At 40.1% G+C, this 57,010-nt stretch overlaps 1 protein-coding gene across 2 annotated transcripts; it reads left to right on the top strand.

The window, feature by feature from the left end:
• The first annotated feature begins 6,678 nt into the window (after nucleotides 1-6,678).
• Nucleotides 6,679-11,559, top strand: LOC107769341 (amino acid transporter AVT6A). Of its 2 annotated transcripts, XM_075226242.1 has the most exons (6): nucleotides 6,679-7,188; nucleotides 7,670-7,822; nucleotides 8,273-8,476; nucleotides 10,487-10,686; nucleotides 10,820-10,952; nucleotides 11,354-11,546. In XM_075226242.1, exons 1-6 carry the CDS (start codon nucleotides 6,786-6,788, stop codon nucleotides 11,389-11,391), a joined length of 1,131 nt encoding a protein of 376 aa, XP_075082343.1. In that variant the 5' UTR covers nucleotides 6,679-6,785; the 3' UTR covers nucleotides 11,392-11,546. The 2 variants fall into 2 exon arrangements, with proteins under 2 accessions (XP_075082343.1, XP_016444034.1); XM_016588548.2 differs by having other exon boundaries at nucleotides 6,681-7,188; nucleotides 10,487-10,952; nucleotides 11,354-11,559.
• Nucleotides 11,560-57,010: the final 45,451 nt, after the last annotated feature.

Genomic DNA, 57,010 nt, shown 5'->3' with positions numbered 1-57,010 from the left:
ATGCATTCTCCCTCCCGTTCATGTAATCAAAAATAGTATTGGATTAAAAAACGGAAAAATATGTGAATATATTTGATAAATATAGTTCAAAAATAGTTGAGTTAAAGGTAGATTTCTGATAAATATGTGAATACACATAGCGCGGTTAAATACTACGTTATGTGAATATATATAGCACGGTTAAGTACTACGTTACGTGAATATATATATATATATATATATATATCGTGGTTAAATACTATGTTATGTGTATTGTCTTGTCGAACTGAAAACTACGTTATGTGTATTGTCTTGTCGAGCTGAAAAGGTGCCCGTCTGAGAAAAAGCTGTTTTGTATCCGTATTCATCTTTAACACGCAGAGCATAACGCGGTTACATACTATATTATGTGAATATATATAGCGCGGTTAAATACTATATTATGTGTGTTGCCTTACCTATAAATAACAGGCGCATTCTAGTTATTTTCTACGCTTAACAATAACCAATAGCAAATCTTTCCATAAAAGTAAGGTTTTTTTAACGTTTTAACAAATGTCTGAACGTCTTTATGTACCAAGGTGCCAGTGCGGCAAAAAATATTTGATGAATGACTGTTGGGATGATGGTGAAGTTGGACGCCGCTACTGGATGTGTGTGGACAAGTTTTATAGGGTTCCCGATGAACCTTTTTGCAATTTTGTGGTATGGATTGATGAACCCTGTAAGCAGGAATGCTACAAACGATCTTTGCAGTATCTTCATGATTTGATCTTAAAACAGTGTGAATATGAAAAAGAATATAAACGAGAAATTGCGAAGTTGAAGGAGAAACTGAAAGAGGCAGAATTAGAAAAAAATAAGATGGAAGAAAAATTTAAGTGGTTGGAGCAGAGAATAATGGGCGACAGTAACTAAACAATGACATGTATGTGTTGAGTGTACTACTTTATCTTTATGTTTCCTGTGTCATGTATTTTCATTAGTTGTACTGAATTTAAATTATGTTAAGTTGTATGTTTTGTGTTTGTATTATAGTATTAAAATAAAGACATAATGCGCATATTATGTAAACATAAAAAATTGTTGTTATTATTTACATAAAATAATATTTACATAAAATACAAAAAAAAAAATCAATGTGTCCCACAACGTGCGTGCTTCAATGCAGCCGTTGGCCTAAGGCGCATCCCATCCCGCCCGGCTACGCTATCAGGATCATCCTCATTACGGTGCCTCTTTATAGCAGGATGCGCTGCAGCATGATTATTAGTGGTGCTGGCAGGATTGATAGAAGAAGCCGTCGGTCCAGTAGAAACCTACAGAAAAATAAGTCAGCTCAGTATAAGAAAGTATATATTAAGTCACAACAATTTAAATTGTCTTACCATGGTCTCGTCGGGCTCCTGAATATAATCATCCGTCGCAGCCATGTCAGCATCGCACAAATGGGCCTCCGTGACGGATGGGGATAAAGCCTTAATAAGAAAATCAATAAAGTTATGGAAAATAAATGAGAAAAGAAAAAAAAATTTAAATTTAATACTAATAAAAACATACTTGCGCCTGTGATGATGAGCCATAACTCAGCCAGCGCCCACTATCCAAATCTCGGGTCGGCCGATCCTCAGCAGCGGTCGATGACCCTGGGAAGTATGCTTCCCAATCCTCTCCGGTAAGGTCCGTGCCCGTGATCAATAACAGACCTGACGGGGTCACCTACGAAATCCCTGGAGTGAGCTGCATCCCAAGGCTGTATGACGACATGCTGGTGAGATTCTCGTCCGGCTCATGTAGGTCACCCGGCAGATCAACACCAACATCATCAACAGGAGCCTCAACGCCTCCTTCCTGGGGACCACCTCCTCGCTGCCCACCACGACCCCGTGCGGCAGCCCTGCCTTGTGGGGCACCCCTACCTTGCTGGTACTGCTCTGGCGCCACATAAGCAGGGTCATGTCCCAAGCGCTGATCCTCTCGAGCTCGCTGCAGTTTCCGAGCAGCCACCTCTGTAACCTGCCGGCCGTAATCGTGCAAAGCGGCCGCTCCCTCGCCGGCATACTGCTGCATCTGGAGTCCCATCTGGTAGACTATATGTAGGCCAATAGCCTGCATAATGTATAAAATATAAATTATAGAACACTAAGTTATAGTTATATAATTAATAATAACAGAAAACATACCAGGGCCTCGTGCCGCCCGGCGTATGGAACATACCGACTGCCAGCTTGATGAATGGGATTCCCGATAAAAAGTCGGGTAACGCGGCGGTACCAAGGCATATAGAGCTGAATAGTCTCCGTCTGGATCTGTGAAAGGGGGGCAGAATTAGGTCAGCTCGGCCGTCCCAAGTATGGACCTGCACGTCTAGACATGCTACATATGCGTCGTCCACCCTGGAACGATCATCCCACTAATAATGTGTGGCCTCCCATGTAGGCCCCATCGGTATATACTGCGGACGACCAAACTGGTGAAGTACTCGCTCCGTGGCATGATGCTCCACAATATCGAGCACATGAGCGGGACGGAAGTGCTCCAAATCAGTCAGCCGGCTGAGCAATAATCGGGCAGGCCACCTATCAAGTCGTCGATGTATGACGTCCAGATGAACTATCAAATAACAACAGAAAACGTGAGTATGCGCAACACATGTGAAGCTATACCAAGTAAGTTTAGGTACACATCTACCTGTGCGCCCTCCAGCATATCCAACACATCCCTACAAAGGGGGAGATTATGCCGAGCCTCGTAATCTCGTACATATCCACGCCGAAGAACCCACCTCCTAGCTAGAGGGAGAAACGGAGGTGGTACATCCGGAGGTAATGGTGGTAGAGGTGGCTGCAACTGCGGGAACCGCTCCCAGGCCCAAACCTAACATACAAAGTTAACATAAAGTTTAAGAAAATTTTTGACTAGATAGAATTGGAAGGAATGAACAGAGTATTCGAATATGTTGTAACCTGTAGAAGCGGCAAAAATCCACAAACGTCATGCTTGGTGCCCATGCTCGCCCGCACAGATGCCTGTACAAGTAGGCGAGAACAGCAGCACCCCAGCTGTACTGGGGTAAATCATCTAGCAGCTGAAAATGATGAAGAAATCGCAAGTTGACTAGGTTCCCCGAAGTATTCGGGAATAAGAAGACCCCCCCAAACAGAAGGAGCAACAACAACCTCGTATACCGGTGAATATGCAGATCATCCGTCTCCCTGGTGATATCGGGGTGCAATATCTTCAAATGCTGTCGAATAGCTGTCAAACTCATACGACTGGCCCCTGAGTGTGCAGTCTCATCCTGTGGCCTGAAACTAGTGAGCTACTGCAGCATGTCCAAATACTGCCCACGCGTCATCTCTCTCATGGCCCGAGGCAGTGCAATGGGCAGTCCATCAACATGCATCCCATATAAAACCTTCACGTCCTGCAGCGTGATGGTGGCCTCGCCAATGGGCAGGTGGAAAGTGTGCGTCTCCGGTCGCCACCGCTCTATCAGGGCCGTGATCAAAGACCAGTCGAGCTGCAGCCGTCCGATCTCCAAAATCCTGTAGAAGCCCGTATCCCACAGGCGCTGGACTACACGGGGATGGAGATCTCTGTCCTTCATAAAATCTCATATGTCCTCCACTCTCCTGGCGCGGAGAGTCTGGGCCAGTAACTCTCCCTCCCATACGTAGGCGGACCTATGATCGCCCTGTAACACTAATATCTCATCGGAGACAGATCCGGGTTGCATAGGCGGCACGTCCATGTCATCTGCTATAAATTAAACAACATTAATTGTATGTTTGATCTGTAAATTAAATAATTATTTTTTATAATTATATAATATTTAATTGGACCAAGCTATTTAATTGGTCCGGGATCCAGGCTCGATATTTGATGCCCAATAGGACCAAGCTATCCTGAGTTCTTATGTATGTCAATTTTATTATTTTCATAATTTTGTATGTTTGTTTTGTAACTTAAATAATTAATTTTTATCATATTTAATTGGACAGAGTATATACATATGGGTTTCGGGCTCGATATTTGAGGCCTAGTAGCACCAAGCTATCCTGAATTCTTGTGTGTGTCAATTTTAATATTTTTATAATTTTGTATCTTTTATTTTGTAAATTAAATAATTAATTTTTATCATATTTAATTGGATAGAGTATATACCTATGGGTTCCAGGCTCGATATTTGAGGCCCAGTAACACCAAGCTATCCTGAATTCTTTTGTATGTCAATTTTAATATTTTTATAATTTTGTATGTTTGTTTTGTAAATTAAATAATTAATTTTTATCATATTTAATTGGATAAAGTTTTTGTTTGATCTATCAGTATAAAAGATACTTAAACTACAAGGATTCTACGCTAAAAAAGCTCTACATTTTACTACGCTAAAAGGACACTTGTCTTTAAGAAAATAAATAATCTAAACTAGATAAAAACAACAGATACATTTTAATCACAAAACAAACACAAAATACTAATATCTTAGTCGTGATAAAAATAACATACTAGTTTAATCGCAAAAAAAATACAAAACAACATGGAAACACATTCAAAACAACTAATATGCATTATTATACGAGTTTCGACATAAACTAAATCGGAATACCTCGATTTATGTTTTTCGGAAAGTCGATGAATTGAAAATTTGAGCCCGAAACGAGGAAACCACAGCAATAGAAGGCTTGGCTAGGATGTGGGACCTACAATCTTATCTTTTTGTGTGACGGGTGGGGTCCACTACAGTTTTTTTAGAAGGAAATTTGGGGGGGGGGGGGGGGGGGTTAAGAATTTTTAATTTGGGGGAGGGGGCGTCTGGTTTGAGTGTGGGGAAGAAGGAGGGAGACCGTTTATTTATCTATGTATAACGCGGTATATAACTGCGCTATACATATATAGCGCAGTTATATACCGCGCTATGCATAGCTGTCTTATCAGCCCTATATAGCGACTTGGTAGCGTAATATATATATATATATATATATATATATATATATATATATATATATATATATATTAAGAGCGCTATACTTTAACGGTCAAAACTCCGTTAAAGCATAACGCTATATATAAAAATGTCATTTATTTTTTTTAAACATATATTTTAGTCACATTTGTCCAAAAGAACTACAAATGGGTTCTCAATCACCACCTCATGATGTGATGCTGATTGCCTGTCTGAGACAGTATATTGAACTGGTTACAAGGGTGTGCTCGGTGCATGTCAGTGACTCAGTTAGTAATACATTAGTGGTGCACATAAGTTAAAAAATTCCTGGCGATTTATTGAATTTAAATATTCCAATGTCAAAATTCTAATTCTATCCGAAGTGATTATTTTATGCTTCGCTTGAACTAAAAGGGAGGTAATGGATGTCTTTATTGCTCGGTTTGGTTGGCATATTCTAAAGGTAAGAGAGAGAAAAAAAGGACCAAAGCGATTCAGATAGTGTATCATGTGATGGCTGGTAAGCGTGGAGGACTCATTGTCTTCCTAAAGCACTTCTGCCCAAACTTTCTTTTTTTATTGAATTATTGAATATAGAAAGGAAAGTAGTATTTCATTTTTAAAACTCTTAGAGCCGTTGAACAACGGCACTAGTTTGCTAATACTATGAATGTTAAAGTTGTAACGAGTTTTTGGCAATAAATAAATAAATAAAATCATGTTACATGTTATGCATTCTTTTGTTTTTCATTATTAACCATTTCTTATTCCAAGTCTATCGATTAATCCAGATTTGCGCTGGACAGGTAAATCTCCTTTCTCGGAGTTTAAATGCAACACCTCAGATTTAGGTGAACCTAACCAGCCTATTGCCCCTAGCCAATTGAGTGTTTTATCTCGGGCAATCGACATTATACGCTCTACTAAAATAGATATCACGAAAAATCAGTGTTTTCTTGGTTGGCCTTTCACCTCAATATAAGTCCTATTTGGGACTAAAGCTGGCTGAGTGCCCACTTGCCCAGGATTCTCTATGCTCCGTTTCAAAATTGCGGTACACATATTATGATGCATTCATTAGCTTCATACATTCATTAGTGCTTATAATTTATTTGCCTTTTTCTCTTCCTTATTTAGCTCACACTAGTTGCCATCAGTATATCAGCCTACTATAATCATTCTGAACTACCGCCTACCAGAGATCAACCATATCAATTCTCTGTAATCAGCGATTCATTATAATTAAACTAATTTCCTATTGATTATCAACATATCAGATTTTTTTTTTCTTTTATTCAGATTTGAGACCCATCATATTTACAAAATTCAAATAGTTTTAACGCTAATCGCTCGTATTTTTATAACCTCCATTTGATTCGTTTGGTTTGGACCCATTCTCTCATTGTTCACATTCCCATTCAAGAAAAAGAGACCTTTGAAATTTGAATAATGATTGCAGATGTGCCAAGTTTGGTTGTTGTCAGCCTTACTAGATCCTGACTCAGCACCTTCTTCATTCTCTTAAGCAAATTATATTTAATAATTTATTTTTAAAATTCTAATTTCGACAATTTCAAAGAAATTCTATGTAATCTCTTTTTCATAGTTATGAAAAAAAAAGAACTCTCTTTCATAGTTGTCACTTTCATAGTTGTCACAGAGACGAAATTGTTCCGGGACCCACTATATTACGTGGCATTGCCTCATTGGTTGAAGCCTTCAATAAAGCGTTGTCCACGTTAGTTCCCGCGTAAATTTCATGTAATGCCTTTTGCTGAAACAAATTTCTAAAAACCTCCCTTATTTCTTCCTCATTCCCAAATAATCCCCCCGCAATTTACCAAAAATTACGAAAATGACCTACTCCGACCGGAAGTACCGTCGGAGCCCTAAAACCACCCCTCTTCTGCCGCAAAAGGACTCCAATTTCGGCCATTTCGAAGCCGGATTCGACGGCGCTTCCTTCTCCGGCGCTGTCTTCAATCTCTCCACTACAATTGTCGGCGCCGGAATTATGGCACTTCCGGCTACTCTTAAGCAACTCGGTGCAATTCCAGGTCTTATCGTTATAATCCTCGCCGCTATGCTGACGGAGAAGTCAACTGAAATGTTGCTTAGATTCACCAGAGCTTCCAAATCCGCCTCTTCCTACTCCGGCCTAGCCGGCGATGCGTTCGGCGGATTTGGCCGTACTTTATTGCAAGCTTGTATTGTGATTAACAATCTCGGATTGCTTGTTGTCTACATGATCATCATTGGTACCTAATTCCAGCTCATTTTTTTCTTTTAATTGTCGAAATTTATTGATTTTCTAGAAGTACTGGTTGTTTCTTAAATTACACAGTTTCAATTTTTTAAAAAGTCCACGATTTTGGTATTTTAACTACGGAAACTAGTTTTTTTTGTGTCCTGGTCAGCTTGAGAGGGCACCTCGACTGTTCTAGTGGCGTTCTCCAGCCACTTCATTGACCGCTATTCGGTTACAAAAAAATAGTTATTGTTCGCACTTTTTAGGTAGTTTTCAAATATTTTAAGTTTTTCTTTTCTTTCAATTTCTGGAAATTGATGTCCAAATTGAGATTAAATTAGATGCTTTGATGATTGTACTAAAAGCACCTCATTCTTTGGGATGGACTACAATTTTTTTTTTCTCAACTGAAGAAAATGGGGGAAGAGGTATAGTGGAAGGCCTGCAGCGCTATCCGTATAGGCTAATGAAAATGGTGTGTTTGATTGCAGGTGATGTATTATCGGGGACTTCATCAGATGGGGTACACTATTCAGGTGTAATGGAAGAATGGTTTGGTCAACATTGGTGGACTGTGCGCTCTAACATATTGCTTCTTACTACACTCCTTGTGTTTGTTCCTCTTGTTTCATTCAAACGTGTTGGTGAGCATCGTAATTCACTCGTTCATAAATATTTATCACCTCATAGTGGAATGTGTAAATTATTATCCTCCATATATAAATAAATATGATCCCTCTTATGTGGTTGTAAACCAAATTACTGTTAAGACAGTACATAGTATTGGGGCATTTAGTGTCCTATTTTGAAAGTTCGCATGTTAAATTGCTAGAGAAAATAGTTCCAACTTCTAAGGGAGAAAGTGCTCAGCTGGCCAAGGTATAAGGAGCTGATTACACTTTACCCTAGTAATACTACCTTGAATGCAATAATTTTATGTAAGAACAATCTCTTCCACAGTATCCAGGGTCATCAGAAAAAGGCTTTTGTTGTTCAGTAGTGCGAATTATTCTACACATTGCACTGTAAATGCACTATCTGCACTCCTCCATTAATATTCATGACTTCTTGACTTCTTTTATTGTTTTGGGCAGATTCATTGAGATATACGTCAGCCATGTCAGTCGCTCTAGCTGTTGTATTTGTGGTAATCACAGCTGGAATAGTCATTGTTAAGTTCATTAATGGAAGCATTGCAATGCCCCGCTTGCTGCCGAAACTTGTTGATCAGGCATCTTTCTGGAAGCTTTTCACAACTGTCCCTGTACTTGTCACTGCCTATATTTGCCATCACAATTGTAAGTTCTAGGATTTTTGTCATTTCAGTTTGCATGTTAGCATCTTTAGTACATTTTGAAGAGCAGTTCTTTTAAGAGCTTGAGTCGTGGATTTATATTAAGGTTGAGGAGATCTAGGTGTTCCTTTATATATCTTTCCTTATCAACAAAGCTATCCCCAAAGGAGCTTAGTGATGTGAAATGCGATCTCTATGTAGTCAGTTTTACTTTGTTGCTCCCAACCACAGACAGACACAGCGTCACTAAAAGGCGAGTGGTCATCTATCATTGTTTATAATGTGATGTCATCTCTGAGGTGATTAAAATTTTGATTTTTTGGTTATCTTGTAAGCCTTTTCTTTATTATCGTTATCTGTTCTTGAATACTGAGATTTTTAATCATTAATTTCCTCCTTGATTGAAAAGATTGCTAGTTACCATGAACTTTATCTGAAGAAATATCTACATAATCTCTTTTTCCTTATGTCTTGGTTCTTTCCTTTTTTGTTTATTTCCTTTGTAACTAAGTACTCAGTGCAATTTAAGCCTTCTTTAGCAACTTACAAATGAATTGGAATGTAATAGAGTAGTTCTTTTAGTGTGTCTAAATAGTTTTACTAATGTGCACCTTACAAAAGTTTACGTTAAGTTCTGGAAAAATCTATCCAACTATCTACACATAATAGCTGCTTTATTTATATCAAAATTATAATTAAAACAATAGAGCTTTTGAACCCAAGAGTGTAGCTTAGTGGTCAATAAAATTGGAACGGAAATCATGGGAGACAAGTATCTGAATCCCAGCAGAGGCTAAAAGGTTAGATGTTTTTTCCAAATCTGCTATGTATTGTTGGCAGAGTTAATCAGTATCTGGTGAAAATTGAAATAGTCGACGTGCGTGCAAGTTAACGAGTGCACCATCCAAAAAAAAAAGGGAGCTCTTGATTTCCATGTCGGCTTCTCAACTCCTTACATCCTTATGTTCATTTCTATCCTTATCTCTAGTTACCTTAGGAAATTATACTTGGGGGCTTGAGACCAAAACCTTGAGAGATGGCCAGTAGCTAGACTCAGATCCAACTACAAGAAAGTAATGCACCACGTTTGTCAACCATTGGGTTACTTCCACTTTCTTCTATGTGTCTTTATACATGACACTAGGCAGCAGCAATGTTACATGTAATCTTCATATGTGTTGATGTAGTTGTTCAAACGCGCAGAATATGGATATGGTACTTTGTTCAGATCCTTCAAACACACTTTAAAATGTTGCTAACTCCAACATATCCATACTGGACACATACCACAAGCCGGAGGCTATCTAATATAGGATATAGTCGTAGTTCATCGTCATTGTAAGATCAAATTCTGAACTCTTGAAATTTTTTCTGTCATTCTTTGTTTGATATTCAGCAGAAGGTATTATTCTGCGAAACAGCAAAAGGACATTCAGCACCAGTTTTGCTGCATGCCTTAATTCAATTGCTGTTGCACTGTGACTGCGGAGGCGGAAAATGGGCTATATTCAATAGCTTGCCAATTTGTTAGTTACACATATGACATATCACCAATTGGCTTTAGCGTACTCTTCTATAATTGATTTCTTTTTGGTCTGTACTCTGCTGGGAGTAGATTCTTGGTGTTATAGTGGTATGTTGGGTGAAATCTTAATGTTGTGGCCTAAATGGAACAAAGAGGGCTACTATGGAATATCGTTGGATTAGAAAAGGAACAAAATGCAGATTTAAGGGTGTCCAGTAATGAAGTTGGATGATAGAGGAACTGAGAATCAGAAGCAGCGTCAAGAAAGAATGGAGGATTGCATTGGGTTTTGCTACTGTTTCTCTGTCTGCATATTTTTTTTCCCTTTTATCTAATTAAGCTAGGTACTTTTTCTACTAAAATAAAGCAAAAGTACCTCTTGCTAGACAAGGTGTTTTCCTATACGTCAGTCTGGATAAATGCTACTCCATATGATTGAGCAACAATTACTAGTGAAAACACTAATATTTGTTTCATTGTATGTTCCAGTACATCCAATAGAGAATGAGCTAAGAGATGGCAGCCAGATGAAGTCAATCGTCCGGACTTCAATTGTGTTATGCACAACTGTATATGTGGCAACCAGCTTTTTTGGATTCCTTCTCTTTGGCGATCATACCTTGGATGATGTACTCGCCAACTTTGATGGTGAACTTGGGATTCCTTACAGCTCATTGCTTAATGATGTGGTGCGAGTGAGCTATGTCATCCACTTGATGCTTGTTTTTCCAATTGTTTTCTTTTCGCTTCGCCTCAATATGGATGGCCTCTTTTTCCCATATGCAATTCCTATTGCCTATGATAATCGCAGATTCTTTTCAGTCACAGCAGCTCTCGTCTGTTTCATTTTTTTGGGAGCAAATTGTGTACCTAGCATCTGGGATGCCTTCCAGTTTACTGGTGCCACAGCTACTGTCTCTGTTGGTTTCATTTTTCCGGCTGCTATTGTCCTTAGGTGAGCGCCCATGCCCACCATCTTCCCTTTTCAGGCTGGTTTAATAATGGATCTTAAAGCTTGTTAGTTGTCCAAAAATTCTTTAAACTGTTTAGCTATCTGGGTAATCCTTGCCACATATTCAAATGTTACCTGCTTTTGTTTCGTAATGATTTCTTACAAGCTGGTTATCTAAGTAATAAGTTGTTCCTCTTTATGAGCCAACTAGTTGAAAAGCAAACTCAAATAAGTTGGTAATGGATGTTCCTAAACGTTGATTACATATAATGGAGACTAAGCATGAGTCTTGGAGTTTATCTGCTTTGTAATACGTCTAGCTTCGATAGTAGCCTCTTTTATCAGTTATAGTCTTTTTCATTTCTCGTACTAAAAGTTAATTTTCCACCTTTGCCATTGAACAGGGATACACATGGAATTGCAACCAAGAGGGACAGATTAGTGTCATGGGTCATGATACTGTTAGCTGTTTCTTCAAGCACTGTTGCAATCTGCAGTGACATTTACAGCATTTTCAATATTGGAGTTGAAGCTTAGTTCTCTAGGTAGGGGAAGGACTGCATACATACTACCCTCCCCAAACCTCGTTGTTGTTGAGTTGAAGCTTAGTGGGGGGTGGGGGGGGGGGAGGGGGGGCAGTTGTCACTCTCTGTGTATTTAAATATAGGCCGAAGGTAGATTAAGGTTTATAGTTGTCACACCCTTCTTTGGGAAAATTCAAATATGTCAAAAAAATTAGGTGTTCACAATAGTCAATGATGCACTTCCGATCAGTTAACTGATTCTTTGTGATTGATGCTAAGTTTATCCCAAATGCATTAACAGGAAGATACTTGACAACAGTTCGAGGAATAGTACCATGCAGATATCGGTCCATGTTCTGTACAGCACACAAAATTTGTAATCTGCAATAGAAGAGCTAATTTTTTTTGATTTATTATTATGAAACTGCTGATGATCTCTCCGAAACAGCCTGCATGCACTATTCTCTCTAGACCCCACCGGTGAAAATACAATGGGTATATTGTTGTTTATCATTACGAAACTGAGCGTTTTTGTAAAATTTTGTCAAATTCTGTTCCTGATACAATTTTCAGGTTGCAATAGTTTGTAGGTTTTCATTTAAAACGATGAAAATTGCAGCAGTTAAGTCCTTTGTTATTGTTTTGTAGTAGTTCTTTCCAAAACTGGTAGGGAAAAGGTAAGGAAAAGACAAGAAGAATGATTCCGAGGAAATTCAACTGTTTCGAGCTAACCTTTTTGTGAAATGCTTTTGGAGAACAAAGTTAATCTAAGGTACATTTTTATTTTTTTAAAAAAAGGAATTAGAATGAAGAAAATGACCTCTTCAATCCTAATGTTTAAATACTCATTGCCCTCCACATTTCAGAAGTTTGAGAAAGGCAGAATGGCTGGCATCATTAACATTCTGTCAGGTATTGCTCAACATTTTGGTATCTTCTAATCTAAGACATGAACGCCCCCCCCCCCCCCCCCCACACCACAATTTAACAGAAAAATATGAGTCGAGCTGTATAAGGAACTCCAAAGAGAAAAAGTACAAAGAAGTAAACTAGGTTAAAAAGGTATAGATATGTGTGCCAAATGTTGCAACATTTATGCATATTACCGTATGAACGTTGACAAACTTGACATACTTTCTACCTCTTCTTATTAGTATTTTTATATTCTTTTTTCACACAGTTCAATAGTTATCCATTCCATCATTTGGAATTTACCCAAACCGTATTCTAACCTGTGACACTGACGTTCTACCATGTGTCTACTGGATTGGCATTGTTCTGGCCTTGTCATTCTATTCCAGCTTGACTCGCTCATGACTTTTTGAGTATTTTTCCAGCATGCGAGGAGGCTGGGGAAAAAAGTTGTGGCTAATGATCAATAAATTGGTGAAAGTTCGAAGATATCAGAAATTAAATCACAAAAAGAAAATATAAAAAATATCCGTTTTGGTAGATAAAATTATCCAATATTTATGATAATGAGACAGTAGCAAATACAGATGAAATATTAGAGGTGCCTTCATACTAGTTCAGATACCATTATTATCAGGAAAAAAAGGAGCATATAATTAATTTTATTTTATTTCTATCTAGCTAGCTCCCATTTATTAGAACAACCGTCAAATGAAAAATGGTTTCTTTCTACCTTTGAAACATCAATTTTCAGACAATATAGGAGGTTCTCTCGTATACGGGTAAAAAACGGGGCGGACACACGTCCCGATTTCCTCGTGGGTCAAACGAAGCAAGGGACTTAACTACATGGGATTGGAATTGAAGCTGGGAATTTCTCGTACCAAGGCCCGAACGGAGTGCTTGCCACCGGGTCTGATAAGACAATACTTCCCCAAACCCGGAACGAGCTCCGAGACCTCGGAAAGCATGGCAACGGTTGCACACGACTAACCCCACCAGATATCACAACGCAGATCTCGCCTGAAGCCGGCAACAGATCAGTAATTGACGAGAAAGGAATATTTTTACCTTTTTTAGGATTGTATTAGGGATGAAACTCTCCTACTATATAAAGAGAAAGTTTTTTCTTTAATAAGACACATGGTAACATGCATATCAAGGCAATACAAACGTATTTCTCTACTTCCTAGCTATTGAAAGGTTCTTATTTTAATTATTGTTCTTCATATATATATTTGGATTCGAATTAAGGGTCCAGTCGAGGACAAAACTACTGTTCAGCTTAAATCTGAGCCCGACCTTAACGTCACAACTGGTTTGATTATTCATTTTATCTTTAACTTGTTTATATATCATTCTTGATTATTTGTATTGAATCTATCCACATATCCTTAAAACCACGTATAAATTCAATTGTTATCCGTTTTAAGGGTAAACAGTTTGGCGCCCACCGTGGGGCTAAGGATAATAGTGGTGGTTTGATACAAATCTCCATAACACACTCTATTTTACGCTTGTTCTTTGTGGTCTCAATTTCAGGTTAGCTTAAAAATGTCAAATTCTCAGTCTGCTCACTTGAACGTTAAGGCTGAGTCTGGCCATCATGGCGAAAATAACAATCTGGCACCTAACAATGAGGTGTCCCTTGCTGATCCCAACAGAGTCCGAGTCACCAATCTAATCGAAGCCAATTCACAGGTTGCTATCTACGTCAACCTACCAACTGACCCCGAAAATAGCGTTCGTGGAGGTCCCCGACCAACAGTTCGAGAAACGCCCGAAGGCGAAGGCGATGTGGTAAGCCTGCGACTAATCTTCGAAATGTTGCAGGCTCAACAGGCGGCGATAGCGCAGCTATAGAATCAAGGCCACCCCCTGGCAGGATCAAGCTCGAGCGGTCCCGGAGAGCACCCGAAGAAATGAACAAACCGCCGAGAGGTCGGGTGAAGCCGAGCCCAGGGCCAACCCCGAGATAATGAAAATTCTTGAAGCATTGACGAAGCGGGTGGAATCAGGTGAGAAGAAAATTGAGGCCAACGACAAGAAGGTGAAGAAATATAATTCCAGGGTCGATCAAATCCCGAGAGCACCTACGATATTAAAAGGACCAGATTTCAAGAAGTTTATATAAAAGATTTTCCCTCCAAGCACTACACCAAAGTCGATCCCAAAGAGGTTTCGTATGCCCGATATTCTAAAGTACAACAGAATCACAAATCCAAACGAGCAATCGAGTCGGTTTTGCTAAAGAAGTTTGGGGAAACTCTGTCAAAAGGAGCACTGATATAGTATCACATCTTACCCCCAAATTCTATTGATTCATTTGCTATGCTTGCAGATGCTTTTGTGAAGGCACATGACGGGGCTATCAAGGTCGAAACCAGAAAATTGGACCTTTTCAAAGATAAATAAAGAGATAACGAGATGCTCAGGGAGTTCGTGTCAAGATTCCAAATAGAACGAATAGACTTGCCTCCGGTTGACGATGATTGAGCCGTTCAGGCATTAATTCAAGGACTTAACCCCCGAAGCTCCTTAGCTTCGCAGCAGCTAAAACAAAATTTGGTTGAGTATCCGGTGCTAACCTGGGCCGATGTCCACAATAGATACAAGTCAAAAATTAGAGTTGAGGACGGCCAATTCAGAGCCCCTTCTAGGTCCGTTTATCCTATTAGAACCAACGACAGGTCTAATAGAGTCATCGATCATTAACCAAGATCGATCCGAGACCGGTATCAACCATACATCGGAGATCGAAGGGGAAACAATATCGGGTATCACCTTACGAGGAATGAAAAGAGAAGCGATCGAGGGCCCAATAGCTGAGGTCTGATGAGCAAAAATGATTTTGACAGGTCGCTCGGGGCCAGAGAGGCACCAAGATTGTCAGAATATAACTTTAACGTTGATGCTGTCAGTATCGTATCAGCCATCGAGCGCATCAAGGACACCAAATGGTCTCGACCATGGCCACAGGAGAGATCCTAACTTAATGTGTAAGTATCATAGAACTCATGGCCACATGATGGAGGACTGACAACAATTGAGAGAAGAAGTTGCATGGTTGTTTAATAATGGGCACCTACGAGAATTTCTAAGTGATCGAGCCAAAAACCACTTCAGAAACAGGGACGCCAACAAATAGACCGAATAAGAGGAACCTCAACACGTCATCAACATGATCATTGGAGGGGTCGACGTCCCTCAAGAGCCAATGATAAAATGCACTAAAGTATCCATCACGAGGGAAAAGTGCACCCGAGATTACGTCCCGGAAAGAACCATTTCATTCAGCGACGAGGATGCCGAGGGCATCGTACTACTTCATAATGATGCACTGGTAATATCTGTACTTATCAATAAATCTCGAGTTAAACATGTGTTGATTGGTCCAGGTAGCTCGGCCAACATCATCCGATCGAGAGTCGTAGAGCAATTGGAGTTACAGGATCAAATAGTGCCAGCAGTCCAGGTGTTGAATGGGTTTAACATGGTATGCGAAACTACTAAAAGGGAAATAACCCTTTCAGTGAATACTGCTGGGACGATCAAAGAGATAAAATTCTACGTGATCGAAGGGGATATGAGGTACAACATCCTATTCGGAAGGCCATGGGTTCATAACATAAGGGCGGCACCCTCAACCATATACCAGGCACTAAAGTTCCTTACACTGGGAGGAATCAAGGCGATCTACGGAGAGTAGTCGGCCGTAAAGGAAATGTTCACAGTCGACGAGGTGATCCCGGTGCCTGTGGTCTCGACATCAAAGAACACGGAGCTGACCAGGAATGAAGAAATTAAATAGAAATCACTGATACCGGTGTCGACCAAACCGGGAGAACGAGGAGTAGACGAGGAGGATGATTATAGAGTTCCTAGATCGTTCATAGCTCCTGATGATTCCAATGCCACCAAATCGACAGTCGAGGAATTGGAGCAAGTTATATTGATCGAGAACTTACCTGATCGGAAGGTATACCTGGGCACAGGGTTAACTCATGAGCTCAGGAAAAAACTCATTGAATTTTTTATTGCTAACATAGATTGTTTCTCTTAGTCCCATCTTGACATGACAGGTATCCCGCCGGAGGTAACCACTCATAAGCTGAGTTTGGACCCGAAGTTCTATCCGGTTAAATAGAAGAGGAAACCATAATTCGAGGTCAAGCATGCATTCATCAAGGACGAGTTAAACTCCTTAAAATAGGATCCATTCGGGAAGTTAAGTACCCGGACTGGTTAGCTAACGTAGTGGTAGTACCTAAAATAGGAAATAAGCTAAGAATGTGTATAGATTACAAAGATCTGAATAAGGTATGCCCTAATGATTCTTTTCTTTTTCCTAACATCAATCGGATGATCGGCGCGATAGCCAGGCACGAGATACTCAGCTTTCTCGATGCCTATTCTTGGTACAACCAAATTCGGATGGACCCGGGCGACCAAGAAAAGACTTCTTTTATCACTAGATTCGACACCTATTGTTATAAAGTAATGTCATTCGGATTAAAGAACGTCAGTTCCACCTATCAACTCCTAGTAAACCGGATATTCGAAGAACAAATAGGAAAATCAATGGAAGTTTATATTGATGACATATTAGTCAAGTCCCTGCGAGCAGAGGACCATTTGAGACATTTGCAGGAAACCTTCGACATATTAAAGAAATATAATATGAAGTTGAACCCGGAGAAGTGTGCATTCGGGGTCGGATCGGGAAAATTCCTCGGGTTCATGATGTCCAATCAAGGGATCGAGATCAATCCCGAGAAAAATCAAAGCCATAGAAGACATCACTGTGGTGGATAACGTCAAGGCCATTCAGAGACTCACCAGGCATATAACCGCCCTGGGCCGGTTCATATCGAGGTCCTCGAACAAAATCCATCAGTTCTTCTCACTGTTGAAGAAGAAGAATAACTTTTCCTGAACCCGGGAATGCAACAAGCTTTGGAAGAGCTCAAATGGTACCTATCGAGTCCGTCCCTGCTATACACTCCGAAGGCGGACGAACATACCTTTACTTGTCGATTTATGAAGTGGCGGTAAGTGGAATCTTTGTCCGGAAAGAGGAAGGTACGAGATTTCCTATCTACTATGTCAGTAGAACTATAGGCAAGGCCGAAACAAGGTACCCTCACCTGGAAAAATTGGCGCTCGCTTTGCTAAGCGCCTCCCGAAAATTAAACCGTACTTTCAATGTCACCCCATGTATGTCATAACATCTTAGCCACTAAGGAACATCATTCAAAAATCCGATCTCTCGGGCCGGTTGGCCAATTGGGTCGTCGAAATCAGCGGGTACGATATCGAGTATCGACCCCGTACCGTCATCAAATCTTAAATTTTGGCAGACTTCGTGGCCGACTTTACGCCGGCCTTAATACCCGAAGGCGAAAGGGAATTGTTGTTAACCTCGGGGACTACCTCAGGGATCTGGACCTTTTTTTACGGATGGTGCCTCGAACGCAAAGGGGTCCGGACTCGACATCATGATGAAACTACCTACGGGGAGTGTAATCAGGCAATCCATTAGAACTATGAAATTGACTAACAATGAGGCCGAGTATGAGGCCATGATTGCAGGTCTCGAATTGAATAAAAGCCTTGGGGACGAGATGTTCAAAGCCAAGTCAATGGAACGTTCGAAGTGAAAGAGGAACGAATGGGAAGGTACTTAGACAAATTACAGGTAACACTGCATCAATTCAGGGAATGGACCCTGCAGCACGTGCCCCGAGATCAGAACAGTGAGGTTGATGCTCTAGCTAACTTAGGGTCATCGGTCGATGTCAATGATTTCAGCTCGGGAATAGTAGTACAACTTATGAAATCAGTGATAGACGAACTCCACGTCGAGTTAAACTCAACGAGTTTAACTTGGGATTGGAGGAACAAATACATAGATTACTTGAAGACTGAAAAATTACTCTCGAATCCCAAAGAATCGAGAGCTCTGCGTACCAAGGCTGTCAGATTTAGCTTGGTCAAAGGGATATTATTTAGGAGAACGTTCAACGGTCTGCTAGCCAGGTGCTTGGGGCCAGGAGATACCGAATACGCCTTGAGAGAAGTTCACGAAGGCATTTGCGGGAACTACTCGGGGGCAGAATCTTTGGTCCAACTATTAATCAGGGCCGACTACTACTGGACCGAAATGGAGAAAGATGCGAAGGATTTCATACGAAAATGCGACGACTACTAGAGACACGCCTCAGTGATCCATCAACCGGGATAACTACTCCACTCGGTCTTGTCCCCGTGGTCATTTGAAGTAGGGAATGGATATCGTTGGTCCCCTACCGTGGGCAGCCGGTAAGGATTAATTCAGACTATTCATGACCGATTATTTTTCTAAATGGGTCGAAGCTCAAGCATTCGAAAAGGTCCAAAAGAAGAAAGTCATTGACTTCATCCGGGACCATATAATATGTCGATTAGGGATACCGGCCGGAGTCATTTGCGATAATGGGAGATAATATATTGGCAACAAGTTAAATAAATTTGTCGAAGATCATAAGATTAAGAAGATACTATCAACACCTTACCACCCTAGTGGTAACGGACATGCGGAATCAACGAACAAAACCATACTTCAAAACCTGAAAAAGAGGTTGACCGATGCCAAAGAAAAATGGAAGAAAATATTGCCCAAAATCCTGTGGGCATACTGTATGACCTCGACGTCTAGTACCGGGGCAACCCCATTTTTGTTGGTCTACGGGGCCGAAGCCTTAATACCAGTCAAAGTGGGAGAAGCGAGCCTCAGGTTCCAGTATGCAACCGAAGAGTCAAATGGTGAGGCCATGTTCACGAGCCTGGAACTATTGGATGAAAGGTTGAGACCACCTTAGTCCGGTTGGCCGCCCAAAAATTGCGGATAGAAAGATACTACCACCGAAGAGCCAATCTCCGACACTTCAAGATCGGGGACATAGTGTTGAGAAAAGTAACATTACATACCTGGAACCGGAACAAGGGGAAGCTGGAACCAAATTGGGAAGGACTGTATCGAGTCGTTGGAATTACCGGCAAAGGCTCATACAAACTTGAAGCAGGAAACGGTGTACAACTACCGAACAACTGGAACGTGACACACTTAAAGCGGTACTACTGCTAAGGTACGATCTCAATTACTCTTTAATTATGTTATGAATTGGACTAATACTTGCAGGCAATGACCAAGGATGGATGTGGCTATTAGGTCAGAAAGTATGTGTTGCACTCTTTTTTCCTTGAACTGGTTTTATCCCAAAATGGGGTTTTTGACAAGGTTTTTAACGAGACAACAGTAAAATGTGCTAACTTAGATTCGAAGACCGGTCTCAAGTTAGATTCAATGATCGTTCACTTCACGTCAATAGTATGCGAGTCCTCTCAAGCTCGACCTCAAATACTGGGGGCCATTACCCTCGGATTAAGGTTTTTAGCAAGGAAAAAAGAAAAACCGTGTATGTTAGAAGCTAAGTCTTGGTGGTTAGGATTTACTGTAAAGGCCAAACAGTCATATGAACCGTGCTCACATAGTCCACTCTAGTCGTGATACAAATTTTTATGCGTTTTCGATCATGTACTTTACACACTGAGAAATGAAAGAAAGTTCCTCCTTGCTATTATACATTTTCTTTCATCTTAAATTCTGGTTCCTAAGAGCCCTCGGGCTACCCCTACTCGGGGACTATCGAGCCCAAGAGCTACCCCTACTCGGGGACTGTCGTCCGAGAAAGTTTCGGACAACTCGGGCTACCAAATACCAGAGGCACCAAACCTATTAGGCGATGCACAAATACAAAAGGCTACGACCACTCTAAAAATGCTCGAAGACGTACGAAGCTCGTAATTAGAAAGTAAGGCCTTTATAAGAACTCGAAACCTGCTAAAAGGTTACCCTCAGCAAAAACATCATCTAAAATCGCTTAAGCATCTTGAATAAACTTCTGGTCAAGCCGAGTTTTCAAAGTCTTGAGCAAACAAAGTTGTATCGAGGTCGAGTTTTATTCGTACCTCTGAAACACGAACACCCTATAACTACATTTGATTCTATGCTAAGGCATTGGAAATATTACATGGATAGAAATTATGTAAAGATGTTGGAAAAGTAAAGTCACAATATTGCCAGAAAGGGAAAATTTCATATATATTCCGGAATATATTTACAAAGGCCCAAAAAAATGGCCCCAAAATAAACAAAAAAAATATACATGAGACAAAAGCTAAAAAAGTACTAAGGCATCTACGCCTGGTGTTCACCGGGGCCCGACTCGTCACTAGAACTGTCGAAGCCTTCGGATCCCTCGGAACCCTCGGAGACTTCGGCACCTTCAGGCTCGTAAAGCTCCTTCACCTCAGCCTCGAGCTTTTTGGCTTCCTTAATCTCAGCCGACAGGTCGAAACCTCAGGCATGGATCTCTTCGAGGGTCTCTCTTCGGGACAACTGCTTCATATATTCGGCCTTTGTCATTAGGCGGGTATCGGCTACCTCCACATCGGCTTTGTATTAGGCCACTATTTCTTTGGCATCAACGGAGGTTGTGTTCAATCTGGACTTCACTGCCTCATATTCTTGACCGAGGGCATCCCGCTCTACAACAACCTAGCTCAGTTGTGCTCGGAGATCATCGTTCAGCTGAGACCATTTGTCAGCTTTGTCCTTCGCAACCCGGAGTTGGTTCTCAACAGATGCCAGATCTGCCTTAGCGGTTTCCTTCTACGAAGCCAGCAGGTCCATTCTGCTTTTCCACCTGTCGTCCATGGCCTAGACCTCGTTCATCTCGGCTCGGAGCTGGTCGATCAGGTCGATCTTCTGTTGACTTGCAAGGTTTTGTTGTTAGTCACCACAACTAACTCCTTATTTTTAGCCTCAAAGACCCTTACCTTTTCAACCAGGTTGGCATGTTCCCACTTTAGGGTCGAAGCTTCCTTCTGAGCCCTGTCCAACTCGGCCCGAAGGTCCTTGACGGCCCTGTCCTGTTGCTCACTGAGGAGCCTTTACATGTCCTTTTTTTGGACTTGCTATTTGATCTTGAACTCGAGTTGGCTGATTTCCAAGCGGTACCGGAGGATGCTCTCATTGTGAAGCACCGAGGCTTGTAAAACAACAAAAATGGTAAGAGACATCAAAACTTAAGCGGAATTCACAAGGGAGTGTAAAAGTGTTAATATCTTACCCGTTTTAGCGCCTCCTGCGCCTCGTTGAAGAGACTTAACGCGCCTACCTCATTCATCTTTGTCTGGTCCTCCTCGGTCACCAGACATCAGAGGTAGCTGGCTATGCCCACTGGAATGGATAGAACCCGAGCATCCTCCGGGACTGGGGAACTTAAGGATTTTATTTTCCTCTTTTTCTCCCCCACGGCAGCCCCGGGCTGTCCCATAGTGGATGGATCAATAGATAAAGATGCATCCTCTTCCAGTGGCCTAAGTTCGGTGGTCTTAGGCAAACCTGTGAAGGAAAGGAAAATAAGTCAGCATAATGTAAGTTTGGGGTGTAGTAATAACTGTTCGGGGGAGAGCCTTACCATGAGAACGGGCCTCCCATATGCCCCTCAAAAGTTTGCGCCATGCGCGCTCATAGTAGGTCATCTGATTACAGATTCCTTCGATCCACTCCTTAAGCTGGGGCACTGATCACGTCCAAAGCACACATGAAAAGAGATATGAAGCAGTCATATGCAATAACAGAAATCCAACTAAGAGTCGGGGTCGAATCCACATGGAGCTAAGATGGGAGTTAGGGGTATATATTTTGATTTGAGCAATTGGATTATCTAGACAACACTTCCACTATAAGGATTTATTTTCTATTTCTAATTTTACTCTAATGAATGCAAAAATAAAGAAAGAAGATTAGAGATACTTATTTTTACGATTTTTCCAAATGGATAAAAAGTCTAGGGTTGGGACCATGACCTAGGTGTTTCCCTAATGGGATAAAGACTTTAATTCTTGTTTTGTTGATTGGGGTGTATTATAGCTATTAACTCTAAATTATCCACTCATTACCTCTCGGTCAGAGAGTGGTTTTGCCCACTTTGGCTTTCTTAAGATCAAATGAGTAGCGCCCAAAATAGTAGATAAAAGCTCAAGTCGGATTATTACTATCTCTAGGTTGAACCCTTTAATTGGGTTAATCAATCTCTCGATTGACCCAATTCCTTGTTAGCTAAGTTATCCTAGACTAGGTCTCTCTTTCTCAAGTAGAGACTAAGTCAAATAGGCATGAATCAATGTTTGCAACCATTAATTCTAAAATTGAAGCATGGACTAAGCATAATCAACACACAATCATAAACAAGCACTAAATTAGATACCTAAAAGGTTTACATACTAGGGTTGGGTCACAATCCTAGTAAAAGTCTAGCTACTCATAATAGGGTTTGAAGAAAATAAGGGAGAAAAACTAATTAAACTCATAATGGAAGCTTAAAATGATTAAATCTATTATAAATACACCAAATCAAAGTAAAACTAATAAGGAAAAATGGCTACAGGAACTTCAGAGGTTCAAACTTGACCTAATTTTGTAAAACTCGTCTATTTATACAAGGCTGAAAATCTCGGACAAAAATGCCCCTCAGAAGGTTCTGCGGCCGCACAATTCCATGTGCGGTCCGCAAATTTCTTCATATGGCAGGAGCTGTAGTTCTGTGGTCGCATATTTCTGAACTGCGGGCGTGAGGCATCATCTGCGGCCGCATATTTCTGGGCTGCGGCCGCAAGGCAACTCTTCTGCGGTCCGCATATTTAGGACTGCGTCTGCAAGAAACTTTTCTGCGGCCGCACAATTCTTGCGCGGTCCACAATTCACATATGCTCCTGGACTTGGTCTGCGGTCCGCAATTCACATATGCTTCTGGACTTGGTCTTTTTGCATACTCTCTTATCTTCGACTTTTAGCCCAGCTTTGCGGCCGCACAATTCATGTGCGATCCGCACTTTGCACAAATGTGTGCTAGATTTTTCCTCTTTGTTTGCGGCCGCAGATGGAATTCTGCGGTCCGTAATTTCTTCTTTGCCTTGTGCTTTAGACTACTCCTTTTTGAGTCGTATTTCATCTCGAGAGTCAAACTTCCAGCATTCCTGCAATTTTGCATAATTTCATTAGTTTCAGGAATACAATTAAATGATTTTAGACTAAAACTAAAGCTAAAAGACGTTAATAAGCAGTCAAAATCTCCACTTATTACCTCCCTCAAACTTAAGTCTTTGCTTGTCCTCAAGAAAATAAATTAGTTCCCACCTCCAAAAGTTAAGGATCATTTCAGCCAGTCAAAGGTGAGCCATCCACACATCAGTTGGGAACAACAATTATCCACACTATTCATGTATTATCAACAAGGCGAGAAGTTAAACATTCATGCACATATAGTTCTAATGTGACATTTGAGCTTCAAAAATTGACTTTACTCATCAAGGACTATTGCTCTATCATGTAGGTCATGGTGAACTCTAAACTCTTCCTCCTCTACTTTACATTTACCTGGCTCACTTAAGAAATTTAGCACTCAATCCAAAGATTTATGAAAGGATCACTCATCTCTCTCTAGAGAATGTCGCAAGTATGACTTCAAGTGCCATAGGCTTGCCCCTCATATAGATTGCCACTAATGTAAGCTCACTCGACTTGAAATCAAGTAGGACTTCTTTCACGATGTAATGAAGGCTTAAGCACTCCAATTTGTATTTCTCGGCTCACACTTTGTCAATTCTTTGAGGCACTTTCTTTTTTTGGGGGAACTCGAGAGTCTTAACATCACTCTTTCTTGATCATTACATTCATTTTCCCCCTCTTTGATTTCTCCTTGTTTGGGATCATTACCTCTCTTTGAATCCCTTCAACTCTTCCACTTATTCATTTTTTTTGCATTTTTCTTTTTGTTCTATTCTTTTCTTGCCTTTCCTTCTTATCATTTATTTTTTTTGTGCCTTGATACCTTTTTCAAGTTCCTTATCTCTCCCCAAAACTTACATTTTTAGCCATTTGTTTCATAAGAGTGTTAAGGAAAGCTCGATTGCCAAGAGAGGGTCACGATAAAACGGGTAAAGGCTTGTAACATAGTTGTCAAATGAGAAAGGCTTGAGGCTCAGAGGGGTTGATTAGGGATAACAACATTGGTAGGAAATAGAAAACTCAAACGGGACAAGGAAAGCCTACAATCACTTCTCAAGCCAAGCAAAACTTAATATTTCGCCTTAAAATACATTCAGGGCAAGTTCTAGACCTTTCGCACAGGTACTTGGATTAGCAACAAAGCATCTCACCCCTCACGCAACTAGATTGTTAAAGAGGATAGAGTCGAGGGCCCACAACGACCACATTCAAGATTGAAAATCACTATGGTTCAATTAAAATACTCGATGGTTGCCAAAGTCACAAGAGTCACAAAGTCACTAACTAGAGCTATTTCTTTCAAAAACCTTGTTTTTAACCATAAGCACATAGTTAAGTGTGTTGGTACCAATTGAAGCATGTTTGACTCTTTTAGCATGACTTAATTAGGTCTTTTTATTCATTATTACTACTATTATTATCTAAACACCAAAACAGGCTCATTCCCTTAAAAAGGTTGTCATGCCATCCACCGTTGGGACGAGTCACCTGGTTCACACAACAACCACCTTTGGAAAGAACCATGACATTAAGAAAACAAAAGGCTTATTATCTACTAGAACATAAAAAGAAGCTACTAAATCAAACAAATAAGCTATAACTCATAAGAACTAACAAAGGAACAAAATTAAAGAAGTTGATAAACAAAAACTACTGAATACACATAATGAGAGAAAAAGAGAGAATATATATAGACTAAAAAGAAAAAGAAAATAATATCAAGTTATTACAGGCCAAATGTCTCAGAATGTACCAAATATGATCAAAATAAACTCCACCCCCTGAATAAAGATAAGCATTGTCCCCAATGCTTAACAAAATAAGAGTAAAAGAGGGGAGAGAGTAAAGAAAACTCCCTATGTCTCCTTGGACATCTCTGTGTCCTTAGCAATATCACCGCCCTTAGTCTAATCCAACAAAATCTCATCATACTCAACTATGGGTGTGACTGGGTTGGTGAACATCTGACGCACTGCCTCAGAAGTGTCAGCAGCAGAGTCTTGCTCCTTAGACTGGCCAGCTAGTGCCATCGATGCTAATGGTGGTGCAGGATCTGGGTCTGAAGGGTGTGGGTCGATCAACATGTCAAAGGGGATATCTCTGGCTGCAACAAGCTTGGTCACTTGTCTCCGGAGCTTGTCGACTGACTTCTTGCTGGTCTGGGACTTTCTCATCTTCTTTACTTCTTTTCCCAGCTCTTCGATCATTGACCCGTGCTGTACCAATGTAGCCATGATGGTATTATGGTTCTCTAGGATCTTCTTCAATGTCTCCTCCACTATCGGAGGAAACTGAGGTGCCTGAATAGTAGACTGTGCTGCAACAACACTAGGTAAGTAAGTCAGCTTTGCAGTTGCTGTCTCCATCTAGTTGTTGAGGCTCGCCAATATTTGGGAGACTCGCAACGCAGAAAGTGGAGCAGTTGGCATGGGCACTGACTTCAAAACCGAAGTGGAAACTATGGAAAGAGCTGCATAAGGGGTTGTGGATGACGGTGGAGGCATAGCTGCGGCACTAAAGGAAGGCTCGGCCTAAGTGGATGGAACATCAACTTCCTCTACAACTACCACAGCTAGCTAACGAGATTGGCCTGTGGTGGTAGACGACTGACCTTTTCTCTTCGGTTTGTTCGCATCCATAAGTGAGTACCAAGAGAAAGGCTTCTTCGGCCTCACCTTTGTATCAAAATCCCTTAGTTCTACCCCTGCATCCGTAAGATACTCTTTAATGGTGTTAGGGTATGGGTAGGAAGAGTCAACATGTCGGGCGATCACTGAGATATTGGCCGACATCACGCTACCCATATTGATAGGGTACCCGGCCATAATAGAGGCAACTAAGACTGGCCGAAGATTCAGCAAGTGAGTCTCATTTTAACTCGGGTCCAGTCTGCTGCAGACAAATGATTTCCACCCTTTTGCTTCGAAGTTGAGTGTGCTCAATTGGATAGGAACCCCAGCGGTGATCCATGGTGGTGGTGGTCCTAGTGCAACTAGAATCTCCGCTAACCAAGGACGAACTACATCCCCAAGTGCACACTTTTCCAGGTATTCTTTTTGCTCGACATCATCAAAGCCCAAGTATGTGTTCAGTGTGTGCTGATCAAATCACACTTTAATGTTTCACACTTTTGTCACCTTTGTCCTCTTTTTTATATGCGCAACATTGGCGTAGAATTCCCGGACAAGGTATTTCTTAGAATCCACCACACTCTGGGTAAACCCCATCCACCCTTTGCGTTCTCTAAACTGCCTTAGCACGATCGGTTTATACCTCTATAAATCTGTCAGTAAGAACTGTCGTTCAAGTGTTAGCGACCTCGCCGGCCACCATGTGCGGAAACTAGTGAAAGCTGCTAGGTTGACGAATCGATCCTCCCAAACCTCTTTCTTCTTTTAATCCCAGCAGTTGTGGCATCTCCCCCTCTACCATCATCGGGTATGTCCTGAATGGGTGTATCCTGTGTCATAGGGACTGGTGCTGCTGAAGGCTCAGAAGCTTGGCTAGCACTTTACGATCCCTCAGAAGTGTTGTGTGATGAGGATGGCTCGTCCCTAAGTTGAAATCTCCCTGACGGCCTGGACTGTACTACCGGTTGTTCCTGAACATAGGCTGAGTTGCCCTCTGATACATCTCTAGATGGGGCATATAAACTCGTCTCGGAGAGCTCTGCACCTCTCCCTCTCTCGGTTGTTGTCTTTTTTCTGATTTCCTGTTGTTGGGCAATAGGTAAAGCTCTCTTGCCTCGTCCTCGAGAAGGTTAACCCCTCCCTTTAGAACTGTCGCCTCTGCCTTTAGATCGAACCATTGTCTGTATCAAGCAAAGGCGATTGTTAGTTGCAATTCAATATTAGGGCATACACAGGAGATAGGCGAGAATATACCAGAGAACATAGTGAGGGTCACATACACAGTATGCTTATATGGTAAGGATCTGCGATTCGCACAATTTTATTGCGGTCGCAGATGAGGCCTTGCGGACCGCACATTTTAGCTTTGCGGCCGCAAAAGTGAAGTGCGGTCCGTACAATTTCACTTGCTGTCGCATCTCAGAAACCCAAAATATGCCAACTCTCTGATGATCGAATTGGCTGATATGCGGTCGCAACATGATTTCTGCGGCCCGTACAATTAGACCTGCGGCCGCACATTTGAGTTGCACAATGTTGACTCTATGATGATAGTGAAAAGGTTGTTCTACGGCCGCAATGGTAATTCTGTGGTCCTCACAACTTCCTTGTGGCCGCAAACCCACTCTTTACTAAAGGTGCTCTAGAATCAACTTCTGCGGACCGCACAATTTTAGGTGTGGCCGCAGAATTCAAAACACTACAAATAGTTCAATATTTCAATCTAGGGTTTGCAATTTACGTGAAAATTTTGACATGGTAACAGCATAAAGGCATGAAAATATGGTAACCCAGTCCCCATAGAACATGTACTAGTTAACCCACTACAGATTGACCCCCACATGAACGCACAATTGAATTCTATTGACAAATGGCCTCAAAATAATTAAAAAGCTACAAATTAAACTAAAAAAATAAAAAATTCTAACAAGGAATTTAAGCATACCAGATGTGAATAAGTGCATGGGATGAGTGATCACAATTGTTGGGCGTGTGGGAAGATGATTCACTAAGCAATTTCACTATAGTGCAAGTTTTGTGCTCAGAGAGGAAAAAATATAATAGTTGCCCTGACCTCTATTTATACTATTGATTTTCTAAGGGAAGGAGGAGCGAGTGCGGCCGCACATTTTCAGTTGCGGTTCTCACTCTATTACCTGGTGAGCTTAGGTTGGTGCCTTGTTTGCGGTCCGCAGAATTTTGCGTGCGGCCACAGATTTCCTGTTGCGATCGCAGATTGGCCATTTTTCTGATAGACCAACTTCAGAGAGTTGGCATTTTGAATCCTCCATTTTTGCGGTCCGCAAGGTAATTATGCGATAGCGGTGCTCTTTTGCTACAACACTCCAAATTGTGCGGTCCGTACTTCTTTCAATACTTAGCCTCATTTTTGTCCACCGTTCCTGTAAGTCACACTCAGCCTTGTAGCACACTTCAAATCAGGTTAGCATAAAAATATTACCTAACTACAAAATACAAAAAAAAATGGAAAAGAAACATAGGTTGCCTCCCAAGAAGCTCCTGATTTAACGTAGCGGCACGACGCAGAATACCATCAATTGAGATGAATGACCGCCACAACGTGTCTATCTCCAACTTTTCTGAAATAGTGCTTCACCCAGTGACCATTGACTCAGAATACTTCACTGTTTTTGTTCTTCAAGTCCAATGCACCAAAAGGTGTTACACCCACAATTTCAAAGGGACCACTCCATTTAGACTTTAGCTTTCCGGGGAACATCCTCAACCTTGAGTTGAACAACAATACGTGATCGCCCACCTTGAACTCTTTGTTCCAAATGTATTTGTCATGAAGATATTTCATATTTTCTTTGTACAAGGATGAACTTGTATAGGCATGGTACCAGAATTCATCCAATTCATTCAAATGTGCAACCCTCAAGTTAGCGGCTACATCCCAATCAAGATTCAACTCCTTTAGAGTCCACATAGCCTTGTGCTCAAGTTCCGCGGGAAGATGACAAGCTTTTACGAACACTAACCAGTACGGCGACATTCCGATGGGTGCTTTGTAAGCCGTCCGATAAGCCCATAATGCATCATCAAGCTTCTTGGACCAATCCGTCCGGTTAGCATTCACTGTTTTGGACAAAATACTCTTTATCTCCCAGTTAGAGACTTCCACTTGACCGCTAGCTTGTGGATGACAGGGAGTTGTGACTTTATGAGTAACACTATACTTGATAAGTAAAGTGTTGAAATCCTTGTTGCAAAAATGTGACCCCTTATCACTTATAATAGCCCGCAGAGTACCAAACTTTGTGAAAATATTCTTCTTCAAGAATGCCACCACACTTATTGCTTCATTATTGGGTAGAGCAACGGCCTCCACAAATTTGGACACATAATCCATTGTGACCAAGATATAGGTGTTTTCACAAGAACTCACAAAAGGACCCATGAAGTCAATACCCCACACATTGAAAATATCAATCTTCAAAATGGTGGTGAGGGGCATTTCAATTTTTTTGAGATTCCACCGGCTCGTTGACATTCCATCACATCTTTTCACTAGCTCACTAGCATCCTTGTAAAGAGCGGGCCAATAGAACTCGCAACTTAGCACTTTAGCCGCTGTTTTGCTCCACTATGGTGACCACCATATGGCGAAGAATGACAGGCCCCAAGAATTTCACCTTGCTCTTCTTCCGGTACACATCTTTTAATCACCCCATCCGTACAAATCCGGAAAAGGTATGGTTCATCCCAATAATAATCTTGACAATCTTATTTGAGCTTCTTCCTTTGGTTTGAAGAGAACTCATCCGGGATGATTCCACACACATGAAAATTTGCCAGATCCGCGAACCATGGCACATCTTTCATTGAAATAGCCAAGCGTTTCTCATCGGGGAAGGAGTCATTGATTTCAAGCCATCATGCGGCCTCCCCTCCTCCTCCAAACGAGACAAGTGGTCCGCCACTTAATTTTCACTCCCTTTTCTATCTTGGATGTCAATATCAAACTCTTGTAACAAAAGCACTCATCTCATCAACCGAGCTTTGGAATCTTTCTTGCTCATAATATAACGAAGTGTCGCATGATCCGTGTGGACAATAACGTTTTCACCCATCATGTACGGGCGAAACTTCTCAATTGCAAAGAGCTCTTTCTCCATAATGGTATAATTTAATTGGGCACCATTCATGGTCTTACTAGCATAATATACCAGATGTAAAATCTTGTTGATGCGTTGACCCAAAATAGACCTAACCGCTACGTCACTTGCATCACACATGATTTCAAAAGGGACACTCTAATTTGGAGCGGTGATGATGAGAGTAGTTATCAACTTGAACTTTAACAATTCAAAGGCTCTCATGCAATCATCATTAAAGTTAAACTTAGCATCTTTCTCAAGAAGCTTGCACAACGGGTTTACCACATTAGAGAAATCTTTGATGAAACACCGGTAAAACCCCGCGTGGCCTAAGAATCTCCGCACACCCTTCGCCGAAGTTGGAGATGAAAGTTTAGAAATCACCTTAATCTTTGCCTTGTCAAATTCAATCCCATTCTTTGATATTTTGTGGCCAAGGACAATGCCTTCCTCGACCATGAAATGACATTTCTCCCAATTGAGCACCAAATTTGTTTCTTCACATCTTGCCAACATTTTATCTAAATTTGCAAGATAATCATCAAAAGAACCTCCAACCACCGAGAAGTCATCCATGAAAACTTCAAGGTAGTCCTCCATCATGTCCGTGAAGATAGCCATCATACACCTTTGAAAAGTCGCCAGTGCATTGTACAAACCAAATGGCATCCACTTGAAGGCAAAAGTACCATAGGGACATGTAAAGATTGTTTTATCTTGGTCCTCCGGAGCAATGAGGATTTAGTTGTAACCCGAATACCCATCAAGAAAGCAATAGAAAGCACGACCGGCCAATCTATCAAGCATTTGATCTAAGAAAGGAAGTGGGAAATGATCATTCCTTGTGACTTTGTTAATCTTGTAATAGTCCATACACACTCTCCAACCGGTCACCGTTCTTGTAAGAATCAACCCATTCTTGTCATTGGTGACAACCGTCATGCCCCTCTTCTTCGGGACATATATAACCGGAGAAGTCCACGAACTATCGGAAATGGGTTAGATAATCGCGGCATCCAACCACTTGATAATCTCTTTTTTGGCAACTTCTTGCATATCCTCATTGAGTCTCCTTTGATATTCAATAGATGGATTGACACCTTCCTCCAAGTTGATCTTATGCATGCAAAATACGGGCTTATACCCCGAATATCTGCCAATGTCCACCCAATAGCTTTCTTCCTCTTATGTAGCACCGCCAATGTAGAATCTACCTGTACGTTAGTCAAACAAGAGGAAAGAATAACCGGTAAAGTAGAACAAGGGCCAAGAAATTCATACCAAAGATGTGGAGGCAATGACTTCAAATCCTATATAGGAGGCTCTTCAATGGACGGCTTTGTGGGAGGAGTTGTCCTATTTTCAAGATCCAAAGATAGTTTCCGAGGTGCATAATTATACGACCCCATTCCTTGCAAGGAGTTCACACATCCCATGAAGCCATCCATCTAGTCATCTTCAAAGTTGAGCAAGACGGCTTCCAACATATCACCAACATTGATTATGGCACTTGTATCATCAACAATAACATCGGTCACTAAGCCCACAAAAGAACACATCTCGTTGCTATTTGTTTTCCGCATGGACTTACACACATGGAATACCACTTTTTCATCACCCACCCGGAAGGTGACTTCTCCAGCTTCAACATCACAAAGAGACTTCCCTGTAGTAAGTAAAGGTCATCCAAGAATAATCGACACCTCATAATGAACTCCACAATCTAGAATGAGAAAATCCACTGGAATAATAAATATATCAACATGAACCAAGACATATCACTCCCAAAGGTCTCTTCATGGTACGATCAGCCATTTGCAATCTCATAGAAATGGGTCTTGGTTGCCCAATTCCCAAGGTCTTGAAAACTGAATAGGGCATCAAATTGACACTTTACCTAAGATCACAAAGAGCTTTAGCAAACTCGACACTTCCAATTATAGAAGGAATCGTTAAAGCATCGGGATCCTCTAACTTAGGAGCATTTGAATGCACAATTGCACTCATTTGATGAGTGACTTTGATAGTTTCAAAATTCGTTGACCACTTCTTCGTCACGAGATCCTTCATAAACTTTGCATAACCGGTCATTTGTTCCAAAGCTTCAACTAATGGCACATTGATTGAGAGACTCTTCATCATTTGAATGAACCTTTTGAATTGATTCGTGCCATTTTGTTTGGCAAGTCATTGAGGGTATGGAGGTGGAGGCATAGGCAATGGTGCCTTAGCCTTTTGCACTACCGGCTCCGGTATGTCAATAATGTGATCCCTAGATGGGTTTACATCCTATTGAGTCTCTTCCACACTATCATCAATATCAATCCGAACTTCATCATTTGATTGTACCACGTTGTTCGGGACCTCTTCTTCTTGTACTACTTGCTCATAATCCACAAGATGCTTTTGACTTGAGGTGAGTGCATTCCCACGTCTTCCACTTCTTGTAGTAATGGCCATGGCATGCCCCGTGTGTGTTTCCACCCTTTGGGTTTACCATCGTGTCACTTGGTAGTGCCCCCTTAGGACGAGAATTTAGAGCTTGAGAGATTTGCCCCATTTGAACTTCTAAGTTGCGGATCGATGTGTTGTGTGAGGAAAGTTTTGCATCCGAATCGGCATTCTTTACCATTATTTGCTTGAACATGTTCTCAATACACCTCATTTAATTGTTTGACGAACTAGGATCATGGGAGGGATAAGGAGGCGAGTTGCTCGTTTGTTGATACATTGGGGGCCTGTGAAAACTTGACCCCCGATTGCCTTAATTATTGTTCCATCTGCCTTGATTATTACCCCCCCCCCAAATTTCCTTGATTATTGCCACTCCAATTTCCTTGATTATTGTTGTTCTACCAATTCCCTTGATTGTTTCCACCATTTCAATTTCCTTGGTTGTTAGAATTCCAATTGCCTTGATTGTTTTGAGGTCGCCATTGTTGTTGATTTGGGCCATGGAAGTTGTTTCGTTGCCCTTGAAAGTTGTTCACATATTGCACCTCCTCTTCTTGTTCATTGTAAGAATCATCTTGATCAAAACCACTCTCCTCTTACACATAATTCTCCACTCGATGTTGGACTTGTGGACCCTTAGTCCTTTTGTTCACCATCATGTTCACTCCCTCCATGGAATTGACTTGCTTAGGATTTTTCACTTGTTGAAGTTGAGCCTTTGCTAATTGATTCATGGTGGTAGTCAATTCGGCAATGACTTACCCATGGTCATGTAATTCTTTGTGAAGGTGGATCACGTTGGGATCACCTTGTGGAACATTAGCCCAGGATTGCCATGCCGATGATATTTCCGCCATTTCATCTAAAATCTCACACGCCTCCGCATAAGGCATAGTCATGAAGTTTCCACCGGCAAGTTGATTCACTACACATTGGTTGGTTGTGCTGATCCCACAATAAAAGGTTTGTTGAATCATATTCTCCGTCATATCGTTGTTGGGACATTCCTTAACCATTGTTCTATAGCGTTCCCATATATCGTGTAGTGGTTCATTTGGCTCTTGCTTGAACGCCAAAATCTCATCCTGAAGTGTAGCCATGTACCCCGGAGAGAAGAACTTAGAAATGAACTTTTCCGCCAACTCATCCCAAGTGTGAATGGAATGGTTCGACAAACGTTCCAACCAATCTAAAGCTTTCCCTCGTAGGGAGAAGGGAAAATGCCTCAGCCTCAACGCATCCTCGGAGACATTTGTTTGTTTGCTCCCCCAACAAGTGTCCACAAACCCCTTCAAATGTTTGTATGCATTTTGACTTAGAGCACATGTGAAAAAACCTCGTTTCTCTAGCAAAGTGAGCATCACATTGGTGATTTAAAAGTTGTCCGCCCTAATACGGGAAGGGAATATTGCACTAGCATATCCTTCATTGGGCAACACCCGGTATGGAGCCGCTCGTGGTGGAAGTGGGGGTGGATTGGGGACATTGTCATGAGGCACTCGGCCTCTTCTATTGGCTTGAGGTTCAAGAGAAACCTCATTAATTTGCTCATCCTCGACGTCCACATCCCCCAAAGCAATATTTTCGAGCTCATTGTTTGCCATGGTTGTACCTACGATTTCTCAAACAAGTTAGTAACACGAAAGGAAAAGAAGATGTTCCAAAAATACACCCAAATATATAGCTAACACCATTTTTAACTCCCCGAGAAAGACGCCAAAAATTGATCACGTCCAAAGCACACCTCAAAAGGGATATGAAATAGTCGTATGCAATAATAGAAACCCAACTAAGAGTCGGGGTCGAATCCATATGGAGCTAAGATGGGAGTTAGGGGTATATATTTCGATTTGAGCAATTGGATTATCTAGATTGCACTTCCACAATAAGGATTTATTTTCTATTTCTAGTTTTACTCTAATGATTGCAAAAATAAAGAAAGAAGACTAAAGATAATTATTTTTACGGTTTTTTCAAATAGATAAAAAGCCTAGGGTTATGACCGTGATTTAAGTATTTTCCTAATGGGATAAAGACTTTAGTGCTTGTTTTGTTGATTGGGGTGTATTATAGCTATCAAATCTAAATTACCCACTCATTACCTCTCGGTCAGAGAGTGATTTTGCCCACTTTGGCTTTCTCAAGACCAAATAGGTAGCGCCCAAAACAGTTGATAAAAGCTCAAGTCGGGTTATTACTATCTCTAGGTTGAACCCTTTAATTGGGTTAATCAATCTCTCGATTGACCCAATTCCTTGTTATCTAAGTTATCCTTGACTAGGTCTCTCTTTCTCAAGTAGAGACTAAGTCAAATAGGCATGAATCAATATTTGCAACCATTAAATCTAAAATTGAAGCATGAACTAAGCTAAATAATTAACACCCAATCATAAGCAAGCACTAAATTAGATACCGAAAAGGTTTACACACTAGGGTTGGGTCATAACTCTAGTAAAAGTCTAGCTACTCATAATGGGGTTTGAAGAAAATAAGGGAGAAATGTTCTATCCTTTCTACAATGCCTATAGACGAAGTGCTTCGTTTCAGATCAATTCTTCGCTGCAATCGCTTCGATCCACCCCCTCGGTGAAAAAAACTAATTAAACTCATAATGGAAGCTTAAAATGATTAAATCTATTGTAAATACACCAAAACAAAGTAAAACTTCCTAAAATAGTAAGGAAAAACGGCTGAAACAACTTCAGAGGTTCAAACTTTACCTAATTTTGTGAAACTCATCTATTTATACAAGGCTGAAAATCTCGGACAAAAATGCCCTTCGGGAGGTTCTGCGGCCGCACAATTTCATGTGCGGTCCGGAGATTTCATCATCTGGCAGGAGCTGGAGTTTTGCGGCCGCACATTTCTAAACTGCAGGCGTGAGGCATTCTTCTGCGCCCGCACATTTCTGGACTGCGGCCGCTCAATTCTTGCGCGGTCTGCAATTCTCAGAGGTTCCTGGACTTGATCTTTTTTCATACTCTCTGATCTTCGACTCTTAGCTCAGCTTTGCGGCCACACAATTCATGTGCGGTCCGCACTTTGCGCAAATGTCTGCTAGATTTTTCCTCTTTGTTTGTGGCCGCAGATAGAATTCTACGGTCCGTAATTTCTTCTGCGGACCGCACATTTGTGTTTCTGCGGCCTTTATTGCCTTGAGCTTCGGACTACTCTTTTTGAGTCGGATTTCATCTCGGGAGTCCAACTTTCAACATTCCTGCAATTTTGCATAATTTCATTAGTTTCGAGAACACAATTCAATGCTTTTAGACTAAAACTAAAGGTAAAATGCATTAATAAGCAGTTAAAATTATCACTTATCAGGCACCACAATGCGAACCCAGGCAATAGTTGCACGACTATAAAATACTAGTGATGAGAAAAGAAATAAAGAAAAATTGACATTTAAGGAAAGATTACACTTGTGATATGCATTCCACTTCTCGGGGAATGGACGGAACTCGGGAGGGATCAAATCTTTAGTTTTTATCCGAACAAAATGTCCCTACCAACCTCAGTCTCGATCCTCGTCGATGCTCGAAAAGGGAGCCTTGTTGGCTCAACGAACAAGTTTGATTAGTCCCCATCGGAAAATTCGGGGACTGTACTGACGGAGTAGATGGTCGAGGGTAAACCGAGGAGATTCGGTGTTGTTCATAAAATGATGTTGGAGGATCACGATCCTCCAAAGAGACGATAGATTTGCCTGAGGCACACCTCGTACCTCTTACAAAAGGCCAAAACTACTGGGTGTACAAGCCCGGCGTGAAGGTGTAAGTGTAAAAACTTAAATACCCCTCCACGTGGGTAGTAATATCATCCTTTGGCCTGGGGACTACCATGTCTTTGCCTTCCCATTTACGGTCCTCTCGAAATATGGCAAAATTAATTATGGGTAATAGAGTATATATATATATATATATATATATATATATATATATATATATATATATATATATATATATATATATCCATGCTCCTTCACCTCGGTCTTGTTTGGCGGAGGCCTTCTCGACCTTGAAGTCATCCCTGATTGAACAACCCTGGGTATAAAGCTTTTCATGAGGGGCTCTGGGGCTGCCTCGGGAGCAGCCACCTCGAAAGGAGCCACCTCGGGAGAAGCCACCTCGGCATTTGTGGCCGGGTGGGAAGATGAAAGGGCAGCTTTCTGAGCAACTAATTGGGAAGTTTTAGCCATTGCAATCTGGGAAAATATGAAGATTTGAAGAAAAAATATGAGGATTTGAAGAAAAAGTATGAAGATTTGAAGGAGAGGTATGAAGGTTTGAAGAAAAGAGTATGAAGGTAGGATGAAGATCTCGGTAGAAATCTAAGAACAAATATGAAGATTTGAAGATCAAAGATGAACATATGAGGATTTGAAGAAATTGGAAGCCGCTAGAAGATTCGAAGGCAAAAGCTGGGATCGGAAAGTGAAAGAGGTATAAAAGGTGAAGTTTTTATAGAGGAAAACGTAATCAATACGCGATGTTTCACATTCGAAGGTGACCAGCCGATGATCGACATATGTCCGAAGTCAGAACGACACGATTAATGGGACATTTTGGCTTATCCGTTATCTTGGTTGTAACGTACGAAATAAGTAACCGGAATTCATCTATCGTTTTCCATCGTTTCGGCAAACCTACTCTCTGGGAAATGAGGGGACTATATGTATATGGGTAAAAACCGGGGCTGGCACACACTCCAATTTTTTGGTGGGTCAAATGAAACAAGGACGTGACTACATGGGATCAGAATCGAAGCTGGGAAACTTCTCATACCAAGGCCCGAACGGAGTGCTCGCCACCAGGCCTGATACTTCCCCGAACCCGGAACGAGCTTCGATACCTTAGAAAGCATGGCAACGGTTGCACACGACTAACATAGGGCCGTGATATCGGCACCTCACCAGATATCACGGCACAGATCTCGCCCGATCTCGGCAGCAGATCAGTAATTGACGAGAAAGGAGGATTTTTACCTTTTTTAGAATTGTACTAGGGATGAAACTCTCCTACTATATAAAGGGAAAGTTTTTTATTCAATACACACATTATAACATACATATCAAGGCAATACAATCTTGCTTTCTCTGCTTTCTAGCTACTGAAAGGTTCTTATTTTAATTATTATTCTTCATATATATATTTGGCTTCGAATTAAGGGTCCGGTCGAGGATAAAACTATTATTCAGCTTAAATCCGAACCTGGCTTTAACATCACAACTGGTTTGGTTATCCATTTTATCTTTAACTCCTTTATCTAACATTCTTAATTATTTGTGTTGAATCTATCCACATATCCTTAAAACTGCGTATAAATTCAATTGTTATCCGTTTTAAGTGTAAACATCTCTAAAGTTGATGCTGGTAGAATTCTAGTTGCTGTCTTTTACTCCCTCCGTTCCAATTTATGTAAATCTGTTTGATTGAGCACGGAGTTTAAGAAAAAAAAGAAGACTTTTAGAATTTGTGGTCCTAAACAAGTCAAAAAGGGGTCCAGAGTATTTGTGTGGTTATAAAAGTTTCTTATCAAGAGTAGAATTGGAAGTTTAAGCTAAATTATTTTCAAATTTAGAAAGGAATCATTCTTTTTGGAACGAACCAAAAAAAAAATAAGTTCATATAAACTGAAACGGATGGAGTACTAAAGATCCATGTAAGTTATAAATTTTATGACTTGACATCTCAACTGTCCAATTTCAGCCGTTAACCTTTGAATCCAAAGATATGCTGCAATTCCTGTACAATTTAGAAGAGGGCTGTATGTTGAATTCTTCCGTAAAATAAAAATAATAGCTGATATATATATATATATATATATATATATATATATATATATATATATATATATATATATTTTTTGTATGTTATATATAAAAATTATATAAGTTTTTATATATTTTTACGGCTATCGAAGGTAAAGTTTGATCGCGAATTAAAAATGATCTTTGCCCAAATTTTTCACATGTCACATAAAATTTCTCATATGTCTGTTTCGCTATTACAATTTTTTTAATGTTAAAAATCAGAAGCTATATGGAAATTATCATTGAATCTCAGTTAGTGTTGGACTCTTGGCAGCAATGACTATTCATTTAATCTTCAAATAGAATCACTTGATCTTCAACAAAGTAAATTTTTTATAGTCAGTGTATACATATTCCTGGGGCTCAAATAATTATTATAGTTTGCATATCAATATCAAAGAAATTTACAAGTAGTAGAATAGTGGAAGCTAGTGGGGAAGATTCTTTGGTAATATGTCGAAGACTCTATTTTTAGTGTTATGCTATTGTTCCCTATCAGAATTCAAAGCCTAGCTATAGATGCCGAACAAGAAGACAGTAATTAGTTGTCCTTCATTTAGATTGAGATGTCTTTTCCCAACATCTTTTTATAAATCTCAAAATGGTGAAAACTTTAGCTACTTAGATCTATAGGTTAATAATGTAATAATTAGTACAGAAACTAATTTGCCTAAATGGAGTTGTTGGTATTAGTGAGACTAGTGATTTAAGTACTGGTTTTGACTGCCGCAGAAGTTGTTTAATTAAACATTGATTTCTCCGATGGGCAGCAAAAAGTGCTACAATTAAATTTTGTTTTTGTACAACTTACCAAATTTGGCCTTCAATTTAAGAGGCCAGGTATGTTTATCGCCTTGTTATATACTAATAATAACATTATTTGTCAAAAAAATTAATACAATGGATAAACTTGATCTTTCTCTGTTAAACCCTTGTTTACATTTACTAAGGGTGTATTTATTTTTGGCGTTTAGTTAGTATGAGAATATGTAGCTTAATAATAGCAGTAGAATAATGCTTAATAAATGCTAGATAATAATGTTTAAATGTTGATTGAAATGGATGCTATGGAATTTTTACCTATAGGAAAAAATCCCTTAAAATATTTGTTAAAGATTAATTAACTTGCACCATAAATAATGTAAGTAGAGTGAAATATTTCTGTAATAATTTTGTGAATTCAGTCAATTAAGTGCTAGCAAAAAATATAACTCTCATACCAATTACCAAACACAGATTCAAGAGTTGAAGAAGTTCATTAAGAGCTTGTTTGGAAAGCCACATAGGAATTGGATTTGAGTGTAATCGGGTGTAATTACACAATTTGACATGTTTGTCTAGCCAAGTAATTACCTGGTCAGCATGAAATTTTGTGTAATTGGAGAGATGTAATTATACTCTCCAATTCTCAAGGAGGAGGTATTTATTTTTTTATAACTTTTTATTTCCATTATTTTAATTTCTTTTTATTTTAATTATTTTATTTTATTTTATTTTTATTTTTAAATTTCTTTTAAATTTTAAAATAAATTTTCTTTGTACATTATTTATCTTTAATTTCTCTACCTTTACTTTTTGTGATTCCATGCAATTGCTCATATATTTTATTTCTTATTTATTTTATTTTCTTCATTTTGCATACCTACGTTATTATTCTAGTTTTTGAAACTATACCTCCTAATATTAGAAATAATGAATCATTAACAAACATGACATATAATGAGTGATGTCATTAAAGTAGAATTTCGTTATTGAATGAGATTATAAACTTATTATGTTTCCTATTCTAAAGTTGTATTGGAGCTTGTTTTTATTATATTGGAATTTGACATATGTTAAAATATTTTTTTATGGAATTTTAAAATTGTGTTATATTTATGGTTCCAATTTACTTGTTTTAGTAGTATTGGCTTGTTATTTCACATTGCATGTTGTTCATTTTTTTGTTAGAATTTAGTTTTGTCAAATATTTGCATAATGTTATGACATTATATTCATAAATATTAATTTATTTTATCAAACATGCATTTCATGATGTTCTTATAAAATATATGTTTTTAGTTTTTATAATTAATTAACAAAATATTTTTAATTTGAAAAATATAATTAATTATTTTTACAATATTAGTTATACATACATGATTACTAATTAGTGTATATTCAAGAAAAAATATGCATCTTAAATACCAAATCTAATATCATTTATACTTATAAAAAATTATTTATAGGCATATATTTATTATATTACTCCCTCCGGTCCAAAATAAGTAATTTTCTATTTAATCTAACTGTGTAATTATACTTGGGTAACCAAACAACACACTTATAATTACATTGTAATTACGTTATGACAAACAAACAGGTCATTGTAATTATTAGGCTGTGTAATTACAACAATTCAAATTACCAGATGATTTTCCAAACAAACCCTAATCGACTTTACGATTCCAATTTCTATTTGCATTGCACTATTTTAACTGCTATAGAAGTAACGTGGCAGCACTGGTTTCGATTCTGGTTAAGGTAATACAAAATACAAATTATATTAAAATAAAACAAAAAAAAAGTTGAGAATAATTTCTGTTCGTTGACTAGTGGAAGTACTAGTATTTTGTTTGTTGAAGTTTGAAAGTCAGTCCATTGCATCTGATAAATTTAGCGGCAATATTCGCATAACCATAGTTCCTTACGTGACGTCCACTAGCTTTAGCATAAATCCTTTGGATCTTGGCCTAACAAAAGTCACAAACAAAAAATGTCCTCTCATTTTTTATTCTTTCTTCAACCAATTGCAAAAAAAAAAAAAAAAAAAAATTATAATAATAAAAAAAATTGTGTGTTCATGAGGTTGTTATTAAAAAATTAAAAGTTTGTTGACCATAATTCTCTCGGAACAAAAAATTAGAAGAAGAAAAAAAGGGAAATGAAAAGAATTTGACATGATTTAAATATGAATAAAAAAGAAGAGAGAGAACAACCAACAACTCCGATAAAAAAGAAAATCAGCAGAATCATACAACCGTCAAGATATTGTATTTTTGCATATTAGTATGACATTAAATTATCAAAAAAAGTTGGTCACACCGACAAATGATATTTATAATCAAAGCTCTAATATATTTATTTCAATTGGTCGTAATCATCCCCACGTTAAGCTTCATTTCTTCTTTTCTATCAAATCCATCCTAAAATTAATTTGCACATGTCGTTGAGTTAGATAATCATTGCAATTTTAATTAAGGATTTCAAATTTTTGCGTTTAAGGGTGTGTTTGGTTAAAAAAAAAAATATTTTCCTTGAAAAATATTTTCCTGAAAAATGTCTTCTTGGAAAAGAATTATTTTATCACTTATTTTCTCATGTTTGGTTGGTTAGTGGAAAAAAATCAATTTTTTTAGTATTTAGTTAGTGAGTAGAGAATATTGAAAAATATATAATTTATGCAAACACTATGGAAGATGAGTCCGGGGTCTACCAGAAACAGTGTCTCTGCCTTTTAAAGACAAGAGTAGGGTCCGTGTACACTCTACCCTTCCTAAACCCCACTTGTAGGATTATACTAGTATTATGTTGTTGTTGTTACTCTGAAAGATGAAATGGGTAGGGGAAAGGGGTGGGTGGGGGATGGGGTGGGTTGGGGATAGGAAATATAGAGGGAAGGTTGAAAAAGAATTTTGAAAATATTTTCCTTTAATTAAAGTAAAATGAGTACATGAAAAAAAATATTTTCCAAAATATTTATACCCACCAAATATAAAAAAATTTAAAAATATTTTCTTTAATACCAAACATACCCTAAGTCTCAATAATTTTTCTTATGTCATGCATAAGCATACATGATCACAACCTTTGCACCAATAAAATAATCAAATTTATATCCAAACGCTAGTTAATCATACACCCTTAACTAAGGTCGTACTTAATTAACACGATTTTTTTTTTTTGTCTAAATACATAAGTTGACATCTGAACTATATACCAAATTCCTATTACATACTTTCTGAAGACATATATCATATTACATAAGCAACCTTTCAAAATTATGCCCAAGACACACTAATTTTGCCAGATGGCACGCACGTGTTTAACAAAAAAAATGAGCACGTCAAACCAATGCATTATCTGTCCTAATCCTTATATAAGCACACATGTCTAAATCTTATTTGTCCCCTTATTTTTATTAATTTAATAATTAAATAAAAAGAAAAAAATATCCAGGCCCTTCTTCCCCATTTGGAGCCTCTGTTGTCCCCGAAATCCGGCGACAACCGCAGCCTCCTCATCTCCTCCCTCTTGCATCTCCTTTAAGAAGATGTCAGCCATAACTCGTAATACCGGCAACGACCTCAAGCAACGAGCCGAGAACTCCATTTCCAAGTCGCTAGTTCCATTGTCAGTTCATGGTCGACAAGTTCAGATCTTCTCCGCGTGGGTGGAGCTATTATATCTTTCCGGCAAGCTGGTGTTCTTCGATAAAATATGGTCTCTTTTGGTTAAAAAAAGGCAAACGACCGCGACCTCTATTTTCCGGCCACTGTTACAGTGGCAAACCCAACAGTAACAATGGTGATTCCACAACAAACAAAACCTAAAAACTAAAAAATGGTGAAAATTTTATAGAGTAAAAGAGAAATAGTATAGTAAAGAAAACAAAGATTATGAACAAAGTGGATCTTTAAATAAAGAAGAATTTAAGTATGGTGGCTTTCTTCCGAGGGAGAAAGAGACTGGGAGAGAGAAATTGGTTTAAGTGTTTAATTTTAAAAAAAATATTATTAACAAGTGTCATGACTTTATTGATGCATGGCACTATGCTTATTCTAAAAAATTGGTCAAAAAAAGTAGTGTGTGGGTACAGTTGAGGTGCCAACAAATATATTTTACTGTTTTTCCATTACTAAAGCTAAAAGTGTTATGTGGTCACTGGCCGTGGAATCCAAATGGGCAAATTATAGACAACTATAGATGTCACTAATCATTGTTTACTTGGACAAAGAAATAAAGTTATCTATTGTTAATTCATTAGTTAATAAATTAAGACCCCTAGATGTATGATTGAACTATCCAGTTGTACTTAGCCAACGGCAATGATGAATATAATCTTGAGAATTAATATTTTGGATTAAATACTCCATGTTTTCACTAAAAACTTAACATATTGAGTTAAAGATTAAGTTGTTTTTTCCCATTAGCGGACCCTACATGCTTTGGATACCCTACATAAAAGCATTTCTTTTGCCTCTCTTTTCGTTTTTTTTTCCTTCTACTATAATTATATTCTTGCAAGATTAAATTAACTATGTATTAAAAAGGAGATGTAATGATATGGCCGCTGTCATCCGTAATTCTTGCAAACAATTCAATGGACACTTATACTAAGCCAAAAGGTCCTCCTTTCTTCACTTTTAGTAACTTTTCTCCCATTATAAGCTCTTCATTGGAACTTATGGCCAAATCCAACTATTGTTGCTCTTAGTCAAAACGTTAATTAGTGTGATTCTTGGTTTATTACATCTAGCAGCGGGAGCTAAGATTTTTATTAAGATGTGTCAAATATAAAAAAATAAACACACGAAAAAATTAAGAAAAATTAACATATAATAATATATACATATAAAAATAAGGTGTCTCCACCACTAATTACATCTACCATGAATCCTCATTTTCAGCTTAAAAATAGTCAAAATTCTTTTTATTCTTTTTAAACCATTCGGTATCAGTATTCACTTATAGATTAGTGTCGCATATGACCCATAAAATAGGAAGTGTTCCACTAACAATTTCTCCATTTTCAAGGTTCAAATCCAAATTTTTTAATTAAGTATGGAATGATTCTATTAGACTATCCTTTATGTTCTATGATCTGTTTTAAATCTATTTTTGTCACGTTTCAAAGATAGCGGATGAGCACAAAGTTGGATGAAAGAATTATAAGCCTATGTGAAGACACTCTAATGCTACAATCATTGGTAACTAAAATCCAATATGATTCTTTGAAGTTTCCTTCCGACCATCTAAATCTTAAATAATTTGGATAATATAGAAAAATTAATCAAATATTGTTCTCGGATGCAAGCTCAATTTGTTTTTATACATCTTATAAGTTAAAAATGAACTATGATTGTTGTTTACCATTAAAAATAGATAACAATTGAATTTATACACGGTTTTAAGGATATATAGACTAATTCAAAATAAGTGATTAATAACGTTAGATGAACAGATTAAAGATAGAATTAACAGCCAAACCAGTAGTAGTATTGAGTCCGGGCTTGTTTATGAGCTTAACAATTAGTCTGCCTTCGGTTCGAAGCCAAACACTTATGAAGAACTATGAGCACAATTAAGAACTTTGAACAACTTTTAGAAGCAGAGAAAACACATGTATATTCCCTTGGTATGCGTGTTACAGTGTATCCTTTGAATAAAAATGATCTTCTTTATATAGTAGGAGAGTTTCACCCATAGTACAATTCTAAGAAAGGTAAAAAGTCTTTTTTATTAATTATTGATATGTAGCCGATATGGGTCGAGATCCACGTCGTGATATCCGGTCAGACACGGATATCACAGCCCTTTGTTAATCATGTGCGGACGTTTGGTATACTTTCCGAGGTCTTGGAGCTCGAACCAGATCCGGGGGGCATGGTCTCGATGGCTCCGAGGGCAGGTGTTTTGTTCGGGCCTTGATACGAGAGGCTCCCATCTTCGATTTCGATTCCTTATAGTTACGTCCTTGCTTTGTTTGCTCCACCGGGAAATCGGGGTGCTCAATAGCCCCGATTTTACCCATATACAGATAGTTCCCTCGCCTCTCAGAGAGTAGGTTTGCCGAAACGATGAGAAACGATAGATGTTCTCCAGTTCCTTCCTTCGTACGTTACAACAAAAATGACAAAGAAGTCGAAAATGTCCCGTCAGTCGCGTCGTTCTGACTTTGGACATGTGTCAACCATCGGCTGGCTGCCTCCAAATGCGAAACGTCCCAAACTTCCCATATAAAAGCTTTTATCCCCTATTCTTTTTTCACTTTTCGATCAAGCTTTTACCTTCGAATTCTCTAGCTATCACCAACTTCTTTCAAGCCTTCATGTCTTTATCCTTGACCTTCAAATTCTCATAGTTGTTCAGCCTTCAAACTTATTCTTTCAAACCTTCATATTTTTCCTTTAAATTTTCAAACTTTTCCAAATAGCAATGGCTAAAACGTCTAAATTAGTTCCTCAACAGGCTGCCTCTTCATCTACCCAACAGACCGTCGATTCCGAGGCGGTCACTCCCGAAATAGTTGTCTTCAAGACGGTCGCTCCCCAAGTGGCTACCACTAAACTGGCCCCCGAGCCCCCTTGAAAATGTTTATTCTCGGGGGTTGTTCAATTGCGGACGACTTCAAGGTCGAGAAACCCTCATCCAAACAGGATCGGGGTGAAGGAGCATCGAGGTATATATGCTCCGTTACCAAAGATATCCTTCCCGTGGTCCTAGAGGACTATAAATAGGAAGGCAAGAACGTAGTAGTCCCCGGGCCCGATGATGTTATTACTACCCACGTGGAGGGGTATTTAAGTGTTTACACTTAAACCTTTACACTAGGCCCAGTAAACCCAGTAGTTTTAGATTTTTGCAAAAGATACGAGGTATGTCTGAGGCAAATCCACCCGTCTCTTTGGAGGATCGTAATCCTCCTCTGATATTTTGTGAATAACACTCAGTCTTGTTAGTTTACCCTCGACCACCTGCTCCGTCTATACAGTCCCCAAATTTTCTGAGGGGGACTAATCAAGCTTATTTGCCGGGACAACAAGGTCCCATTTTCGAGTATTGACGATGATCGAGACCGAGGCTGGCAGGGATGCTTTGTTCGGGTGAAGACCGAAGATTTGATCCCTCCTGAGTTCATGCCATTCCTTGAGAAGTAGAATGCATCTCGTAAGTGCAGCCTTTCCTTAAGTGTCTATGTTTCTTCATTTCCTTTCTGACCATTTGCATTTGTGGTGGTGCAGCTATTGCCCGGGTTCCAAATGTTGTCCCCTAGCTCAAGGAGTAAATCGAAGGCATATGTAAGTAGATGTCATACTACGAGCGCTCATGAGCAAGCTTTCTAAGGGCCGATGGGAGGCCCGTTCTCATGGTAAGGTTCTCCTTCTAATAGTTATTACCGTGCTCTTTACTCACATCATACTAACCTTTCTTCTTTCTTTTATAGGTTTGCCTAAGATCACCGAACTTAGGCCTTTGGAAGGGGACGAGGACGTGTCCTTGTCCGTTGATCCCTCCGTTAGGGGACATCCCTAGGCTGCCGCGAGGGAAAAGAAGAAAAAGAAAAGAAAGGCTTCGGGCTCCCTGAGCTCCGAGGTGAAGCCAAAGCAAAGAGTGGCTCGTAAGCCCGAGAAAAGCTTCAGCTCTCGGGTGTTGGATTCTGATTCGCTTCTTCGGCTCAGGGATTAGTCTAAAGAAGATGATATTTTTGTTGCCCACGGATCGACCCCTCCAAGGGAGCAGGCCACAGCTGAGGGGGTATGCCATGAGACCGACCTCCCTTCAACTCAAGGGGTCGAGATAAAGACGGGGTTTGAGACCCCCCGAGACACCAGTTCTGCACCGAAGGAAGCAACTGGTGTAATAGAAATCATGGGGATGCCCTCTTACACTGAGTCCATGCTCGATGAGGCCCAAGCAGGGAAAGAGAAATCAAGTGAAGGAGTCCATGGTGCGGATGACCCCCTTCATTCCTTCTTCGATGGTGTGGATTCGTCTACTTTGGAAGAGTTTTCCTGGCTAGGCAACCTGGAAGTCTCGAAGAAGAATGTATATTCGGAAGTCGATGGGCCGAGCTCGAGCCCAAAGTTGGTTAATCAGTTTTCCGCTCCGAGTGTGGACATTTGTCACAAGTGAGCGGTTATTCTTACTGTCCCGGAGGATGCCCCGGTTCTATCTATTCCCATGGGTATATCTAGCTACCTTCGATGCCTGGTGAACAAGGAGGACCAGGCAAAGATGAACGAGGTGGATGTGTCGTGTCTTTTCAATGAGGTGCAGCAGGCACTGAACCGAGTAAGGCATCATTACGTCTTTTTGAATTTTACTTAGGTTTTGATATCTCTCACGACTTTCATCGTCTTGCAAGCCTCGGTACTTCATCATGAGAGCTTTCTTCGGTACCGTGTTGAGTTTAATCAACTCGAGATCGAGCTCAAAGAGCAGGCTCAAAAAAGGTATATGTACAATCTCCTCAGCGAGCAATAAGATGGGGCCATCAATGACCTTTAGGCCGAGCTGGATAGGGCTAAGAAGGAAGCTTTGACCCTGAGGTGGGAACATGCTGACCTGGTCGAAAAGGTAAAGGTCTTTGAAGTTAGAAACGAGGAACTAGTCATGTTAACTATGACAAAACCTCACAGGTCTAGCAGAAGACCGACTTGATCGACCAACTCTGAGTTGAAATGAACGAGGTCCAAGCCATGGCTGATGGGTGGAAAAACAAAATAGACTTGCTGGCTTCGGAGAAGGAAACCGTCCAGGAAAAGCTGACATCGGTAGAGGTTCAACTTATGGTGGCATAGGAGAAAAACGATAAGCAGTCCGAGCTGAATGACGCTCTCCGAGCACAACTAAGCTCGGCTCAATCAGATGCCTTTGGTAGAGAATATGAAGCAATAAAGTCCAATTTGGACACAATCTTCACCGACGACGAAGAGATGGTGGCCCAGTACAAGGCCGATGTCGAAGTAGCCGAGGCCCCCCTAAAGACCAATGCCGAATATATGAGGCAGCTATCTCGAAGGGAGATCCTCGAAGAGATCTATGCCCGAGGCTTCGACCTGTTGGCCGAGATCGAGGAAGCAAAATAGTTTGAGGCCTAAGCGAAGAAACTTTCCGAGCCTGAAGGTACAGAAGGCTCCGAGGGCTTTGAGGGATCTGAAGGCTCCGATGGTTCTGGTGATGAATCGGGCCCTGGTGAAGATCAGGCATGAATGCCTTAGAAATTTCTTAGGTTTTGTCTTGTTTATATTTTTTTAATTTTGAGGCCGTTTTTGTTGGTCCTTTGTAAATACATTCCGAAATATATAAAATTTCCCTTTCTGGCAATTTTTAGTCTCTACCTTTTTAGCATCTTTTCATAATTTCTATTCTTGCAAATATTTCTAATGCCCTAGCATATAATCAAAATATAATAGCAAGTCGTTCGTTTTTCGGAGATCCGAATAGAGCCTGACTTTGATGCAACTTTATTTGCTCGAGGCCTTGAAAACTCGGAGTGACCGGAAGTTTTCCCAAGATGTTTAGGTGAGTTTAGACGATGCTTTTGCCAAGGGTAACCTTTTAGCAGGTTTTGAATTCTTATGAAGGCCTTATGCTTTGATTACGAACTTCGGACGTCTCCGAGCCATTTTTTAGGGTAGCCGTAGCCTTTTGTGTTGAGGCACTACCTAATAGGTTTTGTGCCTTAGAGATTTGATAGCCTGAATTGCTTGAAATATTTTTAGAATGACAGTCCCCGAGCAGGGGTAGCCCTTGGGCTCGATAGTCCTCGAATACGGATAGGATCTATGTTTAAGAGGAAAAAATGTGTGATATCAAGGTGGAAACCTTCTTTTATTTTTGTGTGTAAAGTACATGATCGAAAGCATACAAAAGCTTGTATCATGGCTAAGGTGGCCTACGTGGGCACGGTTCACTCGATCGTTTGGCCTTTACAATAAATCCTAACCACCGAGCCTAAGCTATTCAAGTACAAAGTTTCCTTATTTCCTTGCTTAGAAACTTAACCCGAGGGTGATGGCCCCCAGTATTCGAGGTCGATCTTGAGAGCACTCGAATACTGTTGATGTGCCCATTGACTCCGATTTAAGACCGGCCTTCAAATCTAAGTTAGCACAATTTACTGCCGCCTCGTTAAAAACCTTGCCGAAAAACCCATTTGGGACAAAATAGGTTCAAGGGAAAAAGAGTGCAACGCGTGCGTTTAGACCTAATGGTCACATTCACACTTGGCCATTGCCTGCAATTTTTAGTCAAATTCATAATATCATAAAAGCATAAATGAGATCGTACCTTAGCAGTAGTACCGCCTTAAGTATGTTACATTCCAGTTGTTCGGTAACTGAGCACCGTTTCCTGCTTCGAGTTTGTACGAGCCTTTGTCGGTAATTCCGACGACTCGATATGGTCCTTCCCAATTCCGTCCCAGCTTCCTCTCGTTCGGGTTTCTGGTATACATTATTACTTTTCTTAACACCAAGTCCCCGATTTTGAAGTGTCAGAGATTGGCTCTTCGGTTGTAGTATCTTTCTATCCGCTATTTCTGGGTGGCCAACCAGACTAGGGTGGCCTCACGCCTTTTATCCAATAGTTCCAAGCTCGTGCTTATGGCCTCACCATTTAATTCCTCGGTCTCTTATAGGAACCTGATGCTCGATTCTTCCACTTCGACTGGTATTAATGTTTCGGCACCGTAGAACTATGAAATCGAGGTGGCCCCGATACTAGACTTTGAAGTTGTACGGTATGCCCACAAGACTTCGGGCAATATTTTTTTCCATTTCCCTTTGGCATCAGTTAACCTCTTTTTTAGGTTTTGAAGTATGGTCTCGTTTGTTGATTCCGCTTGTTCATTCCCACTAGGGTGATAGGGTGTCGATAGTATCTTTTTAATCTTATGGTTTTCGAAAAATTTGTTTACCTTGTTGCCGATGAATTGCTTCCCATTATCACACACGATCTCGGCTAGTATCCCAAACCGGCATATTATGTGGTCCTAAATGAAGTCAATAACTTCTTTTTCACGGACTTTCTCGAACGCCTGAGCTTCGACCCATTTAGAAAAATAATCATTCATAAACAGTATGAATTGAGCCTTACTAGGTGCCCACGGCAGGGGACCGACAATGTCCATTTACCACTTCATGAATGACCATAGGGACAAGACCGAATGGAGTAGCTCTACGGGTTGATGAATCATCGGTGCGTGTCTTTGACAGTCGTCGCATCTCCGTACAAAGTGCTTTGTATCTTTCTCCATGTTGATCTAGTAATAGCCGACCCTGATTATCTTCCGAACCAAAGATTCTGCCCTTGAATGGTTTCTGCCGGTGCCTTCATGAACTTCTCTCAAGACATATTCGATATCTCCCGTCCCCAAGCATATGGCGAGCGGGCCATCAAATGTTCTTCTGAACAGAGTCCCTTCGGATAGGCTGAACCTGGCCGTCTTCGTGTGCAGAGCTCTCGATTCTTTAGGATCCGAGGGCAACTTCCCAGTCTTCAAATGGTCTATGTATTTGTTCCTCTAATCCCAAGTTAAACTTGTTGAGCTTATTTCGACATGGTCTTCTTCTACTACCGATTTCATAAGTTGTATGATTGTTCCCGAGCTGAATTCCTCATCATAAATCGATGACCCCAAGTTATCCAGACCATCAATCTCGCTATTTTGATCTTAGGGCAGGTGATGTAGGGTCCATTCCTTGAATTAATGCAGCGTTACCTGCAATTTGTCTAAATACCTTCACCTTCTTTCCTCTTATACTTCAAACATCCCATTGACTTGATTTACCACAAGGAGGTAATCACACTTAGCTTCAACCACCTCAGCCCCAAGGCTTTTAGCCAATTCGAGACCTGCAATCATAGCCTCATACTCGGCCTCATTGTTAGTCAATTTCACAGTTTAATAGACTGCCTAACTACGTTACCCGTAGGAGGCATTTGAAGCACCGTCCGTAAAGAGGGTCCAGATTCTCGAGAAAGTCCCCAAGGTTAACAACAATTCCTTTTCGACTTCGGGTATTAAGGCCGGCGCAAGGTCGACTACAAAGTCTACCAAAATTTATGATTTGATGGCTGTTAGGGGTCGGTATTAGATATCGTACCCGCTAATTTCTACGGACCATTTGGCCAACCGACCCGAAAGCTCGGGTTTGTGCATAATGTTCCTTAGTGGATAAGAGGTTACGACACATATGGGGGGGGGGGGGGAGGGGGCGTTGAAAGTATAGTTTCAACTTTCTAGAGATGCTTAGCAAAGCGAGCGCCAATTTTTCCAAGTGAGGATATCTCATTTCGGCCTTGCCTAGAGTTCTATTAACATAGTAAATAAGAAATTGCGTACCTTCATCTTCTCGGACTAAGACTCCACTTACCACCACATCAGATACTGCCAAGTAAAGGTACAGACGCTCATCCGCCTTCGGAGTATGTAGAAGGGGTGGACTTGAAAGGTACCATTTGAGTTCTTCTAAAGTTTGCTGGCACTCTAGAGTCCAAGAAAAATTATATTTCTTCTTTAATAGCGAGAAGAACCGATGGTTTTTTTATGAGGACCACGATATGAATCGGCCTTGGGCAGCGATGCGCCTGGTTAGTCTCTGAACGACCTTGACACTATCCATCACGATGATCTCTTCTATAGTTTTGATTTTATCTAGATTGATCTCGATCCCTTAGTTGGACACTATGAACCCAAGGAATGTTTCGGATCCGACCCCGAATGTGCATTTCTCGGGGTTCAGCTTCATATTGTATCTCTTCAATATGTCAAAGGTTTCCTGCAGATGTTTCAAATGGTCCTCTGCTCGCAGGGACTTAACTAATATGTAATCAATATAAACTTCCATTGATTCCCTATTTGTTATTCGAACATCCAATTTACTAGGTATTGATAAGTGACACAGGTGTTGTTTAGTCTGAAGGACATTACATTATAACAATAGGTGCCAAATTTAGTGATAAAGGAAGTTTTTTCTTGATCGCCCGGGTCCATCCGGATTTGGTTGTACCCGGAATAGGCGTCGAGAAAGCTGATCATCGCATCGATCATGCGATCGATGTTAGGAAAAGGAAAAGAGTCCTTAGGGCATGCCTTGTTTAAGTTTTTGTAATCTACACTTATTCTTAATTTATTTCCCTTTTTAGCTAACCAGTTCGTTTATTTAACTTCCCGAATGGAACCTATTTTAAGGGGTTTAGATACCTCGTCTTTGATGAAGGCATGCTTGACTTCGGACTGCGGCCTCATTTTCTGTTTAACCAGGTGGAACTTTGGATCCAAACTCAGCTTGTGAGTGGTTATCTCTAGTGGGATCCCTGTCATATCAAGATGGGACCAGGCAAAACAAGATATGTTAGTTTTAAGGAAACAAATGAGTTCTTTCCTGAGCTCGGGGGTCAACCCCATGCCTAGGTATATCTTTTGATCCCGCAGGTGTTCGGTCAATATAAACTACTTTAGTTCTTAGATGATAGATTTGGTGGCATCGGTATCATCAGGAGCTATGAACGATCTCGGAAACTTCGTAATCATCTTCCTCACCGGCTTCTCGTTCCTTCGGTTTGATCGGGACCGGCATCGATGGTTGCTATTTAACTTCGGCCTTTCTAGCCTGCTCCCCGTTTTTTGGCACCGAAACGGCGGGTACTAGGAGTACTTCATCGACTGTGAACATTTCCTTTGCGGCTAGATGCTCTAGTAGTTTCACATGCCATGTTAAATCCATTCAACAACAAGACTGCTGGCACTATTTGATCTTGTAGACCCAACTGCTCTATGACCCTCGATCTGATGATATTGGCCGAGCTACCTAGATCAATCAACACACGTTCAACTCGTGATTTATTTATAAGTACAGATATTACAATTGCATCATTATGCGGTTGTACGATACCTTCGACGTCCTCATTGCTGAAAGAATTGGTTCCTTTCGGGATATAATCTCGGGTTTATTTTTCCCTTGTGATGGACACCTTAGTGCGCTTTAGCATTGGTCCCTGAGGGACATCGACTCCTCCAATGATCATGTTGATAACATGTTGAGGTTATTCTTGTTCGGTCTATTTGTTGGAGTCCGTGTTCCTGAAGTGATTTTGGGCTCGATCTCTCAGAAATTCCTGAAGATGCCCGTTATTGAATAACTGGTCCACTTCTTCTCTTAACTATCTACAATCCTCGGTTCTATGGACATGAGTGCCATAATACTTACACATCAAGTTAGGGTCTCTTTGGGTAGGGTATGATGGAAACTTAGGGTCCACCAAATTGTATAGAGAACCTGGTTCTCTATCAGTTCACACATAATACATACAATATGAGATAAGTAGATGCCACAATAGAGTTTTACATGGAAAACTCCCAGCTCACGGGATTAAAAATCATGACCTACACTCGTAGGATTTCAACTTTACTACTGAGCAAACTTTAGATTACAAACTATTGTAGCCTAGGAATTAAACTCTTAATCCCTCTCTTACTTGTAATATCTCTACTACAAGCCTTTTTGTAATAACTCTATTACAAAACTCACAACACGGCTAACTCTAGCCAAGACACAAACACAAGGTTTATGGTTTTACAAATGATTTCCTACACAATGCTTCTAGATAAGCTTAGTAGGAATTATAAATAGATCACACTAATAAAGTTATAACACAACTAAGGACATATGGTAACTCAGTGCTGGAAACTTGTCCTTCGTTCTGTTGTTCTTTGTTCTTGAAGCCTTGAGGTCAATTGTAAGATGGCAACACACTTGAGAGAAGACTTGTTGATTTTTTGGATGTACAAGTGTGTGTATTTTCTTTGCTTCATATTGATAATATGCAAGTGATGTCACTTCGATGATGAAAGCAATTATTAGGTACAAGGCATTCCTAATAAAGTGACCGTTGTACTGTTTGCACTATTGCATGTGTGCAGAGGAACAATTGCAATGACTTACAATTGTGGGGACTTGACTGGTACAATCAGCAAGGGAATCGATGTCCATCTGTTCCCTCTATCGTTTCTCTGACTCTAGTTGTTAGAACTTGTGCTCGAGTTGAGACTTGTTGTTCTTGAGCACTTTGAGGATATGTAATAGGTTCCCGATCTGGTTCTTATCATAAAGTTTGTTAGAAAATCAAAATACAAAAAAACACATAACTTATCAATTCCCCCCTTTTTATGATGACATACTAATAATTGAAGTTCTCCCTGGTAACCAGATCACCATATAATATTTCATGTATTCCCTCTTGAGAGAACGTGTTCCCCTTCCCCTATTCCCCCTTTCCCCCTCAATTTTCTTCCCCATTTTGGCATCATAAAAAGATTATACACAAGTAATAAGTAAAAAAGAAGTCCAGCATGGTTAACTCATGCCACATGTTTGCACACAAGCATGGCTAAAAATAGAGCATAAGAGTATAACATGCATAGCAAAAAGACGAGATACTCATTAATTTGAAGTAAAGGAGAAGAGAAATAGTAGTATCATTGTTACACCACCATTCACAAAAAAAATAACTTAAAAGTACCAGCCACAAAAATAACAAAAAGAGGACCTAGGTAGGACAAACAATATTTAACTGAACACTAGGAAGGGGACTGTTTTAAGGAGCACTAGAAGGAAGAGGAAGGGATGAGGAGGCAAGGGTTTTGAAGAGAATATCCATTCGAGCATTTGCAGATACTTGTTCGTTAAGCAGGCGCCTTTTCAGGTCCTCGACCTGTTTCCTGAGATCTGTATTTTCATTGGTCAGGCGAGCAACCTCTGTGCCTTGTGCACTGCTGGAATCGGGTGCCTCCTGGGCCTGACTAAGATTTCCCTCAAGAATGGAATTTCGTGCCTTCAACCTCCTTATCTCTTGATTTGTATCATTCTGAGCAATAATCAATTGAGAGATAGTGGAATTATTGCATCAATCAATTAAGAGATAGTGGAATTATTACATCAATCAATTGAGAGATAGTAGAATTGTTGCCAACCCCTCCTTTCTTATCAACACACTTATATTCCTCCAAGGTAGTCTTTGAGAAGGTCTGCTTGCGAGTTCCCACTGTTTCTTTTCCCAAGGGGACTTTGAAGAAGTGAAATACCTTAGTGAGTAAGAATCCATAGGGTAGACCATGATTGCCATCCTTAAAGTCTGTCACTTTATTCATATGCTCTATCATGAGACCAGACAGAATGATAGTGGTGTAGGCATCTAGTGCTTCCATGTGGAATAGTTCTGCTTTGGAAGTAATGAAACGCCTTTCCGCACGTGGAAGCAAGGCCTTATTCACCATCTCAAACAAAAGTTGATACACTGGAAGGAGGGCCTTCTTGTACACCCGTTCCCCTTGTTGCACAGCATCATCCTTCAGAATGACACTTTTGAAACTGGTAACAAGTCCCCTAAATGGATGATATCCCTTCACTAGTCACTCCCAAAATGTTCCCAACACAACCTCGTTTATCAAAAAATCTACCCCGTTGACCTTAAAGCATATGTTATCATCTTCCACTGTAAACATGTCTGCGTAGAAGCTACGCACCTCTTCATCATACACCTTGGGGCTCTCATTGGTGAACAAGTGAGTCAACTTTTGAAACTCACAAATATCAACCAGTTGACGCATCCCTGTCGTGTCAAGAATGTTAGGAGCAAATGTTCTCCCCACAACAATCTATGCTTTCTAAGGTTTTCTCTACCTTCATCCTTAGACACACTTACTTTGAATTTCTTGGAGGAACCGGGTTCCTTGTTGTCACTCGTCTTTCTTTTCATAGCCTTTCTCACAATTTTCTCTTTCTTTGCAGGCGTCTCAGATAATTATTCACCAGACATTTCTCCCTCAACATGTTCCACTTCCATAACTTTCTCAGATGGATCTCTCCTGAGTTTTGGAACCACGGGTTTCTTAGAGGACTTACGAATTAATGAAGCATGTTCTTCAATCACCTCTTCATCATCAATATCAACAACAAGTGTTGGAGGCACGTTTTCCTCATTCACCAACTTTCCCCCCTTTCACTAGCCTTCTCCTTTTCTTCTCTTATTTGTTTTTCTTCAAAACAGATTCAAGGACTTCCTTATTTTGCAGCCTAGTAGTAGCTATTTTACAGACACATTGTTATAGTCTTTCTCACTATTTTCATTTTTCTCTTCAGAGAGAGATCTCATCTCAGGAAAGACAATGGTTAACGGCTCAGCGTCGAAGTGAGGAGAAGGAGCAGGATCAGTATTGACCTGGGGCTCTTTTGAGGAGCAAGGAGTTTCATCCCAAGGATTTTTATCCCAAGTAGGAGCAGAGGGCTCCACAAGGCACTCTTATGCGGTATGCAATAGTAGGCTTATGACCACAAGACAATTTTCTATGGCCGCACAAACCTTGTGCGGTCCGTAATTCACTGAAGCTCTGGACTTGGTCTTTTTGCAATCTCTTTGATCTTGACCTTTAGCCCATCTTTTGTGGATGCACAATTCATATATGGTCTGCAATTTGCACAATTATCTGCAGATTTTTCCCTCTTTGGTTGCGGTCGTAGATGGAATTCTACGGTTTGTAATTTCTTATGCGGATCGCACATTTTATGCTTTTGTGCCCCTTTATTACCTTGTGCTTAGACTGCTCTAGGGGTGCTTATCGGGCGGATAATTATACTTAATGGATCGGCTTAACAGTTATCAGATTATAAATGTAGTAATCCGCTAGTTATCCAATAAGACAACAGGCGGATTGGTATCGAATTA

This window comes from Nicotiana tabacum, chromosome 12 (assembly GCF_000715075.1).
Source record: "Nicotiana tabacum cultivar K326 chromosome 12, ASM71507v2, whole genome shotgun sequence".
Classification (NCBI taxonomy): domain Eukaryota; kingdom Viridiplantae; phylum Streptophyta; class Magnoliopsida; order Solanales; family Solanaceae; genus Nicotiana; species Nicotiana tabacum.
Note: the sequence above shows the minus strand (reverse complement) of the source record. Positions and strands in the feature narration are given on the sequence as shown.

Bases quoted from the DNA above. Each gene is read 5' to 3' on its own strand.
- LOC107769341 (XM_016588548.2), top strand. From the start codon at position 6,786: ATGACCTACTCCGACCGGAAGTACCGTCGGAGCCCTAAAACCACCCCT. The intron at 7,823-8,272 runs GTGAGCATCGTA...TGTTTTGGGCAG, and splicing joins TGTTTCATTCAAACGTGTTG to ATTCATTGAGATATACGTCA. The intron at 8,477-10,486 runs GTAAGTTCTAGG...TGTATGTTCCAG, and splicing joins CTATATTTGCCATCACAATT to TACATCCAATAGAGAATGAG.